Source organism: Lontra canadensis, unplaced genomic scaffold, assembly GCF_010015895.1.
Source record: "Lontra canadensis isolate GAN:19392208 unplaced genomic scaffold, GSC_riverotter_1.0 scaffold19, whole genome shotgun sequence".
NCBI classification, from domain to species: domain Eukaryota; kingdom Metazoa; phylum Chordata; class Mammalia; order Carnivora; family Mustelidae; genus Lontra; species Lontra canadensis.
The window spans coordinates 15,884,140-15,956,228 of record NW_022631013.1 but is presented as its reverse complement, the minus strand read 5'-3'; positions in this window follow the sequence as shown (position 1 = coordinate 15,956,228).

Below are 72,089 nucleotides of genomic sequence, written 5' to 3'. Positions count from 1 at the left end.
CTGATAGCATTCAGGTTGCTAATCAGCTGACCTTAATGTCCTGGGATCTCCTGGTGGGCTCAATTTATCACAAGGGTCCTTGAAAGTGGAAGGGGGAGGCAGAAGAGGAGAGTCAGAGAAAGAGAAGTGGTGAGGAAGGAGGCTCAGAGAGATGCTACGTTGCTTTGAAGGTGGGGGAAGGGGCCGTGAGTCAATATACGGGGGTGGCCTCAGCAAAGCTGGAAAAGGTAAGTCAGTTAATTTTCTCCACAGCTGTCAGAAGGGAGCACACCTTGATTTTAGTCCAATGAGATCTCTCTCAGATGTATGACCTACAGAACTATAAAATAATAAATTTGTATCGTTTCAAGTCAATGACTTTGTAGCCATTTGTCATAGCACAGTAGAATATGGAAATTTCTTTCCCACAGAAAACCTATGCACTATGGCAGTTCATGAGGTTTCAGGATAAGAATTGGTTGGGGGAGGCCTGGGGCTCAGGAGTCAGAGAGGAGTCTTGGGGCTGGGTTGGAGTGAAATCTGAGACAGGAGGTAGTGGTTGGAAAGCAGGAGATGCCCAAGATTTAGGGGCACCGTCTTATAGAGACAGTCCTGTGCTGGGAGGGATTGAGTTAAGCATCAGAAAAAGAGAAGTTCAGCTCAGGAAGTCAGAGAAGCAGTCTGGGGACTTGAAGCACTGGGGTAATAGCACAGAGGTGAGACTTGAGTCGGGGGGAGTATACGTGGGGAGAGTGGGTTTATATTAGGCTAGGGCACAGAGGAGGGGAATGGGAAGAGCACAGGGCTAGGAGTCCAGGAGTCTGGATTTTAGCCATTTTGCTAAGCCTCCTGGGTCTCGGTTTTCCAACACGTAAGATGAGGGGCTCAGAGTATTAGGACTGTTGTCCAGATCGAAACAAAAATGACATGACTTGCTGAAGACCTTAGTGAGCTCTTTAGGACTAGCCTGACTGTAGTTGTAGCATTTCAGCTATGTCACCGAGGCAGTGTCTTTGGACACAGCTCAGTGTTGTACGTGTAAATGACTGTGGAATAGGGCTTCCCCCTTAGCAGAGTAACTTGGCTCCACTGGTAAGTGTTCACTGTATTACTTCAACGTAGGACTAATGACTATGGCACACCTAAGTCTCCCTGTGATTGAAATATTTTGCATTTACAGAGTTGTATGTGTATGATGCTTTTCAGGGGGCACGTTGAAGGTCTTCGAAAACTGCCATCTCTGATTCCTTTTGGGATAGGCAGGTTAGTAGCCATTTTAAAGTTGGCCAAACAGAGAAACCCAGGGCCGTGGATCCCCAAATCTCTCTTAATTCTTAAGCATTAAGTATCCTAGAATCCTGAAATACTGAGTTCAGTAAAAATGTCTTTGCATTCTGTTTGATTTTGTACACTTTTCAGTTTCTCACAAACCTTTTACTGACAGAGCATCGTAGCATCTGCCAGTGATAGGGCAACCAGAGGGTTTGGCAGCTTGTGGGTGGGAGTTTCAGGGTTTGGGGACTTGGCGACAGTTAGATCGGGCTGTTGGTGTGGGAGGATGGAACTGTGTATTGATGATGGTCTTGGCTTTTCCTAAATCCCAATTGCATCATATGAGATAGCTGAATTTATGTTGAGCTTTACAAAAGCCTCCTGGGAAAAGGGCAAAACTGGTTTTAGTGCGTAAGAAGTTTATTTATGGCAATTATGGTACCAAGCTGAGATTGGAGACTGTTGAGAATCTGGACCGTTTTCTGGTGGAGGAAAAAAAAATGATTTTACTTTTATAAGTAGGGATCCTATAGTAGAATTCTTTCACAGTTGTACTGATTTTTGAAAGTCTTCTTGTCATTTCCATAGGGCAGCAGGTAGGATATTCTTGTCGTACTAATTCAAATAAGGGTGGCTTCTGGAAAGAAATATGAGGAAAAAAAAATAGCAAGAGTGAATGGAAAGAAAATGGCCAGCTCCTGGGGAGATGTTTTGAGGATGTCAAGTACGGTTGGCCAGGTTTCTTATGACTCATCTGCACAGCAGAACTGTATGACTGGTCCTCCTGGAAACATAGGGTCACAGCTTTCTGTAGTATTGAGATGACTCACAGAGAAGGGGGCTGCAGGTTCCATCTGATGTGCATAAATGTGACTTAGGTGTTTGATTTGATTTTTTAACTTGTAGTGCCCTGATTTTTAGTGATAGAATGCCATGGAAGGGAAGTTGTATTAAATGATTTTTTTTTCCCAAAAAAAGAAGATTAGAAATAGAGATCACCACAGTCACTCTTGCACATTGTCCTAGAAAATGGGTTACTTTGGTAAGGTTCTGTCAAGAGTTCTCCCAATATAGCGCAGTATAATGTAATCTATCATTGACAACCATACTAAGCACTTTAACTTTTGTTTCAGATACTTCTTTCTATTAAACTCTGTAAAATCTTCTTTTCCCTTCTTTTAATAGAATCTAAGTAGGTATCAAAACATACTGGTCAATTTTGATGAGTAAAGTTCAGTCCAATACAGTTTAAAACTTTTCTCTTAATCAAGGGACCCAAAAAGTAGTTTGGAAGGAGGGGTTGGAAAAAGAAGGAGGGAGGGAGGTAGGGAGATAGAGAGAGAGAGAGAGAGAGGTGTTGAGAAGTAGACATAGAGATAAATAGAAGATAGAGATAGAATGAAAGAAAGAAAAAGAAAGAAAGAAAAAAGATACAGTAGGCTTCAGATAGGAAGAAAGGAAAGAAAGAACAAAAGAAAGAAAAAGAAAGAAAGAAAGATACAGTAGGTTTCTAAGATACTTCCTCCCCTTCTCTCTGTCCTGTAGATGATTCATGACTGGGGCAAGGGGCGCTTAGATAGAGGAGGTAACAGTAGTCTTATACCCTTGACTACCAGCCAGTTGTAGGAAGTTACCCATAATTACCCTCCTCACTCCGGTTCTATCAGTTTCTAGCAGTCTCTGCTGATGTAATGGTCTCCATATGACAGTTTCTTGTTCAGGCCAACATGGCCCACTCTGTCAATGAGGACTTTTTTAGAGAGGGGCAGAGAAAACCACTGGAGTTTTCTTCCCTACCTTCTGTCATGAAATTGGGGTGAGGTGCCACACATCTTTTCCTTCCCAGGATTACTATTCTATAGTACCTTGGTATGTTACTTCAAGGCTACTCCAGGAAGGCTTTTGCCTTCAGAAATGTATAGGGAGAAGTGGGTACAGTCTCTGTGTTCAAGTGCATGCCCCCATCTTCAGGCCAAGCCCACCCTAGAACTTGCACACCAGTGGTTTTCCTTTCCTATGGTTCCCCTCAAGTCTGTCAGGAGTTCTTTTAGAACAGTGCATCTCTCCCTCCAACAAACTTGGCTTTGTAGGACAGGGAAAATAAAATTTCCTCACAATAAGCAAGACTGGGGACTCCATTCCCTCTCCTCTTCCTGCCCAGGCTAGGAAAAGGTGTGGGGTTTGGGTTGATGACTCCCAGTCATAGTCTTAGTTCTGACTACTAGAAACCCTTTAGGGAAGGTATCTGTCCCTTTAGATATGGAGACTCTACTCCATATCTACTAGATAAGTAGATTTTATCTACAGACCCTAGGGCCCGATCTGGGACCAAAGGAAAAATTCCACTCAACCTCCTGGCATACTAATATCTGGTTTTATATATGACTATGTTCTCCTGTCATTTGGTGGCCTTTCATTGCTATGGGGTAGTATGGTGGGTTTTTTGTTTTGTTTTGTTTTGTATCTGTCAATACATGTTTCTAGAAAAATCATAGAAAATAATGATTTATGAAAAATAATGTAAGGCTCTGTTTACTTCAGTACTGACTTGTTTCCTAGAAAATATTTGATTTCCCTGGCTAGCTGCTGTAAATGCAGTAGGATGTTATATTTATATTGTTTATTATAATAGGAATTTCTTTCTGTGAGTCATAACATGGTCTTCAAGATGTGTTCCATCTAATAAAAGCCCAGGGGGGCAGTAGAGTGCATATAGGGGTCAAACTAACTTGGCTAGAATCAGCAGCTATATGAGGGTGGTGAGTCACTTAACATCTTCCTTATAAGCAAAATAAAAGTACTACTACTTCCCCCATCTCAATGTGTTATGAAGTCTCAATTGAAGACTGTATGTAAAGCATTCAACATAATGCCTGGGTCATAGGAAGTATATCATAAGGCTACTTTTACTATTTTTATGGTACAGATAATGTGTATCAGTATGATTGTATGGTTCCACTACAATTTGAATAAAAACATATCAGATTGGGCAGGGGAGGCCAAGGCTGGGAATTCTACTAGATATAAGGAAATTTAGCACCTGTCATGCTGGCAGAAAAAGGGATCAAGTTCAGGAGAACAGACAGCAGATGTTAGGGACTCCATCTAAGAGACTGGGAGATATAGATCATGGGTGAAGGTCAGAGTGTGAATAACTAAAAATTAGGCGTAGCACATCAGGAAGAAAGCTTGGTAGTTATGGGTTTGAAAGATAAAGTCTAGAACATATCTCAGTGGATGGGCACCCGGGGCTGTGGTTTGGAACAATCCAGGGTCTCTGACCGCAGTGCTGCTTGAGGTAGGAGAAGAGGTAATTCCCTATGGCATTTTTCTTTTTGCTAGAAGGATCTTTAAATATCTTTTCTTTGTGGTCAGCAGGTCTTGTTTCCTTCTTTTCTGCTCACTTTAGTGGGGTGAAGTAGGACTGAGCCTTTAAAAAATTACTGCTTATTGGATAGGCCCAAAATAATCTCATTCAAATTTTTACTTTTTGATCATAAGTGGGGCTTAATGTATAACACCGTATATGTTTATGTTGGCTGTTTGTATTTCTCCTTTTGTGAATTATCTACTCATGCCATTTGTAATTTTATATTACAACTTTAGTAATATAAAGAGCATACACAGATTTAGGGTTTTTCTTAATCTGTGTATGCTCTTGATACATTCACTCTTTGTCCATTATATGTGCTGTATTTCTTTCCATTTCTTTTTACCTTTTAATTTTTGACTTTATGCTTTTAGGGTATATGGAATCAACAAAATGAAAAGGCAACCTATGGAATGGGAGAAAATATTTGCAAACCATATATCTGATAAGGGGTTAATATCCAAAATATGTAAGGAATTCTTATAGCTCCATCATAAAAAAATAAGTAAACTGATTCAAAAATTGGCCAAGGACTTGGATAGACATACAAATGGCCAGCAGGTACATGAAAAGATGCTCAATGTCACTCGTCATCAGGGAAATGCAAATCAAAGCTACAATGACATATCACCTCACACCTGTTAGCACAGCTATTTTTAAAAAGTCAAAAGATAGTAAGTGTTGGTGAGGATGTGGAAGAAAATCGTTATGTATTGTTGGTGAGAATGTAAATTGGTGTAGCCCCTGTGGAAAACAGTATGGAGGTTCCTCAAAAAATTAAAAATAGAACTACCATATGGTCTAGTAATTCCACTACTAGATACCTAACTAAAGGAAATGAAATTAGTATCTCTGAGAGATATCTGCAGTCCCATGTTCATTGTAGCATTATTCACAATAGCTAGGATAGAGAAATAATCTAAATATTTGTTGACTGATGAATGGATAAAGAAAATATTATATATTCATAGTGGAATATTATTCAGCTTTAAGAGAGAAGGAAATTCTGTCATATGTGACAATATGGATGAAATTGGAGGACATTATGTTAAGTGAAAAACAACCAAAAACCCCACAAAAAGCCAGCCTCGTAACAGAGAGTAGAGTGGTGGTTACCAATTGCTGGAGCATGGGCAGTTGGGGGAGGTTTAAAAAAAATTAAATAGTAAAATGGTGATTGCTAGGGGCTGGGGAGAGGGTGCCTTGGGAAGTTATTGTTTAATGAGAACAGAATTTCAGTTTTGCAAGATGAAAAGAGTTCTGGAGATGGATGGTGGTAATAGTTGCACAACAATATGAATGTACTTAATACCCCTGAACTGTATACTTAACATTTGTTAAGAAAACAAATTTTATGTTATGTGTATTTTACAAGAAAAAATTTAAAAAGGAAAAATTGGAAAAATAATAACACAAAAAAAAGAAAAAATTAAATAAGATAGGGAGATGTATATTCAAATGGTGCAAAGGTTCAACAGATAACAATAAGATATTACAGGGGAAGACAGTTTGGTAGTTATTAAAAAATTAAACAGAGTTATTATATGATCCAGCAATTAAAATTAAACAGAATTATTATATGATCCAGCAATTCTAATCCTAGATACTGGAAATATTATTTCCAGATACATACTGGAAATAATAAAAAAACAGGTGTATGTACCCTGATGTTCATGGCAGCATTATTCACAAAGCCAAAAGGTGTAAACAACTCAGGTGTCTGTGGACAGATGAGTGGATAAACACTATATGGTATGTACATAAAATGAACATTATTTACTCATAAAAAATAGTGAAAACCTGATGTGCTACAACATGGGTGAACCTTGAAAACATTATTCTAAGTAAAATAAGCCAGAAAAAAAAGGATATGAGTCTCTATATGTAAAGTAGGTAGAATAGGCAAATTCACAAAGATAATAAGTAGAATAGGGCTACCAGGGGCTGAGGGGGAAAGAGAAAGGAAAGATAATGCTTAATGGGTAGAGTTTCTGTTTGAGAGGATGAAAAGGTTCTGAAAATAGTGGTGATGGTTATAGAATACTGTAAATTTACTTAATTCCCCTAAGTTGTACACTTAAAAATGGTTAAATGGAAAAATTTATGTTATATATATTTCACCACAATTAAATTTTTAAAAAGAAGAGAAAAAAATGTATCAATCTTTCACTTTAAAAACTCTTAAGAATGACTTTTTCTAATGTACATTTTTTTACATATAATTCTTTATATTTTCCTTTAGGCATTATAAAGTTCAAGTTTTGCATTTAAATCTGTTATCCATCTGAAATTTATTTATGAGATACAGATACAAATTTATCACAGCATCATTTGTTGTGTATTCTCTTCTGCACTAATTAATCATCTTTATCATACATTAAAATATATATAGTAAATCTAATCATGTGTAAATTCTTTTGTGGATTTGAAGGCTATCGAGGGGATTTTTGCCTCATGGTGCTTCTGGGTATGGAAGTGGGGATACTGAGCCTCTAGTTGTGTTTTACCTAAGACATATCTTTTTGTGTATCATGATTATTCCATAGTAGCATAAACTCAGTGTTTCCAGAATGTAATTATCAAGTGGTGCTATAGTTCATTCAAATTTATTTATAAATATTCTTTCCACATACGGCCAAATCTTGACACCACTGGTTTTGAGAAGATACAGTGCCTATCATGTGCAGTTCCATTAGCAGGGAGAGGTGGGTTAAAGGAGAAAAGCTGCTTCCATATCATTCGTAGGGCCATTAGTTGTTATTATGTCATATTTGTGATTATAAGTAATGCCCCACTACACTATCATTCCAACTGGGCTGGTGGGCTGTTAATTCAGCAAATTTAATTTTCCAAGTGGAGCAAAGTTACCCTTGTATGAAGCTCATGGATGTAATGCCTGGTTGCGGATATAATTCTTCCATTATCAGCTTCTTTCATCACAAGGCAAGTGGCCAGAAATGTGAGACTGAACATGGCAAAGACTTAGCGATTTCTCCTGCTTAATTTCACCAATGCATTTTATTTCTTCATTTTAACAATGATATGTCTATCTACATATAGAACTGTTATTGAGAGCATATGAAGTAAGCCACTTCAGATTTTTGGGGAGAATACTTTAATTGGAATCATTTTCTAGATGTTACTTATCAAGTGACCTTACCCATTTGAGTTTGTCTCTGGTAAGGTCCTGCCTGCCCAGTGATGCTTCGTCCAAGTTTTGTAACTATTAGGTCACACTGGGAGGGGGAGCTCAGGCTCATAGTTGGGGGCTCTGAGACTATCATGTTTTTCTTGGGATTTGTCCATCCTAGCCAGTTTCTTCTCCATTTGGATTTTTGTTCTTTTGCATCTAAGGGACCCAAAGAAACAATCCATCTCTTACTACTGAGTAGAGAGCATCACGACTTAGTGGACTGTGTCTTAGGTTTTCTGAGCTTCTTAGGTTCCTGGCATGGTGTCCACCAGTTTTTCTGGACTTGACCAATTCATCAAACCATTCTGCCTCCTCTTTCATACCAGTGAAAGAAACAGGACACCAGACGGAAGCCCTAGCGGGTCAGGGAATCTGGATGAGGCTTGATTCATGGATCCTGTGGAAGAAGGATATTTTATTGGCCTGCAGATATGGTGAGGTTACAGGAAAAGCAACAGAAGGTTTCTGTGGAAAACAGGCAGATTTTTATGGAGTTTAGAAATCAGAACGAGTGGGTAGTTGGGAGAGAGTTGTTGGAGAATTTGGGGATTTAAGGAGAAATAGGCACATATTCCTGGAGATTTGGCTATATTCTAGGATTCATAGAGAAGAGAGGTTTTTACAGTTTTATCTATAAGCGGGAGGTCTCTTTTGTAGTTTCAGGACGGGTGAGGAAACAGAACCTGTTGCACAGCTGAATGACGTGAGGATAAGAAGTAGCAGTCTAGCAACCCAAGCAAGAATTGTCCCCAGGCCTTGGTATTGTAACTGCGATTAGGCTCCCAGGCCCTGGTAGAGAAAAGCCTGAAGGGAGGGTAAATAAGAGAGCTGGAGGCAGCTGGAGGGTCACTTTATCAGTTCAAATCTTAGAATTATAGTTGTTCTGGTAAAGGAGAGGTTTTTGTTTTGTTTTGTTTTTCCTCTTTTGTTACGGGCTTACTCAGCACTCTATTCCACTGGAACTGTGGTCAGCTGGAGCTGAGATCAGCCTTAATAGTGTCACATCCCTAGAAAGAAGCATTGGGATGAAAGCCCTGGATTACAGACAGAAAAACAAAGGCTTTGAATTAGTAAGGATTGCAGAATTCAGATGCAAGAGGGATAGCCAGGCGGCGGAATACACTAGTAGACAGAATATTTGTCATAAGAAGGTAGGACCTTGGGAGACAGCGATCTTGTTCGAGATTTTAATTTTTAGAAGAAAGGCATCATGTATATTAAATGACTAAAACCACAGAATTTCTTCTGCTGGCTAATTTTTCTACTGGACAATTTAAAATAAAATTTGGTCCCTAAAATTTTAAGAGTTAGTAATACAGAATAAAAACTAAAAAAGAAATATAATACCACAACACATTTGTGAATATTCCTCGCAAAAATTTCTCAAATTACGAGTGTGTATGTATTGCACTTAAGACACAATATCTATCTATATCTATCTATCTACTTATTACACATAATTAGCTTGACTCTTTCCTGATTGTGTGCTTTATTTTTGGCTTGCTATTTGTAATAAGTGACTCAGAAACGGAACTGAAAAATCATTTTACAGTTTGACCAGGGATTTTTATTTTCTGTTAGGGTTGCTGTAATTCTTATATAATACGAATACAAACCTCTGAATGTTTATTAGATGTCTGGTGCTCGGTTTCTGTGTAAAACAACAATACCAGCCCCCTAACTTCCATGCCTCTCTAATTATATGTAAACTTGTTTAAGATCATCAAGTACAATGATTCATCACTCCAAGGTGCTCTGCAAAAGGCTACATTGTTATAAGACTATTGTTCCCTACTGAATATATTTATTTTGAGCTTTGGTTAATTTTTTTTTATTTTTAACGTAAGCTCCAGATCTCTATCTGTACTTATTATGTAAGAAATAATAAACACTTGAATGTAGTTATCTACATTTAAAAATTTACTTCCTATGATAAAAACAGAAGGCTACTGCCTTCTTAAAAATGTCAATTTAGATTTATTCCTGTCATTATCAGCAGCGTCATAATGATCATTATCATCATCTGTTAATATTGGTTGCTAACCATTTAGTTCAGGGATTATTGTAAGTTCTAGTAGAATTTAAAAATAGTATGTATCAGATAACAGAGCTCTTGCCCTTAGAGAAAAGAGAGAAGAAGGAGGAATGGTCTAATTAGACACAATTCCTAACTTTAAAATGGGTTGGTTGCCAAATTTTGTTTGTAAGGTAGTTTGTTTGAACTTGGAGCCCCTTCTATTGATTGATTGGTAAACACTGTTATATATGGGATGTAGGTACTCAGTTTTGCACCCAAAAACCCACTCAGGAGTTGAAACTCTATGTGCTCAGCATATGATCCGAGGGTTTGAAAATGGGTCTAATGGTGGAAATTTATCAAGACTCAATACAGAGCCTTCCACTAGAGTTGGTGGAGAGTTACTCTTCTCTTTCTGCTTTCTTCACCTGTACTCCCAAGGAAGACATGAAGACACTTTTATGACCTCTGCTGTGCATTGAATTGTGTCCCCCAGGTAAAACATGTTGAAATTCTGACCTCAGGTCCCTGTGAATGTGACCTTATTTGAAAATAAGGTCTTTGTAGATATGATCAATTTAAGATGAAGTCATATTGGGTTAGAATGGGCTCTACTCCAATGACTGGTGTCCTTATAAGAAGAGAGAAATTTGGACACATATGGAAGAATGCTATGTGATGATGGAGGTAGATATTGGGGTGATGAATCTGTGTGCTATGGAGTGACAAGGAGGGCCAGTAACCACCAAACACTAGGAAAAAGCAAGCAAAGAGTCTTCCCCAGAGCCTTCAGAGAGAGCACAGCCCTGCTGATAATCTTGATTTTTGGACTTCTGACCTTCAGAACTGTGAGAGAATAAATTCTGTTTGAATCCATCCAAGTTTGTGGTGATTTATTATGGCAGCCTTAAGCAAGTAAGACACCTTCCAAATAAACTGACCAGTAGAAGTTTCTTATGTATCTGTCTGTTCCTAGGAAGTCTAGGATGGACTTAGTACTAAAATAGAACTTAGCATGTGTTATGGACTGAATGTCTGTGTCTCCCTAAAATTCATATGTTGTAATCATAGCCTCCAATGTGATGACATTAGGAGGTAGCATCTTTGGGAGGTAATTAAGTCATGAGGGTGCAGCCTTCATGAATGGGATTAGTGCCCTTATTGAGGGAGCCCAGAGAATTTCCTTACTCCTTCCACTATGTTAGGTCACATGAAAAGATGTCTACTTATGAACCATGAAGAGGGCCTGACCATATAGCAAATCTACCAGCGCTTTGATCTTGGACTTCCCTGTCTCCAGAACTGTGAGAAATAAATGTTTTTTTTGTTGTTGTTGTTGTTTTGTTTTGTTTTAGCTACCCAGTCTATGGTATTTTTGTTATAGCATTCTGAACAGGCTCAGGCAGCATGCTTAAGTTTGATACATGGTTTAGTCTTTTTTTTTTTTTCAAGATTTTATTTATTTATTTGACAGAGAGAGAGAGAGAGAGAGAGAGATCACAAGTATGTGGAGAGGCAGGCAAGAGAGAGGGGGAAGCAGGCTCCCCACTGAGCAAGAGCCCGATGCGGGGCTCGATCCCAGGACCCTGAGATCATGACCTGAGCCAAAGGCAGAGGCTTTAACCCACTGAGCCACCCAGGCGCCCCCATGGTTTAGTCTTAAGACACAATTGTGGTGATAATATTTAAGTGATTATATTGATAGTACTTTTTAAATATAAACTTCTCAGTTCATTAAGGATTTTAAGAGATGTGATGATACATAGCAAGTCCTACAATTTTTAGAATTTCTATGACAAGAATATATGAAGAATGCTAAAAACTGTACAACAGAAATCTGTACATTATCAATCCTTGCTTTAAGTAGAGAACACATAATTAAATATAGATTAGACATAGTTAAATTTTTAAAGAAGACTTTTATGTTTATTACTCTTCTATTTTTTTTTCTTTTTCTTCCTCTTGCCCTGCCCTGCCCTGCCTATGTTCTCTGTGACAGCTCACCAAGAGTGCCAGCTGTTCTATTTTTTTTAATTTAAACTTACTGAACTTCAGAGTAGCAGAGTCCATTATATGTTTATTATTCCCCTTCCTTCCAAAATGGTCTAAGAATCCAGGGACCTTAATGAATTCAAAGAGACCAGTCATTTTTCCAAATAATTCACAGAGAAAGAGAAAAAACTAGAACGTTTGACCAGTTTTCTATTGGGTCTCATTTTTCATCTGCCATTGTTCTATTGTCCACAGTTACCAGTAACAGCAAATCCTCCTGGTCTCATGGATCCTTTTCCATCCCTGCAATGACATGCCTCCTGGTCAATAGTACTTGGACCACAGCTCAACTTTTTAGTTCACCCTCATTGGTTAAGAGAATGAGCTTTGAAGTCTGACAGTCCTGTGCTTGTGTCTCAGATCTGCCACTAATTAGCTGTGTGGCCTTGGAAAATTTACTTAAGCTCACTAGGCCTCTATTTGCAGAACTGTAAAATGGGTATACTATTGGGCTTTCCTCATAGAGTAGTTGTAAGAATTAAATGACAAAATCTGCCTAAAGTGGAAAATGTCTGGCACATAGCAATGTTTATAATAGTTTTTTTTTAAAAAGTTTTAATTTAAATTTCAGTTAGTTAACATACACTGTAATATTTGTTTCAGGTATACAAGGTAGTGATTTTACACTTCCCTCCATCACCCAGTGCTCATCACAAGTGCCCTCCTTAATCCCCATCACTTATTTCACCCATTCCCACCCCCCCACCTCCCCTCTGGTAATCATCAGTTTTTTCTCTATAATTAAGAGTATGTTTCTTGGTTTGCCCCTCTTTTCCCCCTTTGGTCATTTGTTTTGTTCCCTAAATTCCACATATGAGTGAAATCATACAGTATTTGTCTTTCTCTGACTGGCTTATCTGGCTTAGAGTAATACTCTGTAGCTCCATCCATGTCATTGCAAATGGTTTCTTTTTTATGGCTAATATTCCATTGTGTAGACATACCACTTCTTCTTTATCCATTCATTAATTGATGGATATTTAGGCCGCTTCCATAATTTGGCTAGATAATGCTGCTATTTATAGCAGAGGCACGTGCATCCCTTTGAATTAGTATTTTTGTATTCTTTGCATAAACACCTAGTAGTGCATAGGAACTTCTATTTTTAACTTTTGAGGAACCTCCATACTGTTTTCCAGAGTGACTCTACCAGTTTGCATTCTCACCAACAGTACAAGAGGGTTCCCCTTTCTCCACAGCCTGACCAGCACCTGTTGTTTCTTATGTTTTTGATTTTAACCATTCTGACAGGTGTGAGGTGATATCTCATTGTAGTTTTGATTTGTATTTCCCTGATGATCAGTGATGTTGAGTATCTTTTCATGTGTCTATTGGCCATCTGGACCTCTTCTTTGAAAAAATGTTTACTAATGTCTTCTGCCCATTTTTAAATTGGATTATTATTTTTGGGAGGGGTGTGTTGAGTTAATTTGTTGTTGTTGTTGTTGTTTTAGAAAGGCGTGAGGGGCAGAGGGAGAGAGATCATCTTAAGCAGACTCCATGCCCAGTGTGGAGCTTGACGTGGGGCTGAATTTCACAACCCTAGATCATCACCTGAGCTGAAATCAAGAGTCAGATGCTTAACTGACCGAGCCACCCAGATATCCCTGGGTATTGAGTTTTATAAGTTCCTTCTATATTTTGGATATTAACCCAATATCACATATGTCATTTATACATATCTTTATCAGATATGTCATTTACAAATATCTTCTCCCATTCCATAGGTTGCCTTTTAGTTTTGTTGATTGCTTCCTTTGTTGTGTAGAGGCTATAATAGTGAAACTGACTGAATAACAGAGGATGATATCTATATATTTATGAAGAGATTTAATGATGTGGGAAAAATCTTATGATATACTTTTAAAGACAAAAAAATGAATAAAATTATATGTATTATATATAATATATATCTATACATATTACATACATATATATATATGTGATATGATTTTTAATGTGACAAGAAGGATGGTGGCCATCAAACATTTCACTTTGTGTTCTTGACATTTCTTTCCACCTCTAGTTGCATGACTAGTTCTAGACTGTGGGCTGTGGGTGAAAGTGGTGTGTTACTTCTGGACCAAAGCATAGCAGGGCTGGTGTGAGAGCTTCGAGCTGTTGCTTTATCTCCCAAGGTGACTGAAGAGGTCACATGTTCCAGGTGTAGCTACAAGATTGTGAAGTTTCCTAATCAGTCTGGGTCCTGATGGAGTAAGGTCCCTGCTGACACATGATGTACAAGTAGCATGAGTGAAAAATAAGCCTTAATTGAGTGAGGCCACTGGGACTTAGGGGTTCATTTGTCACCACAGCATAATTAGGCCTATCCTGCCCAATACTTTTATCTTTCTTAAAATATGTATAGAAAGACTTGAAGACAATTCACCAAAATTGTAATAGTGATAATTATGGAATAGTGTGATTGCGGATGCTTTCAAATTTCTTTAAAATTTTTCTGTATTATAAAACATTAAAAATTTTTTTAGTTCATTCCCTTTTTTTTAATTATGTTCAGTTAGCCAGCATATAGTACATCATTAGTTTTTGATGTAGTGTTCAATGATTCATTAGTTGCCTATAACACCCAGTGCTCATCACAAAATAAAGCACACTTTTAATTTAAATATCACTGGTGGTGTTTTAGCTCTATAATGGCAGAGTTGAGTGGTACAATAAAGACGACATGGCCCATAGAGTCTGAAATATTTACTATATGGCCCTTTTCAGAATAAGTTTTCACACCCCTTGTGTGGACTGTAAACTCTACTCAGGGACAGGACTAGGATGAGGAGTGTGAGGCATTTGCCCAGGGTGCAAATTTTAAAGGGGCACCGAAAAACTCAGTAATCAAGATTAAATAACATTTTAAGGCAATGTGAAAAAAATGACATGGAAAAATCCATGTCATCATGGAAGTCAAAATTTTAAGTAAAAATAGAATCAGTACCTACTGCTGTTGGAGCCCAAGGTGGTAATAATCCTGTCTTTATTTAGAATTTTGATATTTTGGGGGCACCTGGGTGGCTTAGTGGGTTAAGCCTCTGCCTTTGGCTCAGGTCATGATCTCAGGGTCCTGGGATGGAGCCCCACATCTGGTTCTCTGCTCAGGAGGGAGCCTGCTTCCCCCTTCCCCTTCTGCCTGCCTCTCTGCCTACTTGTGATCTCTGTCTGTCAAATAAATAAATAAAATCTTAAAAAAAAAGAATTTTGATATTTTGTCCCATCATTTACAGCAGAGAAGTGCCCTAAATTCCCTAGCATGATGCTTAGCAGATAGTGGACTTGTCGTAAGTTTTTTCATAAAATATGAATTCATTAGCCCATGATACTGAAAAAGAAGAATTAGAAAAAGTGTTGAAGTGGAAGCAGTTTGTCACAGTTGTGCTGGAACTTACATACTTATGTACTAAGTCTTTTCAGCAGTATGATGTACCAACAAATATTGGCAATGGGTTTTGCCTTAGTCCTAGACCCATGGGCACCATCCTAATTTATAGGACTATTTTAAGGTGGTGTTTTGGGATTTATTATACTACTTTAATAATAATTTTGAACATACTTTTTTGAAATTTAGATTATCTGTAAAGACTTGCTTGTACAATCTAAATGCTTGATGTATTACTTTTTAGCCAACTATTTCTGGCATTGTCTCCCATTTCTCAGTTGATGTATTCATCAGATAGACTAATCTCATCCTCTCCTTCCAGGCTCTTGTAATATCTCCATTCTGACTGGAAGATGGAACATCCATTCCAAAAGTCATATTTGTTGGGATTCGCAGCCACATTTTTCAGAGTTCAAAGGTTTAAGTAGTCTGTGAACTTGAACTTTATTCAGTATGATATTTGGAAGTGGCTGCTTGCAAGGAATGAACATTATATTGTTTATCTTTGGCGCAGAGACCCACGTTGACTAGTATAGAGGCTTGAATGAACACAAGCCTTTTTCTTTTCTTTTTTTTTTTCTTTTCTTTTTTTTTTTGTCTTCCAAATACCCACTATTTGGGAGAGAGGGGTAGATTTTGGTAAAAGTTGGGGAAGGAAGCACTGTGTGAGTGGTTGCTGATGTTATATAATGGTCATTAGACAAAATATTTTGAAGGGAGCATATTAACTATAGGAATAGAGAACACAACTACACATTTAGTTTACCATCATAAATCAAGATAAATATGCCCAACTGGTAGTCACTCAAATGCAAAGAGAAAATCGTTCATGCAATTCTGATAAACTTACAAATAACTTAGTCTGAACTACACTTAAGATGTTAGCTGGCATTTTATTAGATGTCTTTGTTATTAGACTTCAATCACCTATAGGTAGAGTTTATGGTTCTTCTTCATGTAGGGAAGTAGAGGAAGAACAAGAACGGTTCTCCTTCCTCACCTCAGTTCTTTGAAGTGGATAGGGTAAGAGTGGGAGAGTGGCAGGAAGGAGAGAGAGGAGAAAACCCAGGAATGAGGCTTGAGGAAGAGAAGTGGAGAGAGAGAGAAAGTGATTAAAGGAGAAATGTGGAGTGAAGAGGGTAAGGAGACAGGTTTTGGGGAGAAGCAAAGGACGGAACTCTTGGTCTCCTAGCTCCACGTTGTGTACTACTAGGAGATAATATGATGGAGGCAGATACTCAATAACCTTTGACAATGGAGACTCATCTGATTCCTTATGTACTACCCACGTGCTCTTCAAATCAGTTGAATTAAGAGGGGGAACTGGCCCGGTGCCACTGTGATGATTTCTTCTGAAGGTACTAATATTCCGAGGAAATTTCTGGCCCTACAATGAAGTGAACTAAGAAGAACTAAACATTTACATGGCAAGATCTGTGAGGAAGTTGTCAGAGAATTAAGCTTTCTGACACTTTATTACCACAATTCACATTTTCCTTTTATTTTTCCAATTTTCTGACACATTTTGGTGAGGGCTGCCTATAGCATGTGTTTGGTATGTGGAAAAATGGAAGCATTTCTCCTGAAGAAAAATCCATAGCTTTCTTAAATTTTACTTTGAGGCATTGGTATCTTAGATTCCTCTATTTTTAAAATTTTGGAGGAGAAAACTTGATCTTCTTTTCTGCATAGGCAGTTTACTAACATTCCATAGCTGGGTCATGTGGAGAGAATATTTCTAGCGTTGACAGTAATTGTCTTCTCTCTGGAGAGAATGAAAAGATGGAGTATTTCTTAGTACTTCCCACAGCACTTAGTCACATGCTTTGTTTACAGGAGGGTTCTCAATAAGAGTTCACAAAATTGTAACTTTTAAGGATTTTATAAACAATGGCATGTACGTAAAAGGATTTTTTCCTCCCTAGTGATGAGAATCGTGGACTCTGAAGCCAACTTGTGAATTTGTTATATTTTATAGCCAAATTATACTGTTGGTTTATGTTTTTAATTTAATTTGTATTTTTTATCAAACCAGTATAAATGAATGGTTAAAAAGGTAGACAGAACAAAACTTATAATGAAAATAGCAGTGTTCTGCGTCCTATTTTCTTACACTTGATTCTTATCCACTATTCTTCATTATTGGCTATTTCACCTCCGTATTTCTAAATCACACCCTTACACTAGTTAAAAATTTTTTTCATTTTATGTACTGTGGCTTCTTGCTATAAATGATGGAGCTTTATCTCTTATACCATCCCTCTCTTTCCTTCCCCTCCCCTACTCCTTATTCTCCTAATGTTGTCATATTATAGTTTTGGTTAACTTGATATTTAGAAGTTCTTTTATTAAAAAAGTCTTAATGATTGTATTCTTTGCCTTGTCAAATATATTTCTGGGAATTTTCTTTTAAGAAAATAATCAGAGATAACGCACAAAACATTTATATGTAAGGATATTCATTTCACTCCATCAGTAATTATGAAAAAGTAGGCAAAATCTGAAGTCTTGCATTAAGGAATTTTTTTAATTTTATTTTTTTCAGTGATCCATAATTTATTGTTTATGCACCACACCCAGTGCTCCATGGAATATGTGCCCTCCATAATACCCACCACCAGGCTCATCCAACCACCCCCCCGCCCCTCCAAAACCCCAAGTTTGTTTCTCAGAGTCCAAGTCTCTCATGGTTTGTCTCCCCCTCCGATTTCCTCCAACTCACTTCTCTCTATCTCCCAATGTCCTCCGTGTTATTCCTTAAGCTCCACAAATAAGTGAAACCGTATGATAATTGGCTGTCTCTGTTTGACTTATTTCAGTCAGCATAATCTTCTCTAGTCCTGTCCATGTTGATACAAATGCTGGGTATTCATCCTTTCTGCTGGAGGCATAATGCTCCACTGTATATATGGACCATATCTTCTTTATCCATTCATCTGTTGAAGGGCATCTTGGTTCTTTCCACAGTTTGGTGGCTGTAACCATTGCTGCTATGAACATTGGGGTACAGATGGCCCTTCTTTTCACTACATCTGTATCTTTGGGGTAAATACCCAGTAGTGCAATTGCAGGGTCATAGGGAAGCTGTATTTTTAATTTCATAAGGAATCTCCACACTGTTTTCCAAAGTGGCTGCACCAACTTGCATTTCCACCAACAGTGTATAGGGTTCACCTATCTCCACATCCTCTCCAACACTTGTTGTTTACTGTCTTGTTGATTTTGACCATTCTAACTGGTGTAAGGTGGTATCTCAATGTGGTTTTGATTTGAATCTGCCTGATGACTAATGATGATGAACATTTTTTCATGTGTCTGTTAGCCATTTGCCTGTCTTCATTAGAGAACTGTCTGTTCATTTCTTCTGCCCATTTTTTGACATGATTATCTTTTTTTTCGGTGTTGAGTTTGAGGAGTTCTTTATAGATCTTGGATATCAGTCCGTCTGTATTGTCATTTGCAAATATCTTCTCCCATTCTGCGGGTTGCCTCTTTGTTTTGTTGACTGTTTCCTTTTGTGCAGAAGCTTTTGATCTTGATGAAGTCCCAAAAGTTCATCTTTGCTTTTGCTTCCTTTGCCTTTGGGGACATATCTTGAAAGAATTGTTGTGGCCGCTGTTGAAGAGGTTACTGCCTTTGTTCTCATCTAGGATTTTGATAGATTCCTCCCTCACATTGAGGTTTTTTATCCATTTTGAGTTTATCTTTGTGTATGGTGTAAGAGAATGGTCAAGTTTCATTCTTCTTTACATAGTGTTCAATTTTCCCAGCACCCTTTATTGAAGACACTGTCTTTTTTTCCACTGTATATTTTTTCCTGCTTTGTCAAAGATTATTTGGCCATAGAGTTGTGGGTCTAAATCTGGGCTGTCTATTCTGTTCCACTGGTCTATATGTCTGTTTTTGTACCAGTACCTTGCTGTCTTGGTGATCACAGCTTTGTAGTAAAGCTTGAAATCAGGCAATGTGATGTCCCCAGTTTTGTTTTTCTTTTTCAACATTTCCCTAGAAATTCAGGGTCTCTTCTGGTACCATACAAATTTTAGGATTGTTTGTTCCAACTCTTTGAAAAATGCCAGTGAAATTTTGATCAGGATGGCATTGAAAGTATAGATTGCTCTAGGCAGTATAGACATATTAGCAATGTTTATTCTTCTGATCCATGATCATGGAGTGGTCTTCCATCTTTTTGTGTCTTCTTCAATTTCTTTCATGAGTGTACTGTAGTTCCTCGAGTACAGATCCTTTACCTCTTTGGTTAGGCTTATTCCCAGGTATCTTATGGTCCTTGGTGCTCTAATAAATGGAATCGATTCTCCAATTTCCCTTTCTGTATTTTCATTGTTAGTGTATAAGAAAGCAACTGATTTCTGTACATTGATTTTGTATCCTGCCACGTTATTGAATTGCTGTATGAGTTCTAGTAGTTTAGGGGTGGAGTCTTTTGGGTTTTCCATATAAAGTATCATGTCATCTGCAAAGAGATAGAGTTTGACTTCTTTGCCAGTTTGAATACCTTTTATTTCTTTTTGTTGTCTGATTGCTGTTGCTAGGACTTCTAGTACTATGTTGAACAACAGTGGCGAGAGTGGACATCCTTGTCATGCTCCTGATCTCAAAGGGAAGGCTGTCAGCTTTTCCCCATTGAGAATGATATTCACTGTGGGTTTTTCATAGATAGATTTTATGAAGTTGAGGAATGTGCCCTCTATCCCTATACTTTGAAGCGTTTTAATCAGGAACGGATGCTGGATTTTGTCAAATGCTTTTTCTGCATCAATTGAGAGGACCATGTGATCCTTCTCTCTTCTCTTATTGATTTGTTCTATCACATTGATTGATTTGCAAATGTTGAACCATTCTTGCATCCCAGGGATAAAGATTTTATTGATTTATTTGAGAGAGAGAGAGAGAGAGAGAGAGAGAGCCCAAGCAGTGAGGAGGAGCAGAGGGAAAAGCAGATTCCCCACTGAGCAGGGAGCCTGACTTTGGGCTCAATTCCAGGACTCTGAGATCATGCCCTGAGAAAGCCAGATGCTTAACTCACCGAGCTATCTGGGTACAGCAATCATTGAAAATTTATTTTTGCTAATTTAATTGACCAAAAAATGCACCTTATTTTGCATATTGTTTCTTTGTGCTCAAATAACTTTTCATAGCTTCCTTTTCTTGTTGTGTATTGACTGTTTTGTAAGTTTATGTCTGTTTGTGTCCTTTGGATGGTAGATTTCAAGATGGTAAGGTGATAACAGATTATTCTAAGCGGAGATAATGGCACGAGCAAAGACATACAATTACACAGTTGTGGACTGGGTTTGTGAGACGGCAAACCCTGTTTGACAGGATCATGGTGTGTAAGTAGGAGAACAGAGCAGGAAAAGGTAATGCCTTAGAGATGTTGATCATTGCCTACCCTGCTAAAAAGGATTCCTTTTAAAGGAGTCTCTTCTGCCCATAGGCCTGCTTCTAAAGGGTCCATTCTTTGAATCTGTTATGCTGCCCATCACCCTCGTTATTTGATCACAGCTGATTGGAAGAGAATGGGCATCTGATCCAAAGACAGACACTCCATTGGTTGTTCTGTGGCATAGCTGTGGTCCAGTATGAAAACATGAGGCCATTTGGCCTCTTCAGAATTTGGAACTGGGAAATCAAAGAGTGACCCAATTAGCAGTGTAGGCAGAAACTGCAAGAAAGTGTTGAGAGTGGCCAAGATGGAGAAGGGCTTAGGAGTGGTCATGCTGTGCTGTGTGTTAGCTGAAACCATGAGGAATGGAAACTGAGAAATGAGGGAGCAGGGCAACAGAGAGAAGAGAAACTGAAAGGAGAAGCATGGACATGGGTAGATAGAGAGAGTGGCTTGGTTTTGGAGCTTTCTCGTTCTCTGACAGCTATCAGTTGATCAGTGAATATCCTTTTCTAAACATTTTCTTCTCTTAAACTAACTCGAGTAGATCTCTTCCAAACACACAGGTATTTTGGGACCATATTAGGAAGAATTTTTGATGCTAGGGCAAGACATTTGTAGTTTGCAAGGCAAAGGATTAAACTTAACCATTTTTGAGATGCAGACTGGTATCATTAGAAGTGTGTTAAATAAAGATTAATCTAGAAGTGATATGTGGGAGAGATGGAGAAACTGATTTGGGACTCTTTTACATTAAGGTAGGAGGTAATTAAGGCCTTGAACTGAAACTATTTTCAGAAAGAAGATAAATGATGTAAAATGGATGTAAAAACATAGCAAAGGACAAATCAATAACACATGATAATTTATCAGATATAGGAGACAAGGAAAAAGAACATGTCAGAGTTGGAGCTGAGGTTTTAAGGCTTGGAGGTTAGAAGTTAAGAGAAATAGGGAAGTTAGGAGGCTGGGGTGTTTGGGTTATGGAGGGCCCAGACAGCTGTTCAGTTTGTGTGTATTTAGTTTCAGATATAGGTAGGAAATGCTATTTAGTTCAGCTTAAATAACTTTTATTGAGTTCCTACTACCTTGTTCCTGGCCCTCGACGGTAAAGGTGGGAGATTGAAGTACAAAAGAAATAAAACATGGTTAGTGCCTTTGAGGAGCCCCTCATGTCATGGATGAAGTTGTCTGCCAGGTAGAGGTATGTGTGGAACAGCTTGAGAGAGAACTTCTGGACTGACAATCCAGATGTCAAAAGAGCCCCCACAGAACTGGATTATTAAAGGATAGAGTGAGAGGGTATAAAGAGGAGAACCAAGGGTAAAACTGTGGGGAATACCTGGTATCAGATATTCCCCAGGGCAGGAGAAGAAAGGACAAGGGGAGGCATGGTCAGGACATATTTAGGAAAAATGGGGTACCACAAGAACACCAAGGGAAAGGAGGGTTTCAGGAGATACAAGGTCATGGGCAGTGTTACAAACTGCAAATCTTGAGAGAATGAAGTTGGACTGGACATGCAGGAGCTCATCATGATCCTGGAAGGCATGTGTGAGTAAAGGGCTAGTGAAGACAGGTAGGAAGCAACTGTAAACTCCTCTTCTAATAGTTTGTATGTTGAAGGGTTGATAAGAAAAGAAAACTTGTGGGAGGGGGTAAAATCAAGAGAAGGTTTGTAATTATTTTAAGACATTGGGTCTATCTGAGTAGGCAGAAGAAGAGATGGTTGGTCAGGAGAGATTAAAAAAAAAATCAAGGAAGAGAATCAAAGGAGTAAGGATGTAAGCAGAGGAGGATTTGTGATCAAGTGTAAAGGCAAAGAGGATAATGTTACCAGAATGAGAGACATTTCATGCTGGAGCCCAAGTTTGGAAGGAAGAATACAACTTATAATACAGAGGAATTCAGAGGGGAAGAGAAAGGGAGTAAAAAGAAAAATACCTCAGATGGCTTCTATTTTCTCAGAAAAGTAGCAGGCTAGAAGTGAAGTCTTGTGATTGGGGATTTTGGGAACATAGAGGAAGAGAAAGTCTTGAAAGGCCACTAAAGGGAATGAAACAGGGAATTAATAAGAGGTAAAAGAGAGGATTTTTGAGTGATAATAGAGACAAATAAGGATGAGAAGGTGAGAGATGAATCAAGAAAATGAAAACTATTTCAAGTAGTAGTACTCAAAAGAATTTCACAGAGTTCCTCCTTCCCCCACCCACACCATTTTACAAATAAAGAGTTTAATTCCAAGCAACTTACTCATGAATCTATTGGAGCACCCCCCTTCCCCGCTTTCTGCATGAAAAGAGATGTTGACAGTTGACTATAAGGTTAGTTTAGGGAATTGGTTAAATCTGAAATCTGACTAAGTCTGGAAAATATAAGATTGACCCAACCAAAAGATCAGTGCTTATGTATGTTGAATAAATGTGTTAGCTGGTCAGTGAGTCATAGGAAATGATTCAGGAATATTATAGTGTGTGTGCCTGATAAGAATATTTTTTTCAAGTTTTTAAACAATTCTGATTTTGTATATAAATATTTAAATGTCTGATTTAGGCAAAATACTGCCAAATAACTTATCTAAAAGAAACTCTGTTGTGCTCGTTCTATAATGTAAGTCCAGTTTTCAGTGTGAAAGCTATAGTTGTGGAAGACAGTCTGAAAAATTATTACACATTCAGAAGTAATCAATCATTTCTAGAAATGGAATGAGAACATTATTTAAAATGTTTTAAGAAATATTTAATTTATTTCCAGGTCTCAAGACTTAGTCCCTTAAGTTTCTATAATCATTTTAAAGACAAATCTTCACATTTCTGAGGATTCATTATTCAGCAGAGCTCCAAGAAAAGTTGAATTCTCTTAGAAATAGTAGTGCAATAGTATTCTTATTCTTATGTACTTTATATTGAACTTCAGTAGTGACCTTTAGGGGCCAAATAAAATGATCACAGCCCTTCTGTGTTATTTTCACATGCAATTTTTGCAGTCATGGACTGAACAGACAGAATTGCCACTGCAATAGCAGAATATTATCGTTACTTCTGGTTAGAAAATTCTCTAGATATTTTTCTCCTTTTGGTTGTTGAAACGACATAAAAACTGATTCCAGAAGGGAGATGAACATTTTATTAGATATTTTATGTTTTCAAAGCTCATTGTAATTATTGGTTATTCTTTATCCTGCTGTGACAGCAGATGGGAATGCCATCAGTGATGTCCATAGGCTTCAGCATGAGGTGAGGGTCAGTGATCATTCTGGCCTCTTGCCCAGGAGATGGAATGGAATGACTCAGTTTTCTTGGCTGAATTCCAAGGAGGCCTCAGGAGAGCCCTTCACACTGAAATGGTATTGAAGCTTTTATCACTTTTCTGAATTGGTAGAACTTGTCCTCTGGTTAGAGGCAATGCTAGTGCTACACCTGTCTCTTCTGGGATGTGTGTGTACACAGGTGTGTGTTGGTGTGTGTATATATGTGTTCACTGATGCTGGGAGTCCATACTTTTAACTCCACAAGAGGAGAGCTGGCCTCTGACCCTTACTACCTTTTAGGTCTCAGTTTAGGAAAGGGTGTTCTGCATATCAGAGGTATTCCTAGCTAAAGAATCCAGCTTCCGCAATGAAGTATTGGCAGCTCTGCGGATAAGCCTTGTCTTGGTAGGCCAGGCTCTCTATCTGACTCAAAAGCTTGGACATTATCCATAGATGTCCTTACTTGCAAGGTGACATTCTAAAGAGAACGTCCCGCTCCCCCAGTTGTGTCTAAAGAGTGAATCAAAAGTACAGGGGGCTACTTTTCACTGGATGTTCAAACCATTTCAACTTCCCTCTACATCTTTTCTAGATACTTTTTAGTTCACTTCAAATTTCTCCCATCAATATTTTCTTGATACCTGTCTATATGCTATCCTATTTGGTACCTCTTCCAGGAATTCTGAATAATTCTACCATGTATAGGTAAGAATTCTCAAATGGGAAGGCAGAAGAGCTACCCTGGCCCCAGGGTTCTGGGCCCATCACCAGGATGGTGTATTATGGAGCTGGAACCTGGTGTTTTCTACTGCTGCAGAACCAAAGGTTCAAGTTCTTTTCAAGTACAACAAAAGTTATGGTAGAGGATGGATCAGTTTTCCACATTTCCTGTAGGGTCTACCTTGGTTTTCTTTAATAAGCAAAAAATGGCATTTACCTTTTCTAGCAAGACAACTGTGACTTTAGTAGGCTCATCATATATAATCCATACCAAGCTCTCAGTAGAGGAGGCAGTGTGGCATAAAGTAAAGAGCATAGTCAATGGAACCAATAATATCTGTGTTTGATTTCTGGCTGTACTACTTTTAAACTATGTGACCTTGTAGAAGTTGCTCTAAGTGTTGTTTATCTACCACAGGGCTGTTGTGAGAATAAATGAACTAATACATGTGCAGTCCTTACCATAGGGCCTGGCACATGCTAGGTACTCAATAAATGATGGCTATCATCATCATTACCAGTGATCTTCCTGAACATAGGCTGAGATCTTTATGGAATTTGACTTATGGACACTTACACCTTTGTTCTTGGAAAAGTGGCAAGCAAACGCTATTCTTCAGATTTTTTTTTAATGGAGGAAGAGAGAGGGGCAGAGGGAGAGAGAGAATCTTAAGCAGGCTCCATGCCCAGCAAGGAGCCCAATGAACATAACACTCAGATCATGACCTGAGCCGAAATGAAGAGTCAGATGCTTAACCGACTGAGCTACCTGGGAGTACCCTTCCAGACATCTTTTGATAAGTCTGAATATATTTTAAGACTGGCATCTGCACTTCTTGGCGATCTTCCAACATCTGTTGAACAACAGCTTAATGAATGCTGGGAACTGAGAAATCATGGTTTTCTAGGGTGACATGACATACTTCTATGACTTACTATCCCTGGTTTGGATAGGTTTTACAGGTCTCCTTCAGTATCTCTAGGTCAACTCTAAAACATGTGTTTCGAGAGCCCAATGGCGAGACTCATTATTCCTCTTCAGAGATTTGTCAGGTTGAAGAAATATGTCTGCAAAGAGGTTGGCTTTATGTCCATTCCCAGGTGTTACAACTATATAAAGGATTCCACATTGTTATTCAAGCTATTGCTACTCATCCACAGGAAGTTCTAGGGTCCATCTTTCTTGATGCTCTCATATGGCATTCAGCTGTATACCAGCAATTGTTGGTGGTTCTGCTCCTTCCCCTCAACTCACTGCATCTCTCACATCATGGATGTCTTTCATGACCTGGGCAAAATGCAGGCTATTCAGAAGGGTCTTCAGGATGCTCTTTAGTTATCAAAGCCACTGGTATAGAAGTACTCAGGCAACACTTGGCATTTAAGGAGAATATCTACATGGGTTATGCCACTTGTCTCTTCCCATACTCACTACCCACTCGAGTTGCTAGCAGAGGGTTTCCACTCAAGGTCTTTTGAGGGGGTTGCTCTGTCAAATGTTGTCATCCCTCTCCAAGTGAATCAACCACACTTTCTATTGTATATGTATACATACATGTGTGTGTGTATATATATATAGCTATTTGTATTTTTCATGTAACAAATTGTCTCTTTATTTTCAACCAGTATGCAATTTTTCTTATAGTTTTTATTTTTATTTATTTACTTTTATTATATGTTATAAAATTGAGAAACATACCTAAGTAAAAATAAGTTGGATACACCCAGGCCTCTGTCGTAGGACCTCCTCTTTTTAAAAATTAATTTAATTTATTTTATTTTTATTCTTCATGCTCCACTAGATCATCTCCAATTGTAGGGCTTGGATTACCACCTTTCTGCTCATGGTTCCAGGTCTCTTTCTCTGGGTCAGACCTCTGTCCCACATGATAGACATATAATTTTAACTGCCTCCCAGGCACCTTCTCCTGGACCTACCACATGCAGCATACTTTGTCTTAAATTGAGCTCATTGTTGCCTCCTTACAAGTTTTCTCTTCCATATTCTTGATCTTGGATTTTGACACCAACATGTAAGTTAGGGACTTCATAGTATTTCTATTCTCTGCCCTCTCTTCTATTTCCAACATTCAAATCCTATTATTTCTTCTGATGAAGTACTTTTGGAATCTCTCAATTTAGACCTTTCATCATTTACCCCATGAATTGTTATAATACTTACCTTTAATTGCTCTCCTTAGCTGCTGGCCTAGAACTCTTTATCTCCTTAATGCTTTCAGCATGATTTTTATAAAATGTGAAAACTGAAAATATGATTATATTTTTTTCTTCTTCCTCACCCACTCCCAGCTTAAAAATCTTCAGGGGCTTCCCATCATTTACTGAATGAAGATTTAATTTGTTAGCATGGCTTATAAAGCCCTTTATGATTTGACCTCTGCCAACTTTTCTTACTGTACCTCTCTCCCTGCTCTCCTGATTTTAGTCTTCCTCCTTAATATAGTGAACTAATTGGCTCCTCATGCTTGTGCAGACGTCTGTTTTTGCCTGTGTTCTTCCTTTATCTGCCTCTTCTCTTAGTGAACTCATGAAGCTTTTATTGACTGCTTCCTTAAAGGAAGAGTTAAGTTTCTCTGTTTCTCTGCTTCCATGGACCTGTATTACTTATTCAATAAGCATTTGCTGAGGATGTGCAATGCAGAGAAATAAGGTTAAAATTAAATGATTTTTGGATTCAGCACATGAGTACATTTGTTTTAGGTAAATATTAGTAACATAAAATGGAAAAGAAAAAAAAAATCCTTTATTTTGGATATTTAGTCTAGCCATATAGAGTGGGATAAATCACTAAGCTTTAACCAAATGCAACCTAATTCTTGTTTTATTCAACTATTTCTGCATTTTTCCTCCAGATCATTTGTGATATAATGGTGTTGTTGAAGAATAAATGCACCCACCTTAAAGGCATTTATTTTCATTTTAAGCAAATAGTGAGTCTTAAGGTTGTGACTAATTTCTACCTTTTTGCTTACTTATAATTTTATCAGAAAGTAGGAGATGGAGCCTATAGGACAGGACAAAATCTAGTGTAGTATTTTGGCATATTAGTTGGGAAGGAACAGCACACAAAAAGACTGGGGTTGGTTGGATTAAGTGGGTTAGGATTTGGTCTGTACTACATCAGGTGTTTTTGTTTGTTTTTACATTGAGTGTTTTGTGAGATATAGGAAGTGAGGAGCTCAGATATTTTAGACCTAGTATTACATGTCCATCTAAAAGATTGTATCTGAAAAAAAAATAAAAGATTGTATCTGGGAAAAGGCACTGGAAAGAAATCTGTCTCCACACAGACTTTTTTAAAAAAAGATTTACCCAGTTATTTGAGAGAGAGAGAGAGAGAGAGAGAGCATGTGAGTGGGGGGAGAGCCAGAGGGAGAGGAAGAGAGAATCTCAAACAGACTCAATATTGAGCATGGAGCCTCCCATATCAGGATCCTGAGATCAGGACCTGAGCCAAAACCAAAAGTCAGATGCTCAACCAACTGCACCACCCAGATGCTCCCACACAAATAGACTTTTGCTCTCATCATCCCACATTAAATGTTTCCTTTAAACTTTCTCTTCCTTTCAGAATCTTCCTCTTCCTTTACTGAATAAGTCCTTCTGGGTCTCTGGTTATGCTATTTATAGTGAATCTCTATTATTTTGTTTGTCCACAGTTTTGACTCTTCTTCTGGGAACATTATTCACCTTTTTGGGCAAAATGTTCCTTATTGCCCCTTGAATAGTTGATTTGGATATGAACTGCCATGTTCCTTTGACATACTTTGAACCTGGCCACAGTTGATGGCTGAAAAGTGGTCAGAACTCATCATTTGGAGTTTGGAACTAGGGACCAGAGAAAGCATGGTCTGTTCTCTGGTGTTAAAGCTGAGATGAAGTATGGTAGCTGTTGGCAGCCAATTTCCTCATCATATAATTGCAGTTGGTTTAAAAGAAAAAAATAAACTTGCAGAGAAAAACAATGAAGAGACAAAAAGTCCTGTTGGGACTGAGGTTTCTCGTTCCAAAGTTGCTTATATTGAAGTCTGTTTTGAGGTCCATCTGCAGTCCTTTTCTTCTTATAACACCCAAACCAATACATTTCCTCTTTTGCCTAATCTAATTCAAGCTGGGTTTCTGTTACCTTGCAACCTAGAGAGTTCCAGCCATTCCACTTTTCTTATCTCTTTCTTTATATAATGTGTTTGATTCATTTTGTTAATATCCTTTAATTAATGTCCATAAGATATTAGATGACAGGCATAACAGTTTGCTGAGTATGTACTGAGTATTCAAAATGAGCAACATCATTAGGAAATCAAACAGAATAAGTAATATGATTTAAGAATAACTGGAAGAGTAGGCTGGAAGGGCTGATTCACATCTAAGGTTGGTCAAAATTTGTTCTCTAGAAAACAGGAGGCAAATACCTTGTCCAGAAAACTATGCAAATATCTAGGAAGAAACCCCTAGAAAACATAGAAAAAGAGACATAGAAAATAAAAGTTATAAGCACTGATTTAGAGAGGGGGAAGTGGTATATCATTTTACAGAAATGTGTACATAGACCAAGGAGTTTAACATTTATCTAGGAGTTTGACACTTGTATGTACCTACTGTATATACAGACTCAGTATGAGGAGGAGGAGGTTTTAATTTGTCTGTTTTAAAAAGAATTTGGTAAAAAATTATGTTTTGGTTTTTTAAAGGAAAATTAAAGTTTTTATACTAATATGATGACCAAGAATGTGACTTAGCACAGCATGATTTATGTATCTACTTTGTGGGATTAAAAGAGTTTATTTAACTTGGATTTTACAGAAGACATAATAATAATAAAAATAAAAACAACCTAATAAAAGTGAGCAAAATATTTGAACAGATACTTCATGAAGAAAAATGTACAAGTGGCCAATGAATTATAAAGACATGAAAATGTGCTCAACATCATTAGTCATAAGGGAAATGTAATTTAAAACCACAATGAGCTAACGTTTAATATCCATTAGAATGGATAATGTTTAAAAGTCTGTTATCACCAAATGTTGGAGAGGATGTGGAACAACCAGAACACTCATTTATTGTTGGTAGGTGGGTGTGTGAAATGGTTTCACTACTTTGGAAAACAGTTTGAAAATTTCTTAAATGGCTAAGCATACAACTTCTTTATATGACCCAGCAATTCTACTTTTGGTTGTTTACCCAAGAAAAGTAAAACATATCAGCACAAAAACACTTGTACAAGAATAATGGACAGCATTAAAAAAACTGGAAGCAACCAAGGAGTCATCCATAAGAGAATGGATAAACATATTATGGTATATGAAAAAATGAATACTACTGGGCAGTAAAAATGACAAACTATTCGTATACACAATGACATGAGAAAAAAAAAAACACTAACCCCCCCCACACCAAAAAAATCTATAATAAGTGAAAGAAGCATTCAAAAGTGCAAATATTTTGTGATTTCATTTATATTAAGTTCCAAGATAAGCAAAAGTAATTTATACTGAAAAAAAAAATCAGAACTGTGTTTGCCTCTAGGGGAGTTTGGGCTGGGATTGACAGGGAAAGAACAAAGGGAACTTGGATTAATAGTAATATTCTATAATCATAGTAGTAGTAATATTCTATAACTTATAGGGGTCATGATTCACAAGTACACATTTGTCAGATTCATCAACTATCACAATATTTTTGCATTTCATGCTGAAAACTGACCTGAAAACTGGCAGAACAAACTCCACAACTAAAGGTAGAGAAGAGGCCACCTTGAATAAAGTAGGAAGTGTGGAGATACAGTTTGGGAGGGAAACAGATCATGGCTGTTGCAGAAGGGAGCCATGGTTATGGAGAAGGATCAGAGACAGACTAATGCATAGGGGAGCGCACAGGGAAAATGATTCCGATAGCAATTGCTTGGAAGGTGAGAGATGCCAAATTTTGTGACTTCTGGCAACCAGCTGGGCTTAAACCTGGAGGTAAGAATAATACAGCAGAGAAAAAGTATACCATAAGCAAAATGAGAAACATGCTTGATGGAATGAACAGCAGAATGGAAGAAGCAGAGGAACAACTGAGTGACCTAGAAGACAGAGTAATGGAAAGTAATCAAGCTGAACAAAAGAGAGAAAAAAAGAATAAATCAAAATAAGAATAGACTTAGGGAACTCAGTGACATCATCAAATGTAGTAACATTTGTATTGTAGGAATCTCAGAAGAAGAGAAAGAAAATGGGATGGAAAATTTATTTGAAGAAATAATAGCTGAGAACTTCCCCAGTCTGGGGAAGGAAGGAAGAATCCAGACCTAGGAGGCACAGAAAACTCCCATTGGAGTCAAAGAAAGCAGATCCTCACCAAGACATATTCTAATTAAGCTGGCAAAATATAGTGATAAAAATTTTTTTAGAGGCACTTGGATGCTCATTTGTTTGGCATCCAACTCTTGACCTCAGCTCAAGTCTTGATCTCAGGGTTATGAGTCCAAGTCCCATGCTGGGCTCCACACTAGGCCTAAAACCTATCTTAAAAAAAAAAAAAAAAAAGGAAGAAAGAAAAAATTTTAAAGCACCAAGACAAAAGAAGATAATAACTTACAAGGGAAAGCCTATAAGGTTAGCAGGAGATTTTTCAGCAGAAACTTTCCAAGCCAGAAGAGAGTGGAATGATCTATTCAAAGCACTGAAAGGGAAAAATCTGTAGCCAAGAATACCCTATCCAGCAAGGCTATCTTTCAGAATAGAGGGAGAGATAAAGAGTTTCCTAGATAAACAAAAACTTTAGGAACTCATGATCAATAAACCAGTCCTATAAAAAATATTAAAGAGGACTCTTTGAGTGGAAAGAAAAAAATGACAGTATGAAGATAGGAAACACAACAGCAGTAAAAATGAATATTTCTTTAAAAGATCAGTCAAGGAAACCCCAAAATAAAAGGATATAAAATGTAACAACATATTCCTAAGTGTGGGGAGGAGAGGAGTAAAGAATGTGTCCAAACTTAAACGACCATCAACTTAATGTTAACTACTATATGTAAAAAAGCTTATATACAAACCTAATGGTAACCATATATCAAAATCACTAATAAATATGCAGAGAATAAGGAGAAAGAAATCCAGTATATCACAAAAGAAAGTCAGCAAACTATGAAAGACAGGAAAGGATCAGAGAAAAGTCTTCAAAAATAACACAAAACAAATAATAAAATGACAAAAATACATATCTACCAGTAATTACTTTGAATGTAAATGGACTAAAAACTCCAATCAAAGACACAGGATGACAGAGTGGATAAAATTTTTTTTACCCATCTACATGCTGCCTACAAGAGACTCATTTTAGACCTAAAGATATCTGTAGATTTGAAGTGAGGAGATGGGGAAAACTGTTTAAAACATTTTAGACCTGAAGACATCTGTAGATTGGAAGTGAGGAGATGGAGAAAAACAGTTATCATGCAAATGGATATCAAAAGAAAGCTGGAGTGGCAATACTTAGCAATACTTACATTGAACAAAGTAGATTTTAAAACAAAGACTACAAAAAGAAACAAAGAAGGACACTATTATATAAAAGGGACAATCCAACCAGAAGATATAACAATTGTAAATATTTATGCATCCAAAATAGGAGCACCCAAATACATAAAACAGTTAATAATAAGCAGAAAGGAACTCACCAATGATAATACAGTAATAGTAGGGGACTTTAATATCCCATGTACATCAATGGACAGATCATCAAAACAGAAAATCAGCAAGGAAACAGTGGCTTTGAATGACACATTAGACCAGATGAACTTAATAGAGATATTCAGAACATTAATCCTAAAACAGCAGACTACATATGCTTTTCAAGTGCACATGAACATTCTCTAGAATAGATCATATATTAACCCACAAAACAAGCCTGAACAGATTCAAGAAGACTGAATTTATACCATGCATGTTTTCTCATGACAACATTATGAAAGTAGAAGTCAACCACAAGAAAAAATTTGGAAAGACCACAAATACATTAGAAGTTAAATAACATGCTCTTAAACAATGAATGAGTCAGCCAGTAAATAAATGAAGAAATAAAAAAAGTACATGGAAACAAATGAAAATGAAAACACAATGGTCTAAAACCTTTGGGATGTAGCAAAAATGGTTCTAAGAGGGAAGTTTATAGCAATATAGGCCTATTTTAAGAAGCAAGAAAAATACCAAATAAACAACATAACCTTACACTAAAGGAGCTAGAAAATTAACAACACACAAAACCCAACCCCAGCAAAAGCAAGGAAATAATAAATATTAAACCAGAAATAAATGATCTAGAAGCTAAAAAACAAAACCAAAAAAGAACCAAAAAAACCCCCAAAACAAAACAAACAAAAAAACAAACAAAACCAAGCCCTTTCCCCACCTTGCCCCTCCCCCCCAAAATAGAAAAGATGAATGAAACCAGGAGCTGGTTTTTTGGGAAAAAAAAAAAAGGAAAGAAAGAAAAGAAAAGAAATTGATACACCTCTAGCCAACTTATCAAAAAGAAGAGTACCCAAATAAATAAAATTGCAAAATAAGAGAGGAGAAATAAAACCAATACCACAGAAATACAAATAACTATAAGAGAATATTATGAAAAACTATATTGGACAATGTAGAAGAAATGGATAAATTCCTAGAAACATATAAATTACCAAAACTGAAAGAGGAAGAAACAGAAAACTTAAACACACTGATAACCAGCAAAGAAGTTGAATCAGTTGGGGAATGTGGGTGGCTTAGTCAGTTAAGCTTCTGCCTTTGGCTCTGGTTGAGATCCTGGAGTCCTGCTCAGAAAGGAGCATGCTTCTCCCTCTACCTCTGCTGCTCACCCACCTTGTGCTCTCTCCCTCTCTTTCTCTCTCTCTCTCAAATAAATAAAATATTTTAAAAAGGAAGAAATTGAATCAGTAATCAAAAAACTCCCAACAAACAAAAGTCTAGGATTGGATGCCTTCATAGGTGAATACTACCAAACATTTAAAGAAGAGTTAATACCTATTCTTCACAAACTATTCCAAAATATAGGAAAGAGAGGAAAACCTCCAAATTCATTTTATGAGGCCAGCTTTACCCTGATACCAAAGTGAGATAGATATCACTAAAGTGGTGCTTGGGTGGCTTGGTTGCTTAACTATCTGCCTTCAATGCAGGTCATGATTCCGGGTCCTAGGACTAAGCCCCTTATTAGACTCCCTTCTTGGTGGGAGCTTGCTTTTCCCTCTCCCTCTGTCACTCCCCCTGCTTGTGCTTGTCCCTATCTCTTTCCCTGTCAAATAAATAAATAAAATCTTTAAAAAAAGACACCACTAAAAAAGAACCACAGTTTAATATCTCTGATGAACACTGATTCAGAAATTCTCAACAAAATATTAACAAATCAAAATAATTGACCTCGATCAAGTGGGATTTATTCCTGGGTTGCAGGATGGTTTAATATTCACAAATTAATCAACATGATACATTACATCAATAAGAGAAAAGACAAGAACCATATGATTATTTTAGTAGATGCAGAAAAAGCATTTGACAAAGTACAACATCCATTCATGATGAAAACTCTCAACAAAGTAGGTTTTGAGGGAGCATACCTCAACATAATAAAGGACATTTATGAAAAATCCATAGCTAACATCATCCTTAATGGGGAAAAACTGAGAGGTTTTCCCATAAGATCAGAAACAAGACAAAATGTCCACTTTCACCACTTTTATTCAACATAGTACTGGAAGTCCTAGCCACAGCAACCAAACAAGAAGAAAAAAAGGCACCCAAATTGGTAAGGAAGAAGCAAAACTTTCACTATTTGCAGATGACATGGTACTATATATAGAAAGCCCTAAAGGTGCCACACAAAAAACTACTAGAACTGATAAATGAATTCAGGAAAGTCGCAGGATATAAAATCAATATACAGAAATCTGTTGCATTTCTATACACCAATAATGAAGCACCAGAAAGAGAAGTTAAGAAAACAATCCCATTTACAATCACATAAAAAGTAATAAGATGCCTAGGAATATAACCAAAGAGGTGGAAGACATATACTGTGAAAACTTTAAAACACTGATGAAAGAAACTGAAGATGACACAAAGAAATAGAAAGGTATTCTATGATCGTGGATAGGAAGAATACTGTTAAAATGTCTATAGAACCCAAAGCAATCTACACATTTAACGCATTTCCTAGAAAAATACCAACAGCATTTGTCACCGAATTAGAACAAATAATCCTAAAATTTGCATGGAACCACAAAATACCCCAACTAGCCAAAGCAATCTTGAAAAAGAAAAGTGATGCTGGAGACCTCACAATTCCAGACTTCAATATATACTACAGAGTTGTACTTATTAAAACAGAATGGTACTGGCACAAAAATAGGCACGTTGATCAATGGAACAGAATGGAAAATCCAGAAACAAACTTACAACTATATGAGCAATTAATCTTCAACAAAGCAGGAAAGAATATCCAATGGGAAGAAGGCAGTCTCTTCAACACATGGTATTGGGAAAACTGGACAGCACATGCAAAAGAAACTGGACCACTTTCTTATACCATGCACAAAAATAAACTCAAAATGTGTTAAAGATCCAAATGTGAGACCTGAAACCATAAAAATCCTAGAGGAGAACATAGGCAGTAACTTCTTTGATGTCAGTCATAGCAACTTTTTTCTAGATATGTCTCCTGAAGCAAGGGAAACAAAAGCAAAAATAAACTATTGGAACTTCATCAAAATAAGAAGCTTCTGCACAGAGAAGGAAACAATCAACAAAACTAAAAGGCAACTTATGAAATGCAAAAATATATTTGTAAATGACATGTCCAATAAAAGTTTAGCATCCAAAATATATAAAGAAATTATACTGCTCAATACCAAAAAACCAAACAATCCAGTTAAAAAATGGGCAGAAGACATGCACAGACATTTCTCCAAAGAAGACATCCAGATGGCTAACAGGCATATGAAAAGATGGTCATCATCACTTACCATCAGGGAAATGCAAATCAAAACTAAAATGAGATATCACCTCACACCTGTCAGAATGGCTAAAATCAACAGTGCAAGAAACAATAGGTGTTGGTGAGGATGTGGAGAAAAAGGAACCCTTGTGCACTGTTGGTAGAAATGCAAACTGGTGAAGCTACTGTAGAAAACAGTATAGATGTACCTCAAAAATTTAAAAATAGAACTACCCTATGATCCAGCAATCACACTACTGGGTATTTACCCAAAGAATACAAGAACACTAATTCAAAGGGATACATACACCTCTATACTCATAGCACCATTATTCACAATAGCCAAATTATGGAAGCAGCCCAAGTGTCTGTCAGTTAACGAATGGATAAAGAAGAAGTAGCATATAAATATAAATAAATAAATAAGTATGTATGTTTATGGCTGTATATATATTTTTATATTAAAATACTATGTATTAATTAATACATGTAAATTCATTTAGTTTTAGAGATTGAATGATCCTCTAACAAATGTGTTTTTAATACTGAAGCATGGGATGTCCATGGTCTGTTTGCTCTCAGATCCATTCCTTGCCTTCCCCTGATTTACTCTGTGTCATAATGGGGCTGATTGGGCAGGACCTTTTCTCAGGCTCTTATGTTAGCTGGGTTATAGCTAGGTTAGGCATGGGAGGCCCACATGGGACAGAGAAGAGCAAGAAAAAAGGAAAGCCCCGGGGATTTCTCCTCTTCTGTACCATGGTTGGCATCTTTAGCAGTAGCTGCATCTTCTCTGTGCTTCTAATTCTCATCAGACATGCCTGCCATGGTCCCTGCTTTCCCCAGTGACCCTAAACTTTGGACACCCACATCACTACCTCCTTCTTTTGTCCCTCCAGCCTTGGGCTGGTGGTGTCTTCTTGTTGTGAAGCTCTTGAACTGTTTCATGGTGTTCTTTGACTTAGGGGATCTACTGTTCCTTGTATAACCAATTCTCTGCATTGAGTTCTTTCTCCTTTAATACTTAGAATGGTCCTGTTTTCCTGATTGATCTCTGCCTGAAATATATAATCTTCATAGAGAGGGATCATGGATGAAATTTTTTAAAAAGATTTTTTATTTATTTATATGACAGACAGAGATCACAAGTAGGCAGAGAGGCAGGCAGAGAGAGAGAGAGAGAGAGAGAGAGAGAGGAGGAAGCAGGCTCCCCGCTGAGCAGAGAGCCTGATGCGGGGCTTAATCCCAGGACCCTGGGATTATGACCTGAGCTGAAATCAGAGACTTTAACCCACTGAGCCACCCAGCCGCACCCGTTTTTGGTTTTTTAAACTGAGGTTGACCACTTCCTGAAAGAAGGTAACAAAGAATGAGAAACTGAAGTTTGCCTGGGAATTGTGGGCATGTGGCAAGGGGAAGAGTCTGAGCTTTCCTGGCCCTGAAGTGAACAGAGTCAGGGCAGAGACATCTAGAACACAGAGTGCAATGGAAACAAAGAAATATATACTCAGTACATGCATAGTATATACCAAGTATATACATACATTTATTACAGCTCTGAACACTATGGTAATACAGTTCTTTTAACTTGGATGGAGTGCAATATATTGAGATCCCTCAAAGGCTCACAGCTAGAGCCTGTGAATGGGACTCCCCACCCTGTTTGCTGTTCTTTCTACTGTGTTCTTTCCTTTTCCAATATTGTTTCCTCTGTCTCATTCTGATAAATAGATTTGATGAACAGGGACTGATACAGGTGTGGATGTGGAAGTGTCAGTATTATGTTGGATGTATAAGATGCTCATTTTCTGTAGTGGTTGATCTGATCAAGGAAATAGATGGTGTAGAGCAGCAGTCCCATAGGCCTTGCTGGAAATTCTCTCAAAATGGAGGCGGTGAAGAGGACAGGTTCTGTTGCCAGACTGCCTGGTATGGTGTGTCTTTAGGTAAGTTAAGTAACCCCTCTGCCTCACTTTCTTCACCCATAAAGTGAGGGTAATCACAGTACCTACTTCACAGGGTTATCATGAAAATAGGATGACCTTACTATCATGAAAATAGTAAAGTCCTTAGCACTGCTCTGGACACTCAGTGAATGTGACCTTCACCATTATTATGAAAGACATTAGAAACATCACTGCAGCCTAGGAGCAAGTAATCAGCAAATGTCTGTAACAGGGGTGGCAGGAGATTATGGCCACAGGCATTTCATAACTGCAGGGACTTTGAAAAGAGCAAAGCCATAATTGCCAGTCTGTGATGTAGGAGATGTGCCTCCCTCCATGGGACCCCTGTGGTAATGTTCCTCTTCAGTGCTGGTATAGTTCATGCATTCTACTTGAGAAGCAGTTCACTTGGAGGTGTAGTTACGCCTTACTAGATTTTGGTTTGCTTGTTTTTTGTTTGTCCCCCGTATTAGATTTGGGAGACCCCCTTAGCTAGGAGGGCAGTCCTAATCTACTTCTTGATGCCTTTCTTAGGTTATAATTTTGTAGTTTAAAAAAATATATATATACATATATATACATATATACATATACATATATATATATATATATATATATATTCAATTTCATATTGAATTGAATCATTGAATATATATATATTCAAATTCAAATTTACTTCCTCTGTTTTGGACTCTTGCTTGAGACTTGGGGAGAAGTAGGGTCCACTCCATAGTTGGTGGTGACTCCAAAAAGTCAGTGTTTGTTTTCTTCCTTACAGTTTGAATTTAGGCCGGCTAATTTCAGTTGTAAAAGTCTCCTGCTGAAGGACTGGAATGCGGTGAGCTACATAAAGAAGCAGGGTCAGTTTAGAATTTCTTGTGGCGGTGGGTGGTGCCTGTGGCATCCAGTGGTGGTTGTGTCCACAGTTTTAGCATAGTTCCCTAAGCTACAGGTGGGGGCAGTCCAGCTGTGCCAGCCAGCCTTCAGTGGTGGTGGCTTAGCACCTAACCAGGCTCTTCCCAGCATATGGCTTTAGTGTGGTTCTGGTTACCTATATTTTCCTGGCTTCTGCTGATACTTTGAGCCTAGTTCTACAGTCTCTGTATTGATTCTATGAATTGTCCAGTAGCTTTCAATCAATTCATTTTTTTCTTAGTTAGTAGCCAGGGTTGGCTTTATTGTTTGCAGTCTGAAACTCTGCCTAAGGCACTGATTTTCTGTGACTCACTGATCTGGTTGTTGTTGTTGTTGTTGTTGTTGTTGTTGTTCTTCTTCTTCTTCTTCTTCTACTACTACTGCTACTACTACTGCTGCTGCTGCTACTACTGCTACTACTACCACTACTACAATTACTACTAGTACTACTACTACAGCTGCATCTTTATGTTAGAGAGAGTGTATCCATTGTAGAAAAGTCTAACGTTTATCTCTTACAGTCCTGTAAGCCTCAATTTTTAAAGCACAAACTTTGTGTACCCAGACACAGGAAGTTGCTGTATTATTGCAATGTGCATTATTTCTACCCATCTCATTTCAATTTACCGAACACCTAATGAATGTTGTATAAGGCAATGAATGGTCAGGCTTTGGAGACACAAAGTCAAGGAAGACATAGTTCCTCCTGCTCATATTTAGAATTAGAGTTGTTTAATTTGTTATATCATGGTGTGATTCAGGCACACCAATTCAGCCATGCCCAAAGGGGAAAAAAATGAATGGTTAAGATTAAGGATGGGGAAGGCAATATAACATGGTGGTTAAAATATTTTTAATTAATTAATTAATTTTTAATTCCAGTATGATTAACACAGAGTGTTATATTAGTTTCAGGTGTACAATTTAACAATTCTATACATTACTCAGTGCCCATGACTGTAAGAGTACTCTTAATCTCCTTTATATATATTTCATCTATCCCCCCCACGCACCTTTCCCTAGGTAACCATTAGTTTGTTCTCTATATTTAGGAGTCTGGGTTTTTTGTTTGTTTGTTTCCTTTTATCTTTGTTCATTTGTTTTGTTTCTTAAATTCCGCATATGAGTGAAATCATATGGTATTCGTCTTTCTCTGATTGAGTAATTTCATTTAGTTTTATACCACCTATGTCCATTCATGTTGTTGCAATTGGCAAGTTTCATTCTTTTTCATGCCTGCGTAATATAAATATATCCATGTATATATACATACTTGCATTATATATATATATACATATATATATACACCATATGTATATGTGTGTGTGTGTGTGTGTGTGTGTGTGTGTGTGTATATATATATATATATATATATATATATATATATAACTTTTTTTTTTTTTTTTGAGAGAGAGAGTGCGGCCATGGCGGGAGGGGAAGAGGGAGAGAGAATCTTAAGCAGACTCCATGACCAGTGTGGAGCCTGGCATAGGGCTCAATCTCATGACTCTGAGAGCATGACCTGAGCTGAAATCCAAAAGTCAGATGCTTAACCAACTGAGCCACCCAGGTGACCCTATATCACATTTTTTTTTTTTATCCAATCATTTATTGATGGACACTTGGGCTGCTTCCATATTTTGGCTATTGTAAATAATGCTGCAACAAACACAGAGGTGCATATATCTTTCTAAATTAGTGTTTTCACATTCTTTGGGTAAATCTCAGTAGTCGAATTACTGGATCATATGTTAATTCTATTTTTAATTGTTTGAGGAGCTTCCATAGTGTGTTCAACAGTGGCTGTACCAGTTTGCATTCCCACCAATAAGGCACGAGTGTTCTTTTTTCTCTATATCCTCGCCACCCTTTTTGTTTCTTGTGTTTTTGATTTTAGTTGTTCTGGCGGTTATGAGGTGATATCTTATTTGTGGTTTTGATTTGTATTTTTTCTGATAATTAGAGATATAGTGATACTGAGCATCTTTTCATGTGCCTGTTAGCCATCTGGATCTCTTCACTGGAGAAATTTCTGTTCATGTTTTTTGCCCTTTTTTTTTTTTTTTTTGTAGGCTCCATGCCCAGTGTGGAGCTCAACCTGGGGCTTCAACTCATTACCCTGAGATCAAGACCTGGGTGGAGATAATGACATTGGCCGCTTAACTGACTGAGCCATCTAGGTGACCTGCCTTCTACCCATTTTTAAGTGGATTATTATTATTATTATTTTTTGGTGTTGAGTAGTATAAGTTCTTTATATATTTTGGATACTAATACCTTATCAGATATATCATTTGAAAATATCTTCTCATGTTCCATAGGTTGTCTTTAGTTTTATTGATTATTTCCTTTGCTGTTCCTTCTGCAGAAGCTTTGTTTTATTTTGTAGAAGCTTTTATTTTGATGTAGTCCTAATAGTTTATTTTTGCTTTTATTTCCCTTGCCTCTGGAGACATATCTAGAAAAATGTTGCTATAGCTGATATCAAAGAAATCACTGCCTGTGCTCTCTTGTAAAAATTTTTATGGTTTCAGGTCTCACATTTCAGTCTTTAACCCATTTTGAATATATTTTTGTATATAGTATTAGAAAGTGGTTCAGTTGAGTTTATTTTTTGTGCATGGTGTTAGAAAGTGGTCCAGTTTCATTCTTTTGCATGCAGCTGTCCAGTTTTCTCCACAACATTTGTTGAAGAGATCTTTTCCCATTGTATATTTTTGCTTCTTTTGTCATAGATTAATTGACCATATGATCAAGAGTTTAGGGGCAGATGGGTGGCTCAGTGGGTTAAGTCTCTGCCTTTGGCTCAGGTCATGATCCTGGGGTCCTGGGATCGAGCCCCGCATCAGGATCTCTGCTCAGCAGGGAGTCTGCTTCCCCCTCTCTCTGTCTCTGCCTGCCTCTCTGCCTACTTGTGACCTCTGTCTGTCAAATAAATAAATAAAATCTTTAAAAAAAAAGAGTTTATTTCGGTGCTCTCTATTCTCTTTTATTGATCTATATATCTATTTTTGTCTTAGTACATACTGTTTTGATTACTACAGCTTTGCAGTATATCTTGAAATCCAGGATTGTGTTTTGTTCTTCTTTTTCAAGATTGCTTTGGCTAGTTGGGGGTATTTTGTGGTTCCATAGAATTTTTAGGATTATTTGTTCTAATTCTGTGACAAATGCTGTTGGTATTTTGATAGGGATTGCTTTAAATGTGTAGGTTGCTTTGAGTTTTATAGATATTTTAACAATATTTGTTCTTCCTATCCATGATCATAGACTATCTTTCCAATTCTTTGTGTCATCCTCAGTTTCTTTCATCAGTGTTTTATAACTTTCAGAGTACAAGTCTTTCACCTCCTTTGTTAAATTTACTATTAAGTATTTTATTTTTGGTGTAATTGTAAATGGAATTATTTTCTTAATTACTCTTTCTGGTGCTTTATTATTAATGTATAGAAATACAACAGATTTCTGTATATTGATTTTGTATCCTGCAACCTTACTGAATTTATTCATCATTTCTAGTAGTTTTTTTTGGTGGCGCCTTTAGGATTTTCTATATATAGTATCATGTCATCTGCAAATAATGAAAGTTTTGCTTCTTCCTTACCAATTTGGATGCATTTTATTTCTTCTTGTTTAGTTGCTGTGGCTAGGGCTTCCAGTACTATGTTGAATAAAAGTAGTGAGAGTGGACATCCTTGTCTTCTTTCTGATCTTACGGGTAAATTTCTCAGTTTTTCCCCACTAAGGTTGATGTTAGCTGTGTGTTTTTCATAAATGACCTTTATTATGTTGAGGTGTGTTCTCTCAAAACCTACTTTGTTGAGTGTTTTTATCATGAATGGATGTTGTACTTTGTTAAATGCTTTTCCTGCATCTATTAAAATGATCATATGGTTTTTATCCTTTTTCTTGTTGCTATACCTTGTGGTGTATCAAATTGATTGATTTGCAAATATTGAGCTACTCTTGCAACCCAGGAATAAATCCCACTTGATCATGGTGAATGAGTTTTTTAGTGTATTGCTGGATTCAGTTTGTTAATATTTTGCTGAGGATTTTTGCATCTATGTTCATCAGAGATACTGGCCTGTAGTTCTTTTTTTTAGTGGTGACTTTATCTTGTTTTGGTATCAGTGTAATGTTGTCCTCATAAAGTGAATTTGGAAATTTTCTTTCCTCTTCTATTTTTTGTAATACTTTGAGAAGAATAGATTGTGGTAGAATTCATCTGTGAAAACATCTGGTCTTGGACTTTTGTTTGTTGGGAATTTTTTGATTACCAATTCAATGTGTTTGCTAGTAATCAGTTTGCTCAAATTGTCTATTCTTCTGGATTCAGTTTTGGAGGGCTATATGTTTTTAGGAATTTATCCATTTTTTCTAGGTTGTCCAATTTGTTGGCACATAGTTTTTCATAATATTCTCTTAAAATCCTTTTTATTTCTGTGGCATCAGTTGTTATTTCTCCTCTTTCATTTCTGATTTTGTTTATTTGAGCCCACTTGCTTGTTTGCTTCCTTCCTTTCTGTTTCTTTTCTTTCTTTCTTTCTTTTTATTTTTTTGGATGAGTCTAGCTAAAGGTTTATCAATTTTGTTGATTTTTTCAAAGAATCAGATCCTGTTTTCATTGACACTTCCTATTGTTTCTTTAGTTTCTTTCTTTCTTTTTTTTCCTATTCTAATCTGTATTATTTTCTTTCTTCTACTGGTTTTGGGTTTTGCTTTTTCTTTTTGTAGCTCCTTTAGGTACAAGGTTCAGGTTATTTAGTTGTAAGTTTCTTTGCAAATTTTCTTGCTTGTTGAGGTAGGACTGTATTGCTATAAACTTCCCTCCTAGAACAGCTTTTGTTGCATCCCAAGGATTTTGGACCTTTGAGTTTTCATTTTCATTCATCTCCATGTTTTTTTTTTTTTAATTTCCTCTTTGATTTCATGTTTGAGCCATTCGTTGTTTAGTAGCATGGTATTTAACCTCCATGTATTTTTTTTTAAAGATTTTATTTATTTGAGAGAGAGCGTACAAGCAGGGAGAAGGACAGAGGGAGAGGGAGAAGAGACCCTACTGAGCAGGAAGCCTGACATGGGACTCGATCCCAGGGCCCTAAGATCATGACCTGAGCCAAAGGCAGATGCTTAGCTGACTTAGCCACCCAGGTACCCCAGCCTCCATGTATTTGTGTTCTTTCCAGATTTTTTTTCCTGTGGTTTATTTCTAGTTTCATAATGTTGTGATTGGAAAAGATGCATGGTATGAATTCAGTCTTTCTGAGTTTGTTGAGACTTGCTTTTTGGCCTAACATGTGATCTATTCTGGAGAATGTTCCATGTGTACTTGAAAAGAATTGTATACTACTGCTGTATGATGGAATGCTCTTGCTCTATCTGTTAGATCCATCTGGTCCAATGTAGCATACAAAGCCACTGTTTCCTTATTGATTTTCATAGTTCATTTGAATGAACTATGGATTGATATAAGCAGGTGTTAAAGTCCCCTACTATTATGGTAATTCTGTCAATTACTTCCTTCATGTTTGTTAATAGGTGCTTTATGTATTTGGGTGCTCCTGTGTTGGGTGCATATTTACAATTGTTTTATCTCCTTGTTGGATTGTTCCCTTTATGATTATGTAGTGTCCTTCTTTTGTCTCTTCTTATCTTCTTTGTTTTAAAGTCATTTTGTCCAATATAAATGTTGCTATCTTGGCTTTGTATATACTTCCAGGTATACTGTTTCCTGCCCCAGATTTGGGAATTTTTCAGCTATTATTTCTTCAAATACATTTTCTGTCCCCCTTTCTCTCTCTTCTCCTTTGTGGATCCCTATAATGTGAATGTTTTTACATTTGATTGTGTTACTGAATTCTCTTAATCTATTCTCTCTCTCTCTTTCTCTTTTTAATTAATCTTTTTCTTTCTCCAGTTCAGCTTGATTGCTTTCTATTACTCTGTTGTTCAGGTTGCTGATCATTATTCTGCTTCCAGTAGTCTATTACTTATTCCCATTACTGTATTTTTGATTTCCACTATTGAGTTCTTCATCTCTGATTGTTTTTTTTTTCTTAAGAGAGAGAGAGAGAGAATGAGAGTGGGGGGAGGGGCAGAAGGAGAGGGAGAGAGAAAATCTCAAGTAAACTCCTCACTGAACGTGGAGCCCAACATGGGGCTTGGTCTCACAACCCTGAGATCATGACCTAAACCAAAAGCAAGAGTCAGATGCTTAACAGACTGAGCCACCCAAGCACCTCTGATTGACTCATTTTTATGTTTTCTTTCTCTTTGTTAAGGGTCTCACTGAGGTCGTCCATTCTTCTCAAGTCCAGTGAGTATGTTATGACCATTACCTTAAATTCTATATTAGGCACATTTCTTACCTCTGTTTCCTTTAGCTTTCTTGTTGTGATTTTTATCCTATTCTTTCATTTGGAATATATTCCTCTGTCTCTTCATTTTGTCTAATTCTCTGTGTCTGTTTTGTGTATTAGGAAAGTCAGCTACATCTCCTGCTTTTGCAAGTAGTGGCCTTATGGTGAAGAGGTCCTGTGGTGGCCTGTAGTGCAGTATCCCCTGTTCACCAGAACCTGGTGCTTCATGGATCTCATGTGTGTGTTATATGCACCCTACTATTGTGGCTGAGCTGCATTTGCCTTCAGTCCAGTCTTCTACAATGGCTTTATTTGCCTGTTATGGATGGTGTTTGGTCCCTGTCTTGTTAATGGGCATCTGGGGTGACCTTGGGCTTCAGTTGGGTTAGACCAACTGTTTTCCAGAACTGTGGTTGCACTAACCTGCAGAGTGCTCTCACTGTGTTGTCCCATGGGAGACTTCTTTGGTGGGTGGGGTCTGTTGTCGGACTGGATGTCTGCCCCCAGCTCACTGGTGGAGCCACAGTCAAACTGGTGTGAGTGGTTATCTTCCCCTTCCCTGGGGCAGGAACCACTTTGGAATGGTGCTGGCTCCTGCTGCAGCTGCTTGCACACTGCCATACTTGTGGATCCACTTTGGATAGATTCCTGCCAAGGGCATAGCAGATGGGGCCATTTTCAGAAGAGAACAGGAGCAGGCGACATGATGTTAGCAAGATTTGTGCGGGTCTGGTGTGGAAGACCTGGTGCTACTTTGGAAAACTGAGGGCAGGTTGGATAAAACCTTGATATAGAAGTCTGACCAGTCACAGTTCATATCCAGGCTCTTATCTGTGGCATGAAAAGGACACATTTTTAATCTATATAAACTGTAGTCTATTTATCTTTAAAGTGGGGGATCATAATACTTCCATGTTCATATTAGTTTGAAGTTTAAAAGAGATACGGATTTGAGATATAAATTTATTATGAATTTAATGGCTATAAATTGGTTAACACAATGGTTGGCACGTGATGAAGTGCTTAGTAAAATGGTAGCTACATCCACATACAGGAATAGACTGCCCAGAGAGATTGTGGAATTTCTAGGTTAAGTACATCTCTCAAGAGCATGAACTTTGCCTTGATATTCTACATTAATTCCATAGTCTCCTTGACCATGAGTTCTTCTTTTTTTTTTCTTTTTCCAGTCTAGTTCTATTATATTATACTTTTAAAAATATTTTATTTATTTATCTGAAAGAAAAAGCACAAGCAGAGGGGAGGGACAGAGGGAGCTGATCATGGAGCCTGATGCAGGGCTTGATCCCAGGACCCTAAGATCATGACCTGAGCCTAAGGGAGTTGCTTAACTAAGCCACCAGAGAATTATATTATTCTTAACACCAGTAGTCAGAAATGTATGTTTTCTTCTAGCATGGATAAGCCACAGTTTTAAACAGAAATAGGTGAGTTTTCTGCCTGTTTTCCTTTACCTGATGCTCTTTAATAGTATTTTAGTAGAATTTTTGGCTGCAGCATCACATCGAGGCAGATTCCTTTAGGGAATTTCTGTGTCCTTTCCCTGTGTAGGTATGGTGTCCTGATAGAGGTTTGGGAGTAGCTTTTCCTTCTCAGTTGCATAAATATGTACTTTACATACATTGAAACCTCTTTGTCCCTTTCCTGCTCACTCACTGACATTTGCCATTATTTGATATAGTAGGCCTGACTTGTATGTTTCAAAAATATTTATGGTGCAAGAACCTCCCTTCCGGCATTTTTCCCCCCCCTCAGGAAGACCAAGAGAAGAGATTCATTTACCCAATTTGCTATCTGATCTTTTGATAAGTGTACCTATTTTAGACCCTGATCATTAAATTCTTATTCAGATTCTTCAGCCTAGTTTTTTAAAAAACGTATTATAAGAAGTGTTTTATTGCCTTTGAAGTCCTTTTCAAAGTATTTCTCAAATTATATTTGGTCTAGTTTTCAGTTTTATAGCTAACCTGCTATGTTTGTTAGCTTCCTTGTTTCCTTATATGGACTACTTTTCTATTATTAAAAACTGACTTAAAAAAAATCCCTGTAATTGCTCTTTTGGCCATCAATCAGACAGGTGGGGTTTTGTTTGTTTGGTCTTGGCAGAGTTTTAATTAAAAATTTTTTTTTTTTATTATTGCCTTCCCAATGCTATTTACAATTACAACTTTGTTTTTGGCCTCTGATGAAATATTTGAAAAAAGTCTCCAAGCTTCTATTTTATTTTCATGCTTTCAATCCTTTCTCTTTCTACCTGACACCTGCATTTGCTTAAGTTGCAACCAGTGAAAATGATACCAAATGAGGGATTGTAGCCTGAAGTTCTAGTTCTGGGACAGCTTCAAAGTTACTGTGCCACTTTGGTTAGGTCATTTGACTGTGTGGCTTCCAGTTTCCTCATCTGTGAAATGAAGGGAGTTTGTTCATTTATTCAACAAGTATTTGTTAGGCAAATATTAAATTGTAGGCATTGTGCTAGACGCTGGACCATCTGCAGTGAACAATAAAAGTCAAGGGGCCCCCTCTCCTGGGATATATATTCTAGCGCCATTAAATGATATAAACTCCAAGGCCTTCTGTGGTTTATGACACTGTGTATGACACTTCACTTAGCTCCAATTATCTTCTGAGCAGAACAGAAAAAAATGCAATATGTCTGAAGTTTGTTTTTGGCTTTTGAGGATTCCTTTGGCTTAAAACAAATACCTTACAGTTTGTTCTATAAGATGTTCCATGGAAACAAGTGTAAGATGCTCTTTCTGAAAAGGATTTAGGTTAAAGCTGCATACTATATCCTCCTCTTAAAGTAAATCTTAGAACACCTTTGGAAATACACTTCAGAGCTCTGCTTTTTGAAGTACATTTTTTAAAAAAGGAATTACTGGAATAATTAAGACTGACCTTTATTTAGATTTGAGAGTCAACATCAGTAAAAGAGGAAATGAAAGTTTCTGGGTTGTTGCCAGTACGCTAATACTTATTGAGCTATAAAAGTACATTCAGCTCTGGACTATAAAGCTCTTTGTTGGATATCAGTAATAATGATAAATAAGTATAAATACCAAAGTGTGTAAATTTTATTATTTGGTTGACAATCTAGTATATGACATATATCTTGGAAAAATAATGGTTGATAAACTTTTTTTTTTTAATTCCAATATAATTAACATGGGTTGGTAAACTTCTAAACTTACTTGCCAATGGATTTTTAGTGTTGCAGGAACTACTACAACAAAAGTACTTAAGAGAATATTTAAGCCATGTCTCTCCTCTTCCCTTCATACCCTTTATTTATTTATTTATTTGATTTATTTATATTATTACTAAAATATAATGTATTATTTGCCCCAGGGATACAGGTCTGTGAATCATCAGGCTTACACATTTCATAGCACTCACCATAGCACATACCCTCCCCAATGTCCATCCTTCATACCTCTTTTAATTTAAAGTGGGCTATTTGTTGGAATGATTGATGTCAGGTATTAAGAAAAGGTTGGAATTATAGTGAGGTAATTTTGGAATTATTATCAGAATGGAACTATCTAAAAGGATTGTTTGTTATAGGTGATAGCTGTCAGGAAAAATAAAAGAGAATGAAAGATGTAAGCAAAGAGACAGAAAATAACTGATGAGTTGGTGAAAAATCCAGAAAACATCTTGCATGAAAATCAATTCATAACAGGGATTTGCTTGATTTTGTAGGAAGAGATTAAATAGTAAATGTAAATTTTTGCCTGTTTCTCAAATTCTGTCTTATCCAGGATAATAACTCTTATTTCAACTCTGAATGATCACACTTATATTTTTTTCTGTTCATGCATTTATGTAAATTTTATTGATATCATGGTTCTAATTTAATTTGTCTCCTTAGATTAATCTTCTAAAACTTCAGGAACAATAATCAGAGTTACTGAATGGAAGTAGAGTCCAGTCTTCTAAAAATGCTCATGCATAAACCTCATTATACATATACAGAGATAACCATAAAAAATAGAAAGTAGCACCAAAGGAAAAGGGAGGTAAATAGATATTAAGTTTTCAGAGGAAGGTAAGAGTATTTCTAAATTGGAGGAAAAGGGAAAAATTTGTGTGTAAGATTTATACTGGTCTTAAACGATAGTCAAATCTGGGCACTCAGAGATATAGGGAACACTTCCAATGTGGAAGGAATAGTAAAGCTATAGAGTAGGAATTATATTGGCCTGGAGCTAACTGAACTTTGGTTCAATTTTCTCTAGTTCCTAGTTTCATCTGTAAAAATTGGTATAATAACATCAAAAATCTTGCTGTGTGGCTGTTGTGAGGGATAGTCAAGTGGACATTTCTAGCTAAGTTTCTGGCAAAGAGTGGATGCTTGGACAGAAACCCTCCCTTCATTTTTAATGTAACTGTGGAGGACGTTTGACTCCAGCCTGAAGAGTCTGGGGGAGGCTTAATCCTGCCTTTGCTCTTTACTAGCTTCATGACCTTGGGCAAGTTATTTAACTTTGCTCAGTCTCAGTTTTCTCATCTCTAAAATGGACGTAATAGTACCAATTTCATAGTTGATGTAAGGAGCAAAAGAGTTAGTTTATGTTAAGGACTTATAATATATATGGCACAAAGTATGTCATTGTTAAATATTGTTATTATTTTTCATAGGCTCTGAGGAGTGAATGGAGGCTTTTGAGTCAGCGGATGAAGGAGAGTGACTCAATTTTTTCTTTGCAAAAGTCAACATGTTGGTGGTTTATGAATAGGAATTGGGTGGTGAAGAATTAGGGAGAGACCCAAAGGGATGAAGACTAGTTAAGGGATTATTAAACACTCTGGATCAGAGACACTGGAACCTGCTGATTAATGGTGGTAGCAGGAATGGAGAGGGCCACTTAGCCTAGAGACATACTTTTCAAACTTCATTATATGAATCATCGGGGATCTTATAAAAATGCAGATTCTGGTTTGGTATGTTTGAGTGGGGCCTGCGATGTTGCATTTATAACAAGATCCCAAGTGGTACCGATGACGCTGGCCCAAGGAGCACACTGAATAGCAAGGAATTTGAAGACAGGATTCATAGGAGCTGACAGTTGATTGGTCATGGAGACAAGAGGGACAGTGAGTTTTCAACAGAAGGAGCTAAATTGGGAAGGAAAATGATGAACTCAGATCAACACACCAAGCTTGATATCCTGAAATTGGAGTTTTAGGAGGGAGAATGGTATAATGCCAAAAGGGTAGATTTATTGTCAGAAGACCTGGAGTAAATCCTGGCACCAACAAATATTAGAAGGATAACTTTGGACTTCAGCTCTTCTTCATCTCTAAACGGGAGACCACAGTGACTATTTCAAAGGATTGGTGCAGAGATGAATAGAGATACTTTGTAATGAAAACTTCTCACATGGTGGCCAGCCCATAAGAAGGCACTTACTGAGTAAAAATTAAATTTATAGGCTATGGCATTTATGGCCTAATCCAGCTCCTGGCAAGGCTGGTTTGGGTTTTAACACATACGTTTTTCCTACAATGTACATACTGATACTTCAAATCATACGGTAATTTGGCAGCCTTCTGAACTTTATGTTTTCTAAGTATGCGTTAGCTGACATAATTTCAGGGGACTTGAATGCCAGGATTGGCAACAGTTCCACCAGTGCTCCATCTATCAGAAAACAGCAATTGTCAGATTTCAGATTCTTCCTTTTAAGGCACTTCTCCAGGAATAACTGTCTGAATCAAAGAGGAAAATATCTGGTCAAACTCATTTATAATCATAGTCCAATAATAGTAAATGGCAGGCTGAAGCATAAATCTGTGGACTTTCACTCACATTTCCAACCAGAGGCAGCATTATTGATGATTGAAGAATTAGCTCTTCAGAGCTTATCTGCAACCTTGAGTTGGATACTTTAGACTGGTGGAAAGTAAATATTTTCCCTTAAACTTACTCTGAACTTTCAAAACTGTCCTTGTATCTGTCCCTACACATAATTCAATCAGTGAGATTTTAGGGATAAGGCTAAACTGACGTGAGTAAGTAAATTTATGATAACAAAGAATTTATAGCACATATTTTATTCTGCAAGTCTTAAAAAATAACTATTTATAATATTAGCAAACTGCGGTTATAGTATTTATGTTGATGGACTATGCAAGAAGAAGTTATTTTATCTCTTGCTTCATAGAAGAGATCAGAAAGAAGAAAATTCCAGGCCATATTGTCAAGATATTATCTCAAATAGAACAAGAGATCAAGTCATCCAAAGACTCATTTTAGTTACAGTTCTTCTAAAAAAAAAAATCATTTACAAAAATTAAATTACATAAACTATTCTGGAATATTTTGTGCTCGACCTCAGGGACATCAACCATATGGATTTGTGACTTTATCTTTGGTGTTATTTCAGTACAAGAAAATTCAAAATCATATGCATGGATTGAGTACTAAACCAATCATCTCAATTTCAACTCTGTATCTCTGCATTTTGTTGTCTCCAATATTCTCCATAGCCAGACTCCATTATTTTCGTCAACTCTAAAAAAGTCCAGTCTTTCAAGGCTGAAAGGAGCTCCAGAAGAAAATCTTTGCTGACAGAAATATTTTGATCTTGCTTGAGTAGTTGGCTGAAGTCCTTGCCAACCTATTTACCTTAATTAACTCCACAGGTATGGTTCCCTCAAGATGAACCCTAAGTGTAGTTGACTCTAGGTTCAAAAAGGGAAACTCTCTAGCTCCTGAAATTAGAGAACCATTAAGGCTCTTAGAGACTTCCTCAAAATAACATCAAATTTCTTCTTAAATTGAAAGACTTAAGGCTCACTCGAATAGCTTTCTTGCATAAGGAGCTAACGAGCTTTAGGTAACAACTATTTTCTACAGATAATGGCTATGAAAATATTTGTTGAATGAGTCAATTCTATTACCTCTTTTATCTCTTCCAAAGAATAATTTTGTGAAACCTTTATCTAGACATGTTATTTTTTTCTCCCATAAAATTTCCTTCCTGTTATCTAACCATTATGCATCTAGTCATCTGAAAGAGAAATCTGGGAGTTATCCTGGAGTCCTCCCTGCCCACCTCAACCCCATTCACTTCCTGATACCTGCTGACTCTTGCATTCTGGTTGTATGCTGTCCCTTTCTCCCTTGGTCCCTCCTGGCACTGTGCTAGCCCAGGCCCATGCATTTCTCTTTGAGCCTTTATAACAGCATCTTAAGGACTTTCTCTGTCTCCAGTTATGGCCTCCTCCAATTTACCCTTCAGATTGCCCTCGGAGTGATATACTTAAAATCCAAATTCAATCAGATAATTTCCCCTCAGTGGCTCTCCATCATTCATAGTGAGAATAAAGTAAAACAAATAAAAATACAATGAAAAAAATCCAAGCTCCCTGACACAAAATTCAAGGCCTCCCATGATCTGGTTTGTATGAGCCTCTCTGGTTTATTTCTTACTTACCATTCACTTCACACTCAGCAGGTGTCTCAGCCCTGGCACTACTGACAGTTTTGGGCCAGATAATTCTTTGTTGTGGTGGGGCTAACCTGTGCCATTTTAAGGTGTTTAGCAGCATCCCTAGCCTCCACCCACTAGAAGCCAGTGGTACTCCCATCTCCTGGGTATGACAACCCAAAATAACTCCATTGCTAATTGTTCCCCGGGAACAAAATTGCTCCCTGGTTTGTAGATAGGAGTTGGATGGTCAATCACAAACTGTACATATTAGGTTATGTAGTACCTCTCTTCCTTGATTTTTTTTTTTGTTATTGTTATTTGTTCCTGGAAACCTTTTCTCCTTCTTTGTCTAATGTAGGTAGAGAGGAAAATATCCTGTCCTTCTTTCCTCTAACTTCTTTGTTTGCTTGAAAAGGAGGGACTGATTGCTAATTGGATTCCAGGACAATGATTGGGCCACAGGTATAATAATTTCTTTTCTTTTTTTTTTTTTGAAAGGACCACATATTGTATAACCCATTCTTCAATTAAAAAAAAAAAAAATCAGGGCGCCTGGGTGGCTCAGCTCGTTAAACAACTGCCTTCGGCTCAGGTTCATGATCCTGGAGTCCCGGGATCGAGTCCCACATTGGGCTCCCAGCTCCATGGGGAGTCTGCTTCTCCCTCTGACCTTCTAACCTCTCATGCTCTCTCTCACTCTCTTTCTCAAATAAATAAATAAATAAATAAATAAATCTTTTTAAAAAATCAACCATTCAATACATGAATCCATGCTTGTAAAAATTAAAACAATATAGAATACAGAATTAAAAATGAAAGCTTTCCAGGGTCAAAGTATTATACTTAAAAAAAAAAAAAACACCCAAAGATTTGATACAAGCTGTCCCAGCATTTTCACCAACAGATATCCTTTGGCCTTTGGGGTTTCAGGATTGTGTATAAAAAATTGAGGTTAGGTTAGCTGACCAAAACATGGGACTTTGTGATGCTTGCTAGGATTATTGGAGCCTATAATTCACATTTTAGGTCTACCTGCCTCAAAGAAAGAAACCTCTTTTCTTTCTTTCCTTCTTCTTACCTATCTTCTTTCCTTCCTTTCTTTTGAGAAAGAGAGAACAAGCATGCATGGGCAAGCAGTAGGAGAGTGGAGGAGCAAAAGGAGAGGAAGAGAGAGAATCTTAAGCAGGCTCCATGACCCTAAGATCATGATCTGAGCCAAAATCAAGAGTTAAACACTTAAGTGACTGAGCCATGGAGCTTCCCCTCAAAGAAGGAAATTTCAACAAAGCTTCTATAGTCCATATTCATCTTTCATATTACTGTCCCTTCTCAAAATCCCTACAGCTAGTTTCCCTTCCATCCCCATAAAAATCCATAACACATGATAATCAGAGCTATTATTAAGAAAGAGAGACCTTTGATATTTTATGGGGTATGATGTTACTAAACATCAGTCCATAGCCAAGCCCCAGAGATTCTGCTTCACAAAGTCAAGGGTGAATCTTGGGATCTATCTCTGTTTTTTGTTTGTTTTGCCAGCTCTGGTCACGATGAGTGACCGGACGGTGCTGCCTGGGGTAGAAACCAGTGACTACAAAGCTGCAAAGGAAAAGGTGAAATGATGCATCCAGGTATTCAGCATTTGACAGTTGAGGATTTCCCCTCATGGTCATATAGATTCAGTGTCTAGTGTCCACACTTAAATTCCAAGTTATGTAAATTCTTATAGCAGATGGAGGAAAAGATGTCTGTTCACGCCTATGTCCTAAATACTAAGCAGGGCTTCAAAACAAACTAGGTAAAGAGGAAATACCTGCATGGGTTCTTTCTTAAGATAACAAAAACATGCCTGATGGTGGGGGAAATGGAGTTATTTTCATAAAGGTTTCCAGTGATGGGAGCAAACAAAGGGTGAGAGAATTCCTTTTTACACAAGTTTCATTCTAGAGCCCCCCATCCTTAACCAGAGAATTTAAAAATAGCCCTTTCCCCTAATTCTGTTGATTCTTCTTCTTCTAAAGTCTTCCTCACCATTTAGGATCCCACAGGAGGTCAGTAAGGATAGTAGGGGTGAAGTGTTCCTAGTAGTGGAACCAAGGATGGTGGAGTAAATTGGAAAAATGCTTTAAAAACTCTAATTGAGACAAACCTGACTACAAAATTGTGTCTGTGCTATGATTACAACTGCAAAAATTCTGTCTGCATATGGACAGGGACTAAAAGGGAGCATGAAAAAAATGTAAACAGTTTGGTTTGTAGGATGGCAGGATTTTGGGTGGATTTTTCTTTCTTTTATTTTGAGTTTTGTCAATGTTTTCGTAATGTTTTGTAATAAACAATACTATAAAAGAAGCAGCTGAACCTGCTGACTAATTATTGTTAGAAAGAGCAGCTTAGCATCAACTCTATCAGAGCCGAAAATGCTGCTTTTGGCATATGCTTCTTGACATCAGATAATACAGATAACATATTAACCAAGACGTCAACTCCCCTGGTCAGTAGGAGCATTTCCTCCTTCCTCCCTTGCCCTCTTCCTTTCCTCCCTTCCTTCCTCCATTCCCTCCCTCATTACTTTCTTCCTTCCTCCCTGTGCTAACTCCTTGGGACAGGCATAGGAGATTACCAGATATTGGTTCAACTGGGTCCACAAGGAGGGTGTTTCATTTTGTTTTATTTTATTTTACTTTAAAAAATAGTTGAAATGATTGATTGGTTATACCTGCTTTAAGAACAGCCTTGGACCAAATCATCTTCTGTAATATCATGGTCCTCAAAAGGACCTCAGTGTCCTCCAAAGAGTGTCTAAGTGTGTGATTGGATTCAAGCTCCATTTGGAAGGACATCCTGTTGTCACCTGTCACCTGCAGGAAGCCCTGCAGCTTATCTTTGTGTAGAAATGGAATGGCAAGAATACAAGTTAGGTTCCTAAAAATTTGACAACAGAATGTCAGCCGCACTTCCTGCACATCTGGTGTTTAAAGCTTATGGATAATCAACAGCATAGACTATCGGCTTCAGGCACTCGTCGGTAAATTCAATCCTGAAGCGACTTGTAACTGTGCACTTGCCAAAGGCTCACCTAGGACACACGATATTGGAGAGGGATAATTTAAAATAGGTGGTCTCTCCATTCTCCTTCCAGGAACTCTGATCTCTGTTCTTGTCATTCATTGTGGTACTGGGAAGCAACATATTGGGGTTGGGTTACCTCTGTACCTGATAGAAATGCTTGCACTGGGTTAAAAATTCAGTTGTTGGAGACTTTGTGAGAATCAATGCAAGAATTGTCCAGTGGAACAATGCTTTTGCATTTTTCAGCAAATGTCATTGTTGAGGATGTTGTGCCTTATGTCACCTAAAATTTATTATAAAAATATATATGTGATAAATTCCTGTTGTGGAATTCACGACATGAACTTTTCTTTGCTTGTAACATGGGTTAGAGACCAGGCATTTCTCTTTGTGCCTTAGGTACCAGGGAACTCATGCTTTACCCCTAGCGCTCCTTCACTGGCAGCTCCATACAGATTAGAGGAATTGATGAGCTCAGACAGCAGAGTTGGGCACAACAGGAAGGTACCATTTGGTGTCCATTCAGTTGCTGTGTCTGTTATGGCTTAGGTTGGTACAATCCTTCCAACTTTAATGATCTCATTAGGATTTTTTCTTCAAGAATCTGTTGTTCCTGAAGTGCTAGATTTTCATAAAGGAAGAAATGCATTTCATTTTCTATAAATATCAAAATTAATTACTCATCGTTATAACTATTCATTAAAATTCAAAATTAGATGAGAATGTTCTTCATAGATTTTTTTAAGCCTTGAAGAGATCCATTTTATTATAGCATCTACAGCTCTACTATTTAAGGAAATTATGACATAAGGTTCATAATCAAATTAAGCCAATACCTTTTGCCCAAATCCTAAGAAGAAATTAGTGAAAGATGGTGGATACAACAGTAGAGTTGTTTTTATAGGTCTGACCCCAGTGTATCTAGTTGGAACAGACTCATTCATTCATTCATTCATTCCTTCTGTCATCAGTATATGAGTCTAATATAGTCCAAGGACAATTTTAGGGGCCGAGGATATATCAGTAAATGGAATAGGCAGAACTCTCTGCCTTTACAGAATTTCCATTCTAGTGCGGTGAGGGGGAAGACAGTCAATAATAACAAAAAAAAAAGCATGGTGTGACAGTTGGTGATAAGTGCTATGGGGAAAAGTCAAGTAGGTAAGGGAGAGATAGGGGGCATAGGGTGTGAGGGTAGAATTGCTATTTTAAATAGTGTGACCAGGTGGCATCTGAGCAGAGATTGGAAGGAGAGAGCTATGTGAGTCTCTCTGGGAAAAGTTTCCGTTGAGAGGGAACAGTTTGTGCAAAACCCCAAAGCAGGCGTGTGCTTGGCGTGTTCAAAGAAAACAAGGAGACGGAAGTGGCTGGAATGGAACACGGGAAGACTGTAGTTGGGAGGCCACTGAGGGAGGAGAGAGCCAGATCACGTAGGTCATTTTAAGGGGTTTTAATGAGACAGGGAACACATGGAGGGTTTTGAGCAGAGGAGTAATAGGATCTGACATGTTTTAAAAACATCACTTGATTGCTTTGTGCAAAATAGACAGTAGGGAGATGTGGGACTTGGTCTGTAGGAGGGAGAATGGGGAGAAGTGGTCAGATTCTGGATCTGTTTTGAGGGTAGAGCCATCAGGATTGGTGATTGATAGGATAGAAGTTGTGAAAAAAGATGAGGTTTTGGTCTGAGCAAGTATGTTAAGGAATGCAAAGGTTGGAGTTGCCATATCTTAGATGAGGACCACTGTGAGAGGAAGATCAGGACTTTGGTTTTGGACAGATTAAATCTGAGTTGTCCAAGTGCTGATGGTTTGATAACATAAATCTCAACTCAAAATTAATACTACATTTACTATTTTATATAAACAATATACTATGGTGCTATCAAATATTAATATACTTGTGGTACTACATTTTAAGAAGGACACTAGCAACAAGTTCTACATATACATATATACATACATACATATATATATAGAGAGAGAGATATCTATACATCTATCTGCATCTGTGTCTCTTTTCATGCTGGAGGGGTTCCTTGAAAAGATCTAGCAAATGAGTTTTCCCTCAGTGCTCACTTACAATCAATACTCAGTCTTCCTATTCTACTGCCCAAATGAACCTTGATTTTGTTCTCTTTTTACTCACACAGCCTAAAATTCAGGCCCTTTGATCACTTCCTGTACTATTGCAACAGCTTCCTAACTGGTGTCCTCACCTCTACGTTTCAGTTCTCTCTCTCTCTCTAACTCTCTGTATACACACACATATACAGATGTACTCACATACATCAATTTACCTATCTATAGCTATATGTCTGTATACATACATATGGCCAATTATCATTGTGGTAGCTGGATATGTAGATAATACATATTATATATCTATATTAGATAATAATATATTAATCTGGCTACTGCAATGTGTGTGTATGTATGTACATATATATACATACCTATATATGTATATATACATATATACACACATACGTATATAGGTATGTGTATGTATACATACATGTGTGTATATATACACAGATATATACCTATAATATAACAAATATGCATATTTACGTCTATACATTTATATATGTATATACACGCGCACACACACACATACACACATACCCAGCCACCACAATGATACTTATTTTTTTTTTTAAAGATTTTATTTATTTATTTGTCAGAGAGGGATCACAAGTAGACAGAGAGGCAGGCAGAGAGAGAGAGAGAGAGAGGGAAGCAGGCTCCCTGCTGAGCAGAGAGCCCGATGCGGGACTCGATCCCAGGAACCTGAGATCATGACCTGAGCCGAAGGCAGCGGCTTAACCCACTGAGCCACCCAGGCGCCCCATGATACTTATTTTTTAAAGATTCATTTATTTATTTATTTTAGAAAGAGAGAGTGTGTGTGAGTGGGGAGGGGTAGAAGGAGAGGGAGAGAGAGAGAGAGTCTCAAGCAGACTCCATGCTGAGCATGGAGCCCCACTTGGGGCTTGATCCCACAACCCTGAGATCATGACTTGAGCCAAAACCAACAGTCCCACACTTACCTGAATGAGTCACCTAGGCACCCTGTGATATATATATTTTTTTGAGTAAAAACTTAACAATTTGTGGTAAAATATACACACCATGAAATGGCCTATTTTAATCATTTTAACTTGTATGGTTCAGTGGTATTATGTACATTCATAAAACTATGCAACCGATATCCAGAAGACTTTTCTTCTTGCAAAACCAAAACGTTGTACCCATTAAACATTAGCTCCCCACGCCCCCTTCCCCTAGCCCCTGGAAGCCACCATTGTACTTTCTGTGATTATGAATCTGACTTCTCTAGAGACCTCATATGAATGGAATCATACAGTATTTGTCCTTTTGTGACTGGCTTACCTCACTTAACATAACGTCCTCAAAGTTCATCCATGTTGTAGCATGTGTCAGCATTCCTGTCCTTTCTAAGGCTGAATAACATTCCATTGTATGTATATACCATATCTTGTTTAGCCATTCATACATCGATGGAACCACAGTGATATTTATTATATATTATCCCCCTTGGAACCTTATAGTAACTTGTCCCCATTACTCTCAGGAGAAACCTAAAAGAATTTACTATGGTTTATCACACCCTGCCCCCTAACCCAGCAGCCTTCATTCTATTTCTCTTTCTCTACACTCTTCCCTTCAGTCATGCTACCTGACCTTACCACAATTCCTTTCACATCTGGATTTTCTGCCCAGCTTCTTCCTCTGCTTACAATGCTATTTTTTCAGAACAAGCCCAGCTTGTACCTCAGGACTCAGCTTAAGACATCTGCTCCTCCAAGAAGGTTTCCCCCTCTGGTCCAGGCTGGGATAGGTGTACAAATAGTGCTTCTAGAATCTCCTGGACTTCTCTCTACCATTGCATTTGTCACACTTAGAGAAAAGACAATGTCTTCTTTCCCATTTCATTCATGGGGCCCAACACATTCTGAGTGCACAATACAGTGTTCCCCTCCTCTCCAGTGTCACTGTCTGCAGATTCAGCTGACCCTCCCATGGTCAGCGGTCTACGGTGACTACAGAGGTGGGGAAGCAGAGGCTCCCTCTTCCGACGTAGTGTGATGTCGCCTCACGCAATGATACAACGCCCATGTCATTCTCCTCATCTCACCATGAGGACATTTTATCATTTCCCACACTCAAAGAAGGGTGAGTACCATGCAGTGAGATATTTTGAGAGGCAGACCACATTCACATAACTTTCATTACAGTATATTGTTATAAGTGTTCTATTTTACTATTACTGTTTATTATTACTATTGTTAATCTCTTCCTGTGCCTAATTTACAAATTAAACTTTTAATCATAGGTACGTGTGTGTATATGCATGTATCTATATAGTTCTGGACTCGGGGATTTTGGCATCCATGGGGGATCTCTGAACTAATCCCCCAATAAGTGGGAAATGCACCTTTTTGTTGAACGGATAGGTAGCGGTGTGCAAGTACCTGGAATCTTGGAGGAGGTGGGCGTGGAGGCAGTGGGCTATGCAAGGGACTAATTCCAGATCCCTGAATGAGGAAGGCAAACCTGTGCAGCCCTTGGAGTGCTGAGTCCCTCCCTGCTCCCAACATCGCTCCGTGAGGCACTTTATGCACGCAATATGGTGACCCTAGCTGTGCCGAGACTCGAGAGTCACATTCCCCAGCCCTCAACTTTTAAACCCTCCTGGTACGAGTTTAGGTGCCTTCAGCACAGTGTTAAACTTGTGCTCTTTTGGTAAATGATGCTTAAACCCTTCCCATCTCAATTCTTCTCCGCACTCCCCCCATCCCACTATGAACTTGGAAATAAATTCATATGTTTAGGTCACTTAAACAAAAATGAGACTTTATTCTGTGAAGTAAGTGTTTAGTTTGTAAAAGGATCAATGGGCTATTTTGGATCAAATAACTGTGTTTTCTTTAGCCATTTAAAATGGTCTATTTTCATTTTTTAAGCCACTGCCTTGTGAAAGGACCTAAGAATATCCCCAACTTAGTGTTAGATCCCGTAATTACATTTTTCTCATTTTGAAAGCAGTTATGCAGTCCTTACAATAGAGTCAACGCAGCTAAAAATAAACTCCAGGCAGTTCTTATTAACTGGGTAATAATAACAGGCAACAAGGAGGCTCGGTGTCCAAATATGATGAAAACAGGAAGTTCATTACACAAGCTGTTCTTTCCTGATAGATCTGAATTCTTAAAGCCTTAACTCAAAAATAATCCCTTCAGGTTATAAATAAAAGCAGAGAATTGTCTCTTACTTGTGCCTTAATGGAGATAACACTGTAGCTAAATAAATCCACACAGTTATGGATTGAATGTAAGACCAGAACGTCTGTTTGGGAAGAGGAAGGAATATGTTTATGGAGACCCCCTCTCCCATAGAGGCGCTGGACCCATGCGCCCAGGGGCTTACCTTTTCTCACCCTGGGCACAAGTTGCCAAGGAGATGATGCTTCACTTTGGTATGATGGTAGGAAAGCAGAAAGCCTTCAGGTGTGGAAAGGATTTTTATTTTTCCCTGGGGGAGAAAATGGATGAAACAGAACAACCTCAGCTCCAAGTGTCTGCCAAGTAGTGTAAATTTCAGTCCCAGGTTTTCACAGCGTAAAGTGGGAATGATACCCAAAAGAAGACATTAAACCTCTTTCCTTTACAACTCCCTTTCTCTAGTAAGAGTCACTGGTTGTAAAGATTCAGATTTTCTTGATTAATGCAAGGTGAGCATGGAGGGAAAATTTAACTTATGTAACTGGGATGAACTCCACCATCTCACCTCTTGAAACCAAATCCCAGGCCCCCAGGGTGTTACTGGGGAGTGTGATGAGGAGTCCATGACCATGCCATCATTCCTCTTTGAGAATGTCTCACTAGTTTTTTTTTTTTTCCAGCTTTTTATTTAATTTCCAGTTAGTTAACATAACAGCGCAATACTGGTTTCAGGTGTAGAATTTAGGGATTCAAGCAGAATTTAGTGATGTATCACGTACACACAACACCCAGTGTTCATCCCAACAAGCGCCCTCCTTAACCGCATCCCCCATCTAGCCCATCCCCCACCAATCTCCCTCCATCACTAGTTGTTTCAGCAGCCACCAGGAGGGTCACGCAGGCTCACACAGTATCCCATCCTGATTTCCTGTAATATGGTAGAGACCAGGCTGAAAGGATTGAGATGGGAAAGGGTATGGGGTAACGAGCAGGTGCCAGCCACAAAGTGGAAAGTGCACCCTGAACTGGTTCCACAGAGGCGGTTTTCGCTCCTTAGGCTGAGTTGGTGATGTCTGCTGGATTTCCCTGGAACAAAAGAGCGCATCTGGGGGTGCTCACCTTGTGAATGTCTGCAAATCAGCCAGCTAATTCTTGATCTACTCCTGTGTGGGCTGCACTCACCCTTCAAGGGACCTTTGTTTCTTTCACCACACAGCAAACCTAGGACTATGTCCCAGGAAGGGGGTTTGTGCCACTTTTGAAGAGATGAGGGAGAGGGCCAGTCACCGTGAGCATCAGGAGGGCCATATTGCCAAGGCCTCTGTTTAAGAACAGCCTCAAATTTAGATTTTTGGTGTTATTTCAAAATGGGGTTAACATAGCCAAAGACATACAGTGATCTACTAAACACACACACACACACACACATACACATACACCCCAAAAATGTCATTACATATGACTTTAAGATTGTGTTCTATGACCAGCTCACATTAGCTGTTGGGCACTATAAATAGTATATTTTATAAACCTGTGAATCGCACAATAACATTGCACTATATATATTTATTGAGTACACACATTTAAAATATGTCAATTTTTATAATGCTGTTTTGACATTTTTTTCATTTTCTAAAATATTGTCGTTCTCAGAAGCTAGAAGTGGTCCAGCCTCTGGGAGGCCCTGACCATAGACCACCTCCCTCTCTGACGCCACTCGTGGGAAGGGTTGGAGACTTCTTTGAGAGAAGGAGGGATATTTACAGAGATGCTCTTTCAAGGGACCTGAATGCAGTGGTTCTTCAACTTACATGCATAACAAAATCTCCTAGGAAGCTTGTTAGAAATGACACATGACGCACTGAGAATTTCTGGCTCTGACCCAAGCTCTTGTCACAGGGGACTGGGACTACTCTTTGAAAGGCCCTGTAACAGGTTGTAGAGGGAGCTGTTGGAGGAAGGTCAAAGTGTAAAAGAGGTGCCTTTGGGAAATAAATAATGAGACCCTCTGGGAGCAATGAAGATTCTATCAGAGAGAGGGGTTTATCCCACTAGGATCAATAACGACACAGAGCAAAGGACCTGGTAGCTGAGAGAGCAGAGGGTAGACAGAGACAGCCATCAAAGATGTAGAGAAAAAGGAACGCTCACGCACTATTGGTGGGAATGCAAACTGGTGCAGCCACTGTGGAAAACAGTATGGAGGCTCCTCAAAAATTTAAAAACAAGATTATTGTATGATTCAGTAATTTCACTACTGGGTATTTACCAAAAGAAAACAAAAACACTAATTTGAAAAGATATATGCACCCCTACATTCATTGCAGTGTTGTTATTTACAATAGCCAAGATGTGGAATTAGCACAATTGTCCATTGATAGATGAATGATAAAGAAGCTGTGGTATATATAAACAAAGGAATATTACTCAGCTATAAAAAGGAATGAAATCTTGCCATTTGCAATGACACGGGTGGACCTAGAAGGTACAAAGCTAAATGAAATGTCAGTCAGAGGACAAAAATACTGTATGATTTCACTCATATGTGGAATTTAAGAAACAAAACAAAGGAACAAATCAAAAAGAGACAAATAAACAGACTCTTAACTATAGAGAACAAATTATTGGTTACCAGAGGGGGTGGGGGGATGGGCTAAATAGGTAATGGGGATTAAAGAGTGCACTTATGATGAATACCGAATGGTTGAATTATGACATTGTACATCTGAAACTAATATAACACTAATATAACACTGTACATTAATTATATTTTAATTGAAACAAACAAACAAACACACAGAGCCAGGGACCTGGTGGTTGAGAGAGCAGAGAGTAGGAGGGAGAGCTGTCAAGCCTGGCTTCAGAAAGCACGGAGCACACTGGGGAAATGTTCACATGGGTAGACGTGAGGGTGGGCAGTTATGCTGGAGGGGCAGGAGACATGGGGAGCTTCTGGGGGATCTCACTGGAGGGGAGTGGTGAGAAGACCTCAGGATAAAGCAGGCATATCCTAGAGGGGTCAGAAATCCAGGAAGCTGAGGAAGTATGAGAGGCTCTGTAAGGCTTGGTATAGGAAGAAGCCTAGAGCCAACCACTCCCCCAACTCACAGCAATCAAGCTAGAATACTCCCTTGAGGTCACTTATCTAATATATACATTGACTTTCTATGATATATTTTTAAAAGATTTTATTTATTTATTTGACAGATAGAGATCACAAGTAGGCAGAGAGGCAGGCAGAGAGAGAGAGGAGGAGGAAGCAGGCTCCCTGCTGAGCAGAGAGCCCGACTCGGGGCTCGATCTCAGGACTCTGGGATCATGACCTGAGCTGAAGGCAGAGGCTTTAACCCACTGAGCCACCCAGGCGCCCCTTTTTATGACATTTTTGATCAAATCATCTGTTTGGAAGAATAAGAGGAGTGTTAAAGGAATTTGGGATACAGAAGGAAAGGGTTCTAAGCTGTGGGTAAGGACAGGTTTTCCTAGATTTTTGAGTTATGATTTGAGCTAAGCAGTGTGACATTCTTTCATAGATCAACATGTGCCTCTCATACCATCAATACTTCTTGCCTCAGGGTCAATTTTATACATTTAAAAATTATAGGTTAAACATCTCAGCTTCATTTCCATGGTCCATGTGTTACAAATCAAAATTCTTTTCTGTTAGTTTTTGTCCATTCCAAGAACCTACCACAAAAGCCTTTCTATGAGTAATAAGAGAAATTTATCCACTCTTTATATGATTAAATAGTTACCGGACTTTCTTTCATTTTAAATATCAATGATCTCTGTTACATAAGTTTTTCTTAATTTTAAGTTTCAGTTCCTTAATTTTCACTAATGATAGCAACCATGCTCCATATTTTGGAGTTATCTGCCTAGCAACTTGACTATGAGCCATTTGAGCTAAGAGTGCAATTCTCAAGCTTTTTGGATTGCAAAGCTCTATTGTTTCTAGACTTCCACATATTATCCATTTTTTTTTTCTAGTGGAACAACATTAATAGATTACAGCAAAAAATCATAACAACTCAACTTCTATTTTGCTTCTGTTGTGGCCATCACAGGTAATGGTTCCCAAGCTGTAAAAAATAGAACAAATAGTGTTAATAGGGCTCTGAAATCAAAGGTAATTGTTGGATTACCTTTGTGTGGGTTGTGTATAGGAAGTCAAAAGATAGGCTACATATAATTCAACAAATTTATTTCATGCCTAATATATGCCAGACACTGTGGGATACAGAGGTACAAAGCAATGCTCCCATTCTCAGGGAATTTATATTCTCATGGTGGTAGTAGGACAATGAAGGGACTGACAGGAAGTGGGACATGTGTGCTGTTTTATAATAGGGCAATTAGAAGAGACTTCTATAATAAGTGACACTTGACCCAAGACTCAAAAGAAGTGACGATGCCTCGTGGATACCTGGGGGGAGAGATTTCCTGGTGTAGGAAAATCGAGTACACAGCCTTGAGAGAGGAGATCGCACAGCATTTGGAGGTAGGGAATGGATAAAGGGGAGAGGGAAAGGGAGCATGTCAGAAAGTTAGCTGGGGAAGACCTAGAGGGTCTTTTAGGTTAACGTAAAGACTTTTTTTTTTTTTTTTTTCTTGGTGAGATGGGAAGCCAATGGAGAGTCTTGAGCAAAGGAGTGATGTGAACATTTTAATAAGATCACTGTGGCTGCTGCAAGGGGAGTAAGTTAGGCTGAGTTTCCTACAAGTGGAGCTTGAGATGATAGTGCATATGATTTATGAAGAAGCTGGTGAAGGAAGCAGGGTCGAAGTGAAGAAGGAGAATGGCAAGAAAATTGTTTTGGGTGTTGTGAAGCTTCAGTCTGATCCTATGGGGAGCTCTGGAGTATAAATTTCACTGTTGAGTTTTCCTCACCTGAGGCAAAGCAGAGGTGCTTTTTACCTTCATCCTGGTTATTGGCTAAAGACTCTGGGGAGAGGGATGGAGAGTGTAAATCCCAGGCACCTCTGGGTGGAGTGGCTTCTGTTGCTGAAGGGCAGTTCTCATGGAGGTTCTCACAACAGCTGGGGAAAGGGCTCATCAACCACACTGAAAGAAGGGATTTCAGGGGGCCCGAATGAACATACCAACAGCATCTTCTAGATGGAATAAGGCTGGAAATAGAGACACCCATTAGGAGACTAATGCCACAGAAGAAAGATGGAGGTGGCTTGGACTAGAATATAACAGCAGACGTGTTGAGAAGTGGTTGGATTCTAGAAAACTGTGGAAGGCAGGGCCCATAGGACTTGCTATGGTTTGCTTACAGAATGTGAAAGAAGGGAAAGAATCAAGACGAATTCTAGGGTTTGTGGCCTACTCATGTGTGGAGAAGGGAAAGACTGTGGAAGGAGCAAATTTGGGGCTGGGGTGACAATTAGAAGCTCCATTTGATACATACTAAATCAGAAACACTTCATAGATGCCCAAATGAAGATGTCACAGAGGCAGATGGCCAAAGAATCTGAAGCTGTGAAAATATGTTTCAGTTCCTAGGTTCAATGACCAGCTGCCCATGATTTTAAAGGAATGTGCATATGTGTTTGAGGTAGCACTGCTGGAAACTTTTACTGGGGTCCTGAGAATGGATGGGGAGTGAGTGAGAAAGCCATAGTTCTGATAAACCTTGAGAAGGATGAAAGGGGAATATTAGACACTATAGACCAGTAAGCTTAATGAGAACTGTAGACCCCATTTCTAAAATAGACAATTAAACATGATTTTTAAGTAATTTAGCAAAAGTTGTAGTGCTTTAGATATAACATGGATTCACAAAGAACACATTAGACCATGTTAGCCTCATTTCCATAATGACATTCTAGGCGCATAGGTTTGGGGGATACCGAAGTCTTAGTATATCCTGATTTTTTTTTATACAGTATTTGTTAAATTTCTTTATTATATCCTTCTGATGGGATTAAGAAATGTGGGCCAGAATCCAGAGTAATTATGTAGCTTTCTGAGAGGCCAAGCAACACGAGCAATGAAGAGCCAACCCTTAGATTTTTTTTTTTTTTTAGGCCAATCAAGTTTTTTTTATCACCAGGCCCTTTGCTGGTGATAATTTTTTTTAAAGATTTTATTTATCTATTTGACAGACAGAGATCACAAGAGAGAGAGGAGGGGAAGCAGGCTCCCTGCCGAGCAGAGAGCCTGATGTGGGGCTAAATCCCAGGACCCTGGGATCATGACCCCAGCCGAAGGCAGAAGCTTCAACCTAGTGAGCCACCCAGGCGCCCCACTGGTGATAATTTTTATCAACAACTTAAATGAAGAGCTAGAAAGCATGTCATCAGATTTGAAGATGACACAAACTGAGGGGGGAAAAAAAGCTAGTATAGTGAATTATAGAATGGAAGTTGAAAAGGAGAAGCCCAAACTCACAATCTGAAATTTAATAGGGATGGATGCAAAATAAAGCAAAATATCCCATTTCATAGGTTGTGAGAGGTCTCCCTTGACAGAAATGAATAGGACTAACAAATTTTTATAAAGTGGTTTATTTTTCATTAAGTCCTGTGTGGCATTAAGTTAAGAGTGCAGGCTTTGGAGCCATCTGCCTGGGTTAGAATCCTGGCTCTGCTACTTACTGGCTATATGATCTAGGGTATGTTTTTTAAAGTCTGTTTTCTCTTCCTTACCTGGGAGATGAGAATGATAATGTCAGTTCTAGCTAATATCGTCGGAATAATTGTAAGAATTAAACACATGTGATGTACTTAGAACAATGCCTGGGACATAATAAGTATTCAATAGAAAACTATTATAACAGGTTCAACAGTGCGATCTGCTTGCTACAAAGGTAAAACAATCTCTGAATACAATGATAGAAATGAGGTGTCAAGATCAAAGGAATCTCATAGCCTACTGTACTCCTTACTGCTGGGATTTGGTTCAGTTAGGGTGTCCCTCATTTAAAAAGTGTCTTCAATCTGTGGGCAATGGAGAGCTGAAGGTGATGAAAGGTGTAGAGTCATGCCAAGTGAAGAAAAGTGGAAAGGGCTGGAAGAGAGAATATGACTTCCTTTGCAGAAAGACTCGAGAGCTGAAATAAAGCTTTCTTGAAAAATCTGAAGGGCTGTCATGTGGGAAAGGAATTAGACAGAGTCTCTGTTGCTCTGGAGACAGAACCCAGAGCAGAAAGTAGGAATAACAGGGGATGACGTGGGGGTGCAGGAGTGTGTTAACTTTCTGTTATGGGCGAAGAATTTCTGTTCTAGTCCCGCCTCTAAATCACTATGTGGTGTTAAGTCTCTCCACTCTGTAGGCCTCAATTTCATAATCTGTGAAATCAGAATTTAGATGAGATGTGCTCTGAAGTGGAATTTAGAGTTGGTCTGTCAGTGGGCCGTCTTCCTACGCAGTGGGTTTCCTGTCATTGGAAATGTTTAAGTAGAGGGCCATGAGATATATCAGAGTAGACATTATTGTATTTGTCTTGGCATTTGATCTAAATGACATCTAAGATCTCTTTCAATCCTAAGATTCCAGGAAAACATTTTTGTGTGCATTTGGATGGCCTAGCCATACCTGTCCTCACCCCTTAGCCCTAATTTCTTTTTTTTTTTTTTAAGATTTTATTTATTTATTTGACAGACAGAGATCACAAGTAGGCAGAAAGGCAGGCAGAGAGAGAGGAAGGGAAGCAGTCTCCCTGCTGAGCAGAAAGCCCGATGTGGGGCTCGATTCCAGGACCCTGGGACTATCATGACCTGAGCCGAAGGCAGAGGCCTCAACCCACTGAGCCACCCAGGCACCCCAGCCCTATTTTCTTGATGGAGATATAGACTCTTCAATGATTGTGTAAGAACTCGTTATAGTCTCTATTGATTAGACTGAGCTGTGATTTCTCGTTCACATTCTCAGGGGCATAATGCTCCCAGAGAATTGAATGACCTCAGGAAAGAGCTCTCTGTACTAATTTTCTTGGTACCTAAAGTGTCACAGCAGAGTTTCTAGCGTTAGCGTGCAATCGTTGCTCCCATTCTTTGTCTTGAAAGTGAAAAAGTGAAAAGTACCTATAAACAACTGACTCCATATTACACAGCCATTCCCTGGGTTCCAGGCTGTGGATGGAGAATCTGGTGCCGGTGGAGGCTGGGATACACAGGCTTGGGGGTGAGTGCCGCAGGAGGGGGAGGGGTGACTGGAGGGCAGCCAGGAGCAGCAGAGCTGTGGGACACTGTCATCTGTTGCCTGCAGCTGCCAGGCTGACTTCACTCCTTCTAAAACAAATATTTACTGACCACTTATCATATGGAGGACACTCTACTAGGCACTCTGAGAGGCACCAGGAATGGGATGCATTTGCCCCTTCTGGCAAGGGGTTTCTAGTCTATTTGGAAGGTAATTACCAGCTGGCAGGAATCACTTTGCAAAATACTTCATTGTTTGCGAAGTTCCTTCAGACAAATCATTCTTCCAGCAGCCTGTGGGATTAGGTCCTTCAAGAACCCTCACAGCAGCCTGTGAGGTACTGTTATTCCCACTTTTCAGGCAGGAAACTGCGGCTCTGGAAATTAATCAATTTACCCAACTGTGTTGTCTGACGTGCCCTTGCTGTTGCTGAAGTAAACTTAAGCATGTCTTCTGACTCCATTTCCACTACTCTTTCCACTCCACCCCACTAACAAGAAAAGTTGAAAACCATCATGTAGCCTATAGTATATTATCAAGGGAATTGCACAGATAATATGTATTATAGGAATTCAGGAATGCAGGTCACCGTGTCTAGTTACGGAAGGGAGGTGAGTGAGGCTCTGGACATGAGTTAGAACATGTTAGTGATTAAATTAATAGTGATCCAAGCAGACGTGGTTCTTGCCATCTGAGAGTTTATAGACCAGTAAGGGAATCAGACATTCATTAAATAATCACGTAGAGATTAATTACAAACTAGGATAATACTATGAAGAAAAAGTACAAGATGATATGAGAATGTATAACAGGATGGAATCTGATCTAGTTTGAGTAGATAGAAGTCAGGGATATTTTCTATGCAAAAAAAAAAAAAAAAATTGAGCCTGAGGGTGACTAGGACTGAGCTATGCCAAAGGAAGCAAGGAAGAGGAGAAAAGCATTCCAGGCAATGGGAATAGCATATGCAGAGGCCCTGTGGTAGCAGGGAGCATGCATTCAAAAAGTGAAAGTTGACTAGTAGAGGGTGCTGACTTGAGACTGAACAGAAAGGCAGGGGCCAGATAATACTGAATTTTTTGTTTTCATTTTGAGAACAATAAGAAGAGGTTGGAATAGTCTTTACCTGGACTCGACATGTTCAGTTTACATCTTGAAATGGCTACCCTTGCTGTTATGTGAATAGATGGAGGGTGGACCCTCAGGGAAACTAGGAAGAGCCTATTGCAGCAGTCCCAGAGGGATCTTGGAGTATTGGGCAATGGAAAGGGTAGTGGAGAGAGAAAATTATGAGAGAAGATTTACCAGGACTTGAGGACTGGTAGGATGTGGATGAAGAAAGGAGAAAAAGCAATCAATAATCAAGATTTTGGATAAGGGAGTCTTGCAGCCTAGAAGGGCTTTTAAGGAACCTTATAGAAAGTGGGGTTGAAGCTGGATGGACATGCAGAGTCAGGGGTATGTTGGATTATCCAAGTGAAAAGTAAGCAGCAGGGTTAAAATTTTTAGAAAAGACAAAAGAACTGTAGTTGTAAGATTGGGACCTATCAATAAAGTCACGGTGATTAAGATGTGAGTGCAGGAATCTGCAAGTTGGGGGGATAGTGAAGAAAAATAATGAGGGCTCCGGAGTTGTATAGAACAAGCACTGTATAGACAAGAACCACTGGATCAGGTGAGTGACTAAAGTAGGGTGCACCTAGCAAAGAGGTGGTCACAGAAATAGGGTATTATTATAAGGAAATCAAACATGTAACCACTAAACATAGTTCTTTTTTTATACAACCTCATATATATTTCCCTGAATTATACAACAATAGATATCCATCAGGAAGAAATTATTCTGTGGACTGCAACACGGTAGTTACATAATATGGTTGCTTTCAGAGTATGTTTGAGGATGGGTGCAAATCAAGCTTAAGACCAGGTCCTCCCAACCCCTGCATTTACTGGTCACAGGCAGATAAACTACATTTAGGTTGTAGTTTTTGCTAGTGAATATTGTGGTCCAGAATCAGATTCTGTAAGACCCATTCATTTGTAAATAAATAAATAGCCTCTTAAAATCATTAAGATGCTTTTGTTTCCTAAAAAAAAAAAAAAAGTAATCTGCTTCTATATTTGAGAAGTCACAGTGTGTTCCTGTGACCAAAGAACACCAAACTTTCATTCTTATTCCAAATGTCTCTAAAATCCACTAACACTTGTCTCAGCATTGAATAAGCACATTAAAAATAAAGTTATCAACTTTCTCTGCTGAAACTTTTTCATCCACTTATGAGTACGCCCAAAGACTTCAGCTCTGAAGGATGGTAGCTTGATTTGTGCCAGCTGTTATCAGGAATCACGGACCAAATTGGTTATTTTTGGCCATGAAACAAACTTGAGGCTGGCACCAATGCCTTAAAGCACTTACAAGACAAAACACTTAAGTGCGAGTCCATTGTGTGTTCTCTTCTATGGAAAGTCTTCTGTGAGATCGAAGTACAGGTGGCTTCATCCAGCCAAGATTATGTTCAAAATTGAGTACTCAGGGGTGCCTGTGTGGCTCAGTGGGTTAAAGCCTCTGCCTTCGGCTCAGGTCATGATCTCAGGGTCCTGGGATTGAGCCCCACATCGGGCTCTCTGCTTGGCAGGGAGTCTGCTTCCCTCTCTCTCTCTCTGCCTGCCTCTCTGCCTAATTGTGATCTCTCTCTCTGTGTCAAATAAATAAAATCTTAAAAAAAAAAATTGAGTACTCAGACTACAAAATGGAAAAAGTTTAAGCCAACGGATTAGGTAATTGGTTTCCGTAAATTTTCAGTATATGGTTAGTTGAAAACATAAGGCAAGACATCCTTCTTGGGGCTCTGCCTCTATGCACAGAGGGGTGGGTGTGAAGAATCAGTCCCCGATGACCATCTTTATGTGGTTTTGTATCTGGTGAGTCAGCTCTGGGTCACTGTCCCACAGCAGGGTGGCAGGGCTCCTGTTCTTCTTGTAGTGTCCCTTAGGTGCTTCCCATCCTGTTTTCAGAGTTTCTTCTGAAATGCTACTTTTTTTCACTCTTCCAGGATCTGAGGCCAACATTTCAGATGGATAGGGGTGACCACTCCTCTAACCTAAGTGTAGGAGCTTTATGGATATCAAAAGATATCAAACTTTATGTATATCAAAAGAAGGTGAAAAGCCAGGAAAAGTTTACATTTTTATCAATTAGGTATAGGGAGGTACCACCTGAAATCTAAACCTGTAGCAATGTTTATTAACCTTTTTAAAAAACTGAGGTATAATTTG